Source organism: Bos grunniens, chromosome 23 (assembly GCF_055505025.1).
Source record: "Bos grunniens cultivar Pamir isolate PY7600 chromosome 23, Bosgru_T2T1.0, whole genome shotgun sequence".
Lineage (NCBI taxonomy): Eukaryota > Metazoa > Chordata > Mammalia > Artiodactyla > Bovidae > Bos > Bos grunniens.
Window position 1 is genome coordinate 33,194,299 of NC_141187.1, and position 54,268 is coordinate 33,248,566.

A 54,268-nucleotide genomic window follows, 5' to 3' on the forward strand; every position below is an offset into this window, starting at 1 on the left:
CCAGGATTCCACATCACATTGACAGGGGGAGGAGAGAAGTTAGGGCACACATGCCCTTTAGTAGTTAAGACTTTGGCCTTTAGTCCTTTTGCACTTCTGTGTATTCATTCTCTGGACCAAGTCACCCTGCTGAGCCAACCCAATGAAGTGCTGGACCCAAAGCTGTGACAATCAACCCTGAAGGAACCAAGTTGCGTGTGGCTTCCATAGGCACCTGCAGTGATCCTTAACCTGGGGTGCCCTGGGAAGAAGTGCTCAGGGCTGCACATGGTCCCTCCCTCTCAGAGGCAATGGGGCTGGGAAAATAGCTAGGGGTAGAGGGTGGGTGGGTGGGGGACAGGAGCCCCAACAGCACTAACTCTTTGATGAATTATATAACTTGCTTAACTTGGCCCTGCCTCAGTTTCCACACTCTTGAAATGAGGCTGTGACATAGGGTTGCTATGAGGAGTGAAACATTTAAAGCTTTTAGCACAACACCCAGTACATTGTAAATCATCTGTAAATGTTTTATTATTCAATGCCCAGCCATCATTTACTATCTGAGTGACTTCTAGGAAGTGAGATAATAAAGCAGTATCAAGCTCAACTGTCCATATGGAATAAATAAGTGTATTAATATTAGTAGAGTGCTTCACACTGTGTGTGCCTTTAGCATTTTATGGTTGTGATTTGTTGCTGCTGTTAGGGAAGAGACCCTCAGCTGCAGGCTGGGCAGGGAGAAGCAAGGACGTGACTTCAGCCTGAGGCTCTCCATTCTCTTCAGCTGAGCCCAGGACCACTGGGGTTTCCAGGGAAAGGTCAGGTACTAGGCCAGGAACACCAGGACTCCCTGCTCCTGTTGACACTGGGCAAATGGTCAAGGCAGTGGGTTCCAAGGTCAAAATCCTGAAAACAGGCCACAGAGGCCCGGAGAAGGAGGTATGCGGGAAGGTGTAGATATGAGATGCATCCACAGTGTTGTAGAAGGAGACTTCACCAGTCTCATAGTCCAGGAAAACCCCCAGTTTTTCAGGAGGGCTGGCAACAGTCAGTTTGGTCCGGGCCTCAGTGAGAGTCCGGTAGTCATTCTCATCAGACAGCCCTATAGTCCAGAAGTCATTCTCTCATCTCATTTTAATCCAGCATTTTCTCTTCACGTCCTCCCTGTACACCCCCACATGCCACTCTTTCCTGTCCACCTCCACCTCCCAGTAATGTCTCCTTGACGTGAAGCTCTTGCAGCCAAGCACACAGTAGTACCAATCAAATCACTCGGGGTTGTCTGGCAGATTTCAGCGTTCCTCTGCCCCCTGCAGGCTCCTCTGGTCATCAGACACGAGCAGGATGGGGTTAACTGTGTTGGGATCCAAAATCACATCCTCTGCAGAAATTCTGGGGGGGCAGGATCATGGGTGAACCATTGTTCCTAGATCTCAGAGCCTCAGCCCTCAAGCCCTGGATCTGGTTGAGGAAGCCCAAGTCCAGGGCTGGGTGCCCATAGACTGCCCTGAATGTGACCCTCTCAGCAACACCAGAGGAAAGCCCTAAGGGGCTAGTGTTCAGTAGGAAAGGGGAAAGTGATGAGCATCAGGGTCTGCTTAACCAACATCTAGAGCTGGCTCCTTCCAGCTACATTTTTCCTGTTTCTCTCCCTGAAGTGACTCTGCCCACCTGTATTTCATAGGCATAGATGCTTGCTAAGTCGTTTCAGTTCAGTTCAATTCAGTTCAGTTGTTCAGTCATGTCCGACTCTTTGCGACCCCATGAATCGCAGCACGCCAGGCCTCCCTGTCCATCACCAACTCCCGGAGTTCACTCAGACTCACATCCATTGAGTCAGTGATGCCATCCAGCCATATCATCCTCTGTCGTCCCCTTTCCTCCTGCCCCCAATCCCTCCCAGCATCAGAGTCTTTTCCAATGAGTCAACTCTTTGCATGAGGTGGCCCAAGTACTGGAGTTTCCGCTTTAGCATCATTCCTTCCAAAGAAATCCCAGGGCTGATCTCCTTCAGAATGGACTGGTTGGATCTCCTTGCAGTCCAAGGGACTCTCAAGAGTCTTCTCCAATACCACAGTTCAAAAGCATCAATTCTTCTGCACTCAGCCTTCTTCACAGTCCAACTCTCACATCCATACATGACCACAGGAAAAACCATAGTCTTGACTAGACGGACCTTCAGTAGTGTCCAACTCCTTGTGACCCAGTGGACTGTACCTGCCAGGCTCCCCTGTCCATGGGATTCTCCAGGTAAGAATACTGGAGTGGTTTGCCATACCCTCTTGCTGGGGATCTTCCTGACTCAGAGATCAAACCCTCATCTCTTACATCTCCTGTATTAGCAGGTGGATTCTTTACTACTAGTGCCACCTAGGAAGCTCGTGCTCCATAGGCATATGGGTTTAAATTTCAATCCTTGTGCTACCACTCATGAAGTGAATGTCTTTTCTCTTTTTTCCATTGACCCAAGCTGTATAATATTTTAAGCCTCAATTTTCTTATCTGAAAAATGGGGCTAAAAAATACTAATCTTTAGGGTAGAAGATAACACACATTGTGTATTTGGTTTAGGGCCAGGCATAGAGGAAGTCCCTGATGTTTTAATAGCTGCCAGTCCTTTTCTGTGCTAAGGGGCATTATGTTGAGGGTTTCATGTGCTCCCAGGCCCACTCTCCATGTTCTTCTACCTTTTCTGGACCCCAGAATCTGTCCTCTTTGGACAGTGACACTGGGCTCCCTTGCCTCTGGTCACCTGTTGGGTTTGGTCAGTGGGAGGCACTGGCTGAAGATTGGAAGGAGCAAGAAGAGAGGCATGGCATTTATTTCCTCCTCCACTTCTTCTCTGCCAGCTTCAGGGAGTGATGCTTGACCGAGGGGATGACTCATCTCAGGCTGCCCGCTCTGTGAGCTACAGCTTCCTGTGGGCCAAACACTCTCCTCCCCATCTCTTCAGGCCCAGCATGGTGACAGCACCCAACTGTTGTGAACCCTTGGGGACTGAATAGTCCTTTGTTGGTTTCCCTTTGCTCTCTTTCTTCCCTTTGTAAATAGTTTATTCTTTAAGCCCTCTTCAACCACCCATTTTGAATATACCGTCTCCTTTTTGCTGGCTTTTTGACCAAGTACACGTTCATTAGCTAATTTAGTCTTTACCTCAACTCTCAAATAAATAGGAACTACAATCATTGTTTACAAGTGAGGAGACTGAAGCTCAAAACATCAAATAACTTGAGGACACACAGTGGCAAGAGGTGGCATATGGACCTTGGTAAAGGACATGACCTTTGAACATTGCTTTCTCTCCTTGGTCACGTTGCATCTGCACTCTCATTGCAATATTAGTTTACCCTGCCTGTCTTTCCCCTCACCTCCACCGTTGATGCCTCTTCCTTCCCATAAAGATCTGCGGAAGCCCAGGAGACCAATTCTTACCAGTTCTCTTGGCACTCAGTGGAAGGCTGCTGGAGACTGAGATCTCCAGTCAGAACTCTCCCAGTCACAGGAACTTGCTGTCCCAGAATCTCAAGACGTGGAAAAGAAAAAGGGAATATGGTCCCTCGGGTTTTCGTCCTGGGGGATGTACAGTGATTCACTCACCAGCTTGGAAGAGGGCCTTCTTCCACTCTGAAAGAAAGGAGACACAAAAAGGAATGCTCATTAATTCTGATCTTTCCCTCACCCATTCTCCTCACTGAGCCTTTTCTGTGTCCCTTTCTTCAGTCTCTTTCTTCATCTACAGCTTGGGTAAATCAGGCATAAAACCTCTCAAAACTGGTGGATTTTCTTCACTCTATTGTGCTGGGGCTGCAGGTGACATGGCCAGGCTATACTAGGCTGTGTGTGTGTGTGTGTGGGTGGGTGTGTGGGGGTGTGTATGTGTGTGGGTGTGTATGTCGGCAGGGCAGGGAGTGGTTAAACTGCCCAGACACTATATCTGAAGGTCCTCTCTGAGGCTGTAGAAAAGCAGGGATGGTACTCCCTACAGAAAATGAGCCTCTGGGTTAGATCTGAGTATTCCTACTGCAAATGCCAGTGGGTCACGCAGCAGGGAAAAGGTTTAAATGTTTATCTACCTGTGCCAGGAAACTCAGAGAACATCCAGGTCACTCACCTGGATAGGTTTGAGACTTCTCCCCACCTACAATGGAAGAAAGGTAGAGACATTACCTGAACTCTGTCATTTCTGAGTCCTTTCTTTTTACTTTTGCCTCATCTCACCTTCTTTTTGACCACTCCACCCTTCCTACCTTCTGCCTGTGCCTGTTCAACTCTCACCTCCCCTCTCTTCTTTAGGGAAGGAGATTGAAGGTGCCTTTCTCTATTAAAAAAGAAAACACTCTCTATTCTCCCTACCAAATACTTCCCCCTCTCCAGTCACCCATATTTCTTCTCCTGGGAAAAAGGATCCAGAACATTTCTTTATCCCAGTGAGGAACCCGGCTGGAAAATATATGGGCAGAGACAGTCTTATATGTGAATTCAGAGAAAATGTCAGAGCCACTTACAAGTTATGTACTGGACCTTTCTCCACTCTGAAATGGAAGAAAAATGGTGAGTCATTAAGTTGTAAGTCATAGGAAGATGAGCATAGGTCCCTGGGGGAATCAGAACTTACCGAGCTCATACTGGAGCATCTCTGGAAAAGAAGCAGAAAAAAAAAAAAAGTACTGTTATCGGGGTGGAAGGAGGAGGACCTCTAGAAAATAAATCTTAAAGATGACCAAGTGCTGGGTTGGGTGCAAGAGGTAGGGATGGGGTGAGGTGATCCAGCTCCCTCCTGCAAAACAGGACTCCCTCTCCAGGTCAGATACCTTTTATTCTTTGTTCTTGCTCCTTTTCTGCCCAAGCTGTTTCTTTTTCCTTTTTCGCTCTTTCTTTCTCCGTGAATAGAGTCTCTTTTTCTTTCCTCTGTAGACACAGGAAGTAACCAGCTCCAGCAAGAAGCAGCAGAGAGACCGTCAGGGTCTCTGCAAAGGCAATGATCCAGCGCTGGGCCCTGCTGAAGAAGGGGTCTGCAATGGGATCCAGGCTTAGCTTCTCTCCCTCAGGACAGGGTTCATGGCATTCATCTCCTGATGTTAAAATCTTTCTCTTCCTAAGTTCTCAGAGACCTTTAGGTAAGACTTTGGGAAGCCCTGCAAAGGTTTTATAGATACAATAATAACATAATACCAGAACTTGTCTTGAAATGTCTGTCTCTCACATGTAAATCTGTTATGTAAGCATCATAATCAAGTTTTTTTCTTCTTAAAATTTATAATAAGTTACATCCACATGGTTCCACTATCAAATAAAAGCACATAAAACATTATCCGAGTCTCCTGTCCATTCATACAAGTTTTAATATACATTTCTCTAGTGAGTGAGGTTGGACACTCTTTCATGTGTTATTCCTTTTCTGTGAACTAATAATTCATCCTTTGCTCTTTTTTCTACTGGTTTGTACTATATTTTAATGGGATTAGCATTTACTCTAAATTATGAGTTGTACATGGACCCACCTGCCCCCAACTTTGTCATTCGTCTTTGCTTAAGGATCCAATCTTCGCCACTTCTCTCCAGTTCCCATTGCCTGTCACCATTCCTGGCACATAGGAAATGCTCAGTAAATCCTTGTGAAGTAAACAGGAGAAAACAAAAAAAAACCTAGTTCCATTAAAGGCTCTGGAACTCAGCTCAGTGACTCACTTTCACTGTATACCACAGAGACGCACACATCCCCCTTTCATTTCTTTTTTCAAAATTTATTACATTTTTTTGTTTTTATACTTTTCTCTTTTTTAATATGGCTATACTAGATTTCAATTGGTTAATGTTTAAATTGTCATTTTGTCTAATTTTCTATAGATTAAATTTTACATATGTCTCTTTTAAGGAATTTTTTTAAACTGAAGTATAATTGACTTCCTTATATTATATTAGTTCCAGGTGTTCACATCCTTCTTTTTCCAACAGCCATGGCTCCTCACAGTACACCTGCAACTAAGCAGGGTACTCACTTGCAATGGAAATCCGGGCTGTCTTTTCCTGGTTGAGGAGGGGATTTCTGATGATACAGGACACCCCTTCCCCAGAGCCACCTTTCACAATTAGAGATGATGTGACTGCATACAGGCCCGCTCCATCTGCAGCCGGAGGTGCTGTCACAGCTGGCATGTTCTGGCCCTCGGCATCTCACCACTGAATCTGGGGCTGGGGATACCAGCTGGTGGACTTGCACCCCTGGTGGATCTCTCCATTCTCATGGCCCATCACTTGAATGTGAAGGTCAGAGCCCAGTGCTGTGGAAAGGATGAATGAGCCTCAGTTCTTGGGAGTGTCCTGTGGTGAGGGTCTCAACAGGAGTTGTATGGCACACTCAGATAATTAAACTCGAGTTTTCTAAGAAACTGTTTGCAAAAGGGTGGTCATAATGAGGAGAAAACTACGTGGAATAGAGTAGTACTCCAGGGCCAGGAACAATGGAGTGTTACCACCCACCCCTAAACCCAAAGGGGAGTGAAGAGGGAGCTGTTTTGAAGACCTAAAGTGGGAGAGACATGTAGAGAGAGCTTTCATAAGAGGAGTTGTGATCTTCTGGAAGGGCATGTAGCCAGCTAGAGGTGGCCCTGCAGTGAATAAGCCAGGGGCATAAGTACCCTGACCCCTCTCTCTTCCTGCTTCTACCTTCTGCTATGGCTCCCCATGGACCAAACCCAGCCAGAAGCTACATGGCAAGAGAAGGAGATATGTCCTGAGAAAGAGATATGCAACACTTGACATGGAATATGAGTCTAGTCTTGGTGTTCTCCTGTGGAACACAAGCAATTTCATGGAATATCAGCATCAAAGGGCCCTTTGTCACTATGACAGGTGAAGACACAAGACCAACAAAAATCATGTTTGACGATAGAGAAAAATAGAGCACTGTCCCAAACATAACCTTGACCAAACATTCCCCTATCCTGGCTGAATGACACCACTCCTTTACTAGTCCCAGATTAGCCTCACTCTAGTCTTCCTCCTGCATAAGATTTATGAAGTTATCCACCCACAGAAATATACCTCCTCCTCTCTGACAGCATCCCATCCAGAGCAAAGCCCATTTCCGTAAAGCTTGCCCTAAATCTCCTAACAGAAGCCCAGAGTCTATGCCAAGTCTCCTCTATCACCCTCTTCCTGAGACCCCCATGCTCCCACAGGGCATGCACTGCTCCTCCTGCAACAAGGATTGAAGTCAAATGGTCCAATTGCAAGTGTGCTCTGAGGCGGTGTGGTTTGGAGAACAGTGACAGCACAGATGCTGCCCTTACAGGTCAGCCTCCCAGGGCTCATGGTGGCGAGTACCTGGAGGGGCCCCCAGAAGCCACCTGGAAGGCAATTGAACCCAGACAACCATGCACCATCTCCAAGGAGATGTTTTCCTATCCTTCCCATCCTGACCTTCCATTACCAGTTTAGACCCTGGCAGTTGGCAGGAGGGAGCTCTTTACTTGACAAGATAGTGTACAGGAGGGGGGTCTTCCTGGAGGAAGACCTGCTTCTTTCCTGAGGGTATCAGAGAAACAAAGTCAGAAGACAGAGGAGGCAGTTCCCGATGATCAGCCAAGAGCTTTGAGAGGTGGATTTGGAGCAGAAACTCTGCATCTGTTCCTAGGTCCCAAGAGGAATACACTCAGAACAGAACTTGAAGGCTCACCTGCAACCTTCAGCTCCAATAAGGCTTTCTCATAGAAGTTGCTGTCTTGGAAAATAGCACAGGTAGTTTCCACTGTCCGAGGCTCTAACGTTGTGTATTCGGAGAACAGCTTTCCCTGCAGTGATGTCATCTCTTAAAATCTCAGTTCTCCCTTGGTACTCTGCCGTCTGTCTGTCTTCCACTTCCTTGCCATGTGCATACATGAAAACCACCTGCCTGAGGCTGGATCGCACCCACTTCAGTTCCATGGTCTCCACGCTCATCTTTGGGGACAGGTGACAGGGCAGCTCGGCGTCTTCACCCACCATGACCAGAATGTGGCCAGGGGGTCCAATCACAGCAAACAGAGCTGGTCAGAAAAGTGGGGGTGGGTAATTCCATGAGGACATCATGGGAAGGGGTTGTCTCAGGCTTAGAAAAGCCTAGAGAGGAATAGGATCCTGACAGAAGGACATTTGTCTTAATGGCATGTGAGCCTTCAGTTTGCAACAGGACTTCCAGGAATGAGTGGATCAAAGGTTCTGACTGGGTGCAAACAGGTAATTATCTGCTTCCAATACAAAACAGCAGCATTGTTCCCTACCTGAGCAAGGAGTCAGCAGTTGGTCAGAGATGAGGCAGATAAGGAGGTGAAATGGAAGGAAGTCTAGGCACCAAGCCATTTTCATCAGTGCTGCAGAGAGATAGCAGAAAGAGTCAGGCAGAAATACCACCTGGAAGAAGATGGAGAATTCTGTGTAGGAACCTCTGCCTCCCCAGGGTTGACTCAGGGAGAAACACAGGATAAGTAGTGTAAGGACCCATGATCCTCCTCTGCCAAAATGTCTGCTTGGGAGTCTCTTCACCTTTGAGTTCCCACATGGAAAACCTCCCGTAAAAATATGTATGTTAAGTGTACAGACAGTAACCCTAACCCATCAAGACATCCTTGGCTCTACTGAGTATGTTCAGAATCTCTACACTCGCCCACACTTCCCCAGCTATGTCAGGTCCAAGCCTCCACCATCACACCCTGATTAATATAGGACTCTCCTTTTTGGGTCCTCCAATTCTGCTTGTGTTCCCTACAGTCTCAGTACAACATCCAGAACATTCCTTGAGTCACATCCTGTCACTCCTCTGTTCAGCACCTTCTGTGGGCTCCCATTTCATTCTGAGTAGATGCTGAAGTCCTTCCAATGGCTGGCATGGCCCTCCTGGAGCTGCATGCTTCACTTCATCTCCAGGCACACTGTCCTTCCTACTGTTCCTTGGACAGAACACGATAGAAGACCTTGACCTTGACTCTTCCCTCTGCCTGGAACCCTCTTCCCCATACATCCACAAGCTCACTCTCTCGCCTCCTTCAAGTCCATCCTTTAAAGTCAGTTCCTCTATGAGACCTTCTCTGATCACAGAATTGTGGTAAACTGTTCCCATCCCCCTCAACTTCTCTCTTTTTCCCATTGCATTTTCACCAGTGAACATATCATACATTTATCATCTGTCTCCAGCTGCTAGAATGTAAGTTCCACAAAGCAATGATATTGGTTTATTTTGTTTCCTGATGTGTAAGACACCTGTAAGAACGGTGGTGGTTCACATGAAACCCTCAGTGAATATTTGTTGAGTTAGTGAATGGATGAGGGCTTACATATTAAACCATCAATACTCACTAGCATTTTAGTTCAGTTTAGATGATCAGAATAGTTGGGTGTCATTCAACTAATGAGAGGAGGGGAGGTGGAGAGTTTATGGAGATAAGCATTTTTCTGCATAATGATAATACTCTTTTGGCCTGGCTTAGAGAGCAGAGCCTGGCCTCCTGTGCTTCCACTGGGGACTTAGTTGTATTAAAGCATTTATTCTTATTTTTCAATAAAGTGGTTTCAAAGAGCAAGCCTATCCTGGACATGCAAGTGTTGCAACTTGGTAAGCCTTTAGTGAACTCTTTTCACAACTGTTCTGGGAATTCCCTGGTGGTCCAGTGGTTAGGTCTCTGCATTTTCACTGCCAGCTTCAATCCCTGGTTGAGGAACTAATCTCATGCATGATCAAAAAAAAAAAAAAAAAAAAGTTCTTTAGGGGGAAACATTTGTTCTTTAGTGGGAGAAACATCTCTGGAAAGAAAATGGTTCACTTTCTTTTTTCCCTTTCCTCCTGTGTTTATCAATGCTCCTTGGCAGATGGCCTGCCTCTGGGCTCACCAGCAATGAATAATTTCCCTATCTTGGTCTTTGCACTGCTAGGGAAGTGCCTTTTAGGGGTGGAGATGTAATTGTTGGCACTTGCACAGAAGGGCAAATATGTCAACTTCCAAACACACAGCAGACCAGTGCAGCTCATGCCTCTATGAAGTGCTGGGGTTCTCCCAGCACAGAGGCAGGGCCCCTGCAACTCCCCAGTTCCAGCCCAGTGTTTCCAAATGTATCTTGGTCCATAAAAGCACCTCCACCTTGTGCGATAAGAGAAGCGTGGGGCCCTTGCCAGCTAGCCAGGCTTGATTATAGCTGGAGTTCTAACTTGGCTTCCACTCCAACCACACCAGAGTTGTCTTCCTCCCTATATAGTGGAGAGCCTGAGAGTCGATTATTCCAAGACTAAGAACTCCAGATGGAACCCTCTCCTTTCTCCCATCATGTATTCTTTCCTTCCCTGAAAATGTCACATGAAATGGTGTGCTGACGAATGACTCAGGGTGTGCCCATCTGTTTCCTCTAGGCCCAACCCATGGCCATCACAAAGTTTACATCACTCTCCCATCAGACTGTGGTCCAAGATCCTGGCAGATTCCCTGGGTCAATCAGAGGCTGAACCTACCACTTCTTTTTTTTTTTTTTAAGTTTGGGCTAAGCTTTGCGGCTTGCAGGATCTGGACCACTGCCAGTGAAAGTGCCTAATCCTAACCACTGGACCTCCAGGGAAGTCCCATGAACCTACCACTTCTTAACCCCAAGGCGAGTGAATTGGAGGGTTAAGCATAAGGCCGGTCTCAACCAGGCATTTTCATTCCTTCAACAAATGTTTATCCAGCACTCACTGTGTGCCAGGCCCACTATGTGTTAGATGTTGGAAATGAAAAGGGTGTGGGAGGTAAGTCATGGCACTACGATTCAGCAGCTCTGTGATTTCAAAAATCTGCTTGAACTTCAGTTACTCATGACACATTATGAAACAGGAAGTTTAGAATGTACACAGTTGATTTAGTAATTTCACTTCCAGATATCTGGTCTAGCAAAACACTTGCATGGGTGCAGAGAGAATTGTGTGTAAGGCTGACACTGAAACATTATTTTTAAAAGTGGAAAAAAAAAGGGGGGGCTGGTAAACAAGCTAACCAGCCACTCTAACCACTAACAGAAGACTGGTTGGTTAAATAAAGGCTGATCTGTATGAGGGAACTCAGTGTGGCAGTTAAGAGTAATTTATAGTCACTAACCCAGAAAATAAAGATATATTAAATAAATAAAAAGCACACTGCAGAGAAAATTAATGATTATATTAAAAAACAAAACCTAAGTTATTGATTTGTATGTACATGTTTATACCTTGGACTTCTCTGGTGGCTCAGATGGTAAAAAATCTATCTGCAATGTAGGAGACTGGGTTCCATCCCTGGGTTGGTGAGGTCCCCTGGAGAAGGGCATGACAACCCACTCCAATATTCTTACCTGGAGAATCTGCATGGATGGAGGAGCCTGGCAGGCTACTGTCCAAATCACCTTAAAAGAGATCATGCTAAACTGAAAATCGAAGACTGAATGAGAGACACTTTTGTGCTTTGCCTCCTACCTTTGAAAATTATTCGGATGTTTTCAGTTTTAAAAGTTTTCATGTTTTACTCAGCAATTAAAATTTTTTACAAATAATTACTCTGACTGCAACATATTGGTTGTTCAGAAAATACCAACTCCTGTAAATCAACTGTATGTCAATAAATAAATAAAGTCTCCTCACACTAATTCACCCTAAACAAACCAGTATCAGGCCCGCATTCACAGTACCTGCTACTCTTAAACCGGCCTTTGAGAAGAGGCCGGCAGAGGGAGGTGAGTGGGTTGAGGAGGAGCTGGGAGCAGAAATTTGTCCAGCTGGGTTTTTTTGGGAGCCTGCATGAAACTCAGACATATCCTCAGACAAAAGATTGCCTTTCACCATATCTTCTGCTCTTCAAAACTGCTCCCTAAGATGCTAGAGAGAGGATATTATTATTATTATTATCATCATTATATAGGTAACAATTTCAATGCTGTCCTCAGAGTGAGGAATATATTTTCACTAATTTTGGGGGGATGTTATTGTTTTTTTTTTTTTTTTATTCCTGATTATAGACTGAAGAAGGAATTCATAGGGCCTGGACTCCATCTTAGGCCTGTTCATGCTGATCATGCTCAGTCACTTTTCCAGCGGATTCTGAACTCTGTGTTTATTGCCTATGAAAACAACAACAGAAGGATAAGTCCCCCTCCAGACAGGGGAACCTTGAAGATCGTATCTAGGTTACTCATCGCCTAAGAGAAAACATACACTAATCACCCCTTCCTCCAGACAGGCCATAAATTTTTCTATATCTATCAGAGTGTAACCTCGGGTTTATTGCTTGTTGGCTAATTGTTTGACTGTTTGAGCACATGAGCACATAGCATGTGAATGATAGGGTTATTGGGATTGTATTTTCCTTGGTTTATGTAAGTTTCAAGGAATTTGGGGTGGTGGGTTCAGACACATACACATGGGGTATAAAAGATTTTCACAAATGCTGGTTAGGGTCCTTGGCTAAGAGGAGACTCTGCCTTGGGCCCGCCGGTGTAATAAACTGCACTCCACTATCTGCATTGTTCTTCTGAGTGAGTTTGTTTCCCGGAACTCGTGGCTACAACAAGACAACATCAAAACAGAGAAAAATAAGAAGGAATAAAATTTAAATAACCTGTGATAGTAATCATATACTTTGCTTCATGGGACTATAAGGATTTCTGGAAGTATTTTGACCATAGATATATACTAAATGCCTGAAAATTGTCAAAATTATCATTTGACCCAGAAATTCCACTTGTAGAAACTACTCTCAAAGAAAAAAAAGTCAAGTATTAACACAAACATTCGAGTTTAAAGCTGTTCATCATAAATAAGATTCAATAGCAAAATGTAGATACAATTTAAATCTCTAAATTAAATCCAGCTTTGTTACAACTAGAAATAAAAACTTTTTTTTTAATTTAAATTTATTTATTTTAATTGGAGGCTAATTACTTTACAATATTGTATTGGTTCTGCCACACATCAACATGAATCCGCCATGGGCATATACGTGTTCCCCATCCTGAACCCCCCTCCCACCCTAGAAATAAAAACTCTTTATTAAAAACATGATTCCAAAATCCCTTTCATGATTGGACAATGTGTTTGTATCCATTCTCCAACTGTTGCATATGTTGATTCAGATTTTTTAAATTACAAATAATTCTATAATGAACATCTTCACATGCAAATCTTTAAGGCATATCTTTTTTCAGAATCTCTTAGAACACATTCCCAGAGATGACTAGGAGAGATAAGAGTCTTTTGCTCCTTTTTGATCACAGTAATTGATCACAGAACATGCAATCAGCAAGCTTTTTTCATTCACACTGTGACTCTCCCACAAATGCTCAAATTCAGGTCTTTAGCCTTTGCATTGCCCTGCTGTCTCCACCCCCTCATCCCCTTACTACAGCACACCGGAGCCCCCATCACTTTCTCTGGGCAAGGCCCACTCTCAGCTCTTCAGCCTCCCTCCTTCCAAGGCTTATCACCCTGGATTTTACCTATTTTCCCACACTTACCTCTTGGCAATCCCATCTGAAAATTACATTCCACAGAGTAAAGATAATCAATAGTTCCTCATTATAAATAAGAGTCTCTTTTCTCTGGAAGAAAGGAAAAAGTGATGCATGCTCTCTCTGACAAAGAGTAAGAATTGGTCTGTGAAAGAATTAGTTTCAGATTGGCTCAGAGGGGTGGTTCTCATCAGCTGCTGGGTAGAAACCAGTGAGGAGGTTTGAAAACTGAAACTATATTGTGTTGTGAAAAAAAATCCCAGCCTAATTCTCACTTTGTATCACTCTGTGTTTCCCTAATTGAATCATTTATGCATATTTATGTATGTATAAATCAGTATTTATTATATACACCTGCTTTATGTCTTAAATATGATAATAGATTTATTTTTTCTCATAAAAGATTTACTTAGTAGAGAAATAAAAGGTTTGAATGTGTGAAGAGGGGAAGACATGCATTAATTAAAACATTTCTGTGGTTTTTGGCTAACGTCTGTTTGCATGTACAGCAGACATGGAGGGGAATATATTTTACAACAGAGGCAAATGAACAGAAAACCAAACCCTCTCCACCTTTTTTAGAACCTCTGAAATTCAGGTCTCAGATTCATTATCGAATAATATAATTTTCACATTTTCCAGAGCAGTGTTCTGGTGACTGATTGGCATATTTTACATTTTTCAGAAAAATTCTTATTTGGGATGTTGCTGAGAAGGCTCATGAACCCTCTGAGCCTTATTTGTGCTAATTTCATATGTATTTCTTTCTCCTCTGCCAGTAGGATTCTTAATCACCGAGGTTAGAGTCTGGCTGGTCTGTGGGTACTGTTCCTGTTAGCGGTCTTTGGGACAAAGTGGTCCTATCTGTGGCCTAGAGTCCCCCAAGACAATTTGTTCGCCTCTTGGGACAATGAATAAAGCTCAAGGGACTTCAATATGGCTTTGCTGATGGAATTTAATTATATATACGTATATATATGCTGCTGCTGCTGCTAAGTTGCTTTAGTCGTGTCCGACTCTGTGCGACCCCAGAGACGGCAGCCCACCAGGCTCCCCCGTCCCTGGGATTCTCCAGGCAAGAACACTGGAGTGGGTTGCCATTTCCTTCTCCAATGCATGAAAGTGAAAAGTGAAAGTGAAGGCGCTCAGTCTTGTCCAACTCTTAGCGACCCCATGGACTTCGGCCTACCAGGCTCCTCCGTCCATGGGATTTTCCAGGCAAGAGTGCTGGAGTGGGGTGCCATTGCCTTCTATATACATATATATATATATACACACACACACACACACACATATGCGTACATACACATATATGGGATTCCCTGGTGGCTCAGCAGTAAAGGATCTGCCTGTCAATGCAGGAGACACGGTTCAGTCCCTGGGTTGGGAAGATCAATCCCTGGAGAAGGAAATGGCAACCCATTCCAGTATTCTTGCCTGGGAAATCCTTTGGACTGAGGAGACTAGTGGGCTACAGTCCATGGGGTCAAAAAGAGTCAGATAGAACTTGGTGACTAAACAACCAACAACAACAAGATATACATGTGTGTGTGCCCAGACTTGTCGGACTCTTTGTGACATTATGGACTATAGCCCACAAGTCTCCTCTGTCCAAAGGATTTCCCAGGCTAGAATACTGGAGTGGGTTGCTATTTCCTACTCCAGGGGATCTTCCCAACCCAGGTATTGAATCCTCATCTCTTGCATCTCCTGCATTGGCTTTTTATCACTAAGCAACCAGGGAAGCCTATATATATATATAATATATTTTATACAGGAAAGCCTATCTATCTATCTTTTTTTTTTCTTTCCCCAAGCAGGGATCTAACCTGGGCCCACATTAGTGAAAGCATGAGTCCCAATCACTGGATCACCAGGAAATTCTTGGAATTTAATAATATTACAAAAGTTTGAATTTAGGCTCTGTGGTAGAGATAGCTGGATGCTTGTGCAAGTTTCATTTTCTGTCTTTTTTCTTTTTTTAAAACTTACAAAGAGTTAGCATTCCTTCTGCGGTAAGGTTGAAGGAGGAAACAGACAGAACAGGCTCCATCTTGAAAGCAGGACTCCATCTTGGGCCCGACTGTGGACTTTGAGCTATATGCCCAGTATCTATGGAAATGACATACCAACTGGAAGACCAGGCCCCCTGGATGGAAGAGCCCTAGGGCTCGTACCCAGACTCTCTGCTGCCTAAAAGAATACCCTAATTATCTGTGTAACTGAATAGAATCATAAATTCTATTATGCTTATTGGGGTATGACCACAGGCCTATTGATAATTGTCCCCTTTGTTGTATCAAAGATACAACTTTGATTGTATTTTTCTTTTCTTTTGTTCAGACTAGTTTCAGGGAATTTGGGGAGGTGGGTTTGGCACGTACACTTAAGGTATATAAGGTTTTCAGAAAAACTGGTCAGGGTCCTTGGCTAAGAGGAGACTCTGCCTTGGGCCTGCCGGTGTAATAGTGTAATAAACTGCACTCCACTATCTGCATTGTCCTTCAGAGTGAGTTTGTTTCCCAGAACACGTGGCTACAACATTTGGTGCATGGGCCGGGAAACTCCTCACTTGGAGGAGACAAGTCCCATTTGGGACTACTCTGAGGCCTTGCGGCTCGAATCTTCTAGGGGATAAGGCTCCTCGCCCTTCTGGAAGGATTCTGCTTCTCAATGTCCGGACCTCTCATGTTAGCAGGTAGTGGATGGCAGCAGGGGAACTGAGCACTCAGGTGAGGAGGAACCCACCTGGTAGGGTGGAAGACGGGGCCTGATCACCCCACTGGGAGGGATTAGAAGGGGCACAGACCCACAGGAGCCTGGACTAGGCAGGTGGCAACGATTGCTTGGTACACAGGTTGACGCGCGTGTTAGGGCTTAGAAAGGAAATTTGTGAAGGTCATTTAGGAGGTGGTGTCCACGCCGTCTTGGGGGAAATTATTACCAAGCAACTGCCAGGGGATTTTTAGGAGAAGAAACTTGGTTTTTGTGTGCTCGTGTTCTGCCCTCCCCAAGGAGGTGTCCCATCTGCTATGAAATTCTTGACCCCCTCGCAATTATCAGGCTAGAAAGAGGGGGATACATAAGTGAGTACGAATTGGCTTTTCCGGAGATGGCCTGGGACATGGGATATTTAACCCATCTGTATTTTCATCTGCACCTGATCAAGCCCACCAAGACACAATGGACTTTAAAAGTTAAGGGAGAAACAGTCTTGGATCATGTGGTGTTCTGGTTCGGCTGTGCTGACCGGCAGGTGAAGACACGCCGATCCTCCTTCTCCCTTTGGGATCTGGCAGGTAAGGCTCTTCTCACCCCAATTAGGAAGGAGGCAGAATGGCAATTTCAGTGTTATTGAATGGAAATATCAGAAGTACACAGGGTACCGAGAACTTTGTAGACAGAACGAAAAGGAAAAGTAGAAGAAGGTCCGAGAAGGTAAACAAGATGGGGGAGTGAATCTAAGGCAACTGTATTGGAGTGCATGATTAAAAATTTAAAGAAGGGATTTGGAGGAGACTGTAGGGTAAAGATGAAGCCTAACCGCCTCCACATACTCTGTGAGGTCGAATGTCCCCCTTTGGGAGTAGGATGGTCACCAGAGAACACCATGAACTCAAAAATAGTGGAAGCAGTCTATATAGTAGTCACAGGAGAGCCAGGACACATGGATCAAAATCCATATATTGACTCATGGCTAGGGTTAGCTCAAGACCCTCCTATTTGGACAAGGTTCTGTATTCCAGAAGGGAAAGGGAAAAATATTAGTGGCACAAAAATTGACTGATGATAAAAAAGGAAATTCTACAGGATTTGGACGGGGATGACCTGACCCCTCCCCCATACTGGATGATGACGCGCCTGCCTCCCAGTGCTCCACCAGGACCTGAGGCCACCTTAATGCCGGATCCAGGGCCAGGTGAAGCTCCTGTAGCAGCCACTGCTCTTCCACCAGCTCTCCCCGAGTTCGTAGAGCCGCCGTTTCGGTGGGCTCCAATCCCAGCAATGGTGACCTCTGGTCAATGCCCCCAGAATTCCACCTCAGCTGAACCTCGTAGATTGTATCCACCTCTCCCGGTGAGTACTGATGGGAAGGGGGAAGAAAACACAGCAATTAGACAGAGGCTGCTCCCCTCCAAGGAACAGGGGGAAAGAACCCCACTACAGATGCCTCTCAGAGAGCTACAACAGCCTCCAGTTCAGGACGCAGTTCAGGCACTACCATCAGCCCCCTGTAGCCTAGTATTACCAGCCATTTCCCTCTACGGATATGTTAAACTGGCAGAGACACGCTCCACCGTACTCGGGGGAGCCACAAGCCACGATTAGGCTAATGGAGACTATTTTTCGAACCCACCACCCTGCATAGGATGACATAATCCAACTACTAGTCTCCTTTTTCAGCACTGAGGAAAGACACAGGATCCTAACAGACCAAAAAATGGTTAAGAGAAATGGCACCTGGGGGTTCTGCAAACCCGCAGCGGTGGGCAGAACTAGCCACTCCCAATAAGAGGCCCAATTGGGACTGTAACACAGAAAAAGGGAGGGGTCACCTGGAGAGAGATCGGGTGACTATTTTACAAGGTCTCAAGAAGGGGGCCTGAAAAGCTATGAGTATTGCAAAACCCTCTGAAGTGATTCAAAGGGAAAGCAACTCACCCTCTGAGTTCTGCGAAAGACTGTGCAAGGCCTATAGACTTTATACGCCAGTAGACCCAGCCAGAGGCTGCTGGGTCTCAGATGGTGATAAATGCAGCCTTTGTGTCTCTAGCCTACCCGGAAAATGTCAGATGGGGGGACACCAAGTGACTCACGAATTTTTATACATCCTTGAATGCCCAGTACCTTTGTTAGGAAGAGACTTGCTGTCTAAATTGGGGACACAAGTGACCTTTCCCCCCACGAAAGACCCATTGTTTGAGTGGGCTCAACCACCTATTTACTCTTCTTCTCAATAACCCCTCAAGATGAATGGAGGTTGCACGATCTCCCAGAAGGGAAACTGGACAGGCTAAACAGTCGAGAGACAAAGTTAACTCAACAATTCCTTGAGGTCTGGGTGGAAGACAACCCACCCCAGGGTTGCAAAACAAGTCCCACTGGTAATAGAACTCAAACCTGGTACAATTATGTCAGCACCCGCCTTGGGCCTGCCAGATCTTGCTAAGCCGTTTACTCCTTACATGACTGAAAAGGACAAGGTGGCTACGGGAGTGTTGTTTCAGACTATGGGGACATGGGACAGACCCGTGACTTATCTCTAATCAGCTGGACAGTGTTGCTGGACTGGGTGGCTGGGATGCTTACGGGCAGTTGCTGCAGTTGCCTTACTGGTCCAGGAGGCAACCAAGCTGACTTTGGGCCAAGATTTGATCATAAAAGTGCCACATGAGGTCAACACTCTCCTGCGAGGGGACCCCATAAATGGCTGTCAACATCCCGGATTACTCAATACCAGGGACTGTTATGTGAGAACCCCCATGTTACTACTGAGCCTTGTCAGGCCCTGAATCTGGCCACTCTCCTTCCTGTGGGAGAAGGTGGGCCCTCACATGATTGCAAGGAAATACGCCAACAGACCTGACTTGAGAGACCACCCAATCCCCGACCCAGATTTGGTCCTGTACATCAATGGCACCAGCCTGGTGAAACAAGGACAGTGATTGTCGGGATATGCAGTCATCATGGAAGAAACCATCATTGAGGCTAGCTCTCTGCCATCACACTGGTCCGCTCAATGGGCCAAACTATATGCTCTAATCCAGGCCCTCCAGCTGTCAAAAAGTAAGAAGACAAACATTTACATAGACTCCAGGTATGCTTTTGCCACACTACAGGGCTCTGTATAAGGAGAGAGGGCTTTGACAGCTAGTAAAAAAGATATTAAAAATAAGAAAGAAATTAAGACCCTATTAGATGTTGCCTGGGAACCAGAAAGGGTTGCAGTCATACACTGCTGAGGACGTCAAAAAGAGGATACCCCCAGGGCTCAGGGAACAAACTGACAGATAAGACCGCTAAACAAGCAGCCGAGGGCTTGGGGGTGACAAGTGAAGCCCCTATTAAAGCTCTCCAAAATACACTGAAGCCCAAAACCAACTAGCCAAAGCAGAAGGGGCCGTCAAGACTGAAAAGAGATGGTGGGAGTTGCCAAGTGGCAAATTATTGGTACCGGAGGAGCTGGCACCCACTCTGGTAAGCCAAACACACCAAGCGACCCATCTAGGCCGTGATAAACTGGAAGAGCTAATTTGAAAATATTTCTTGGTCCCCTGCCTCTCTTCCCTATGCAGGACAAAATCTCAGAACTACACTGCCTGCTCACAGGTCAATATTGCCTCTTGGCACAGACAGAAACCTCCAGGGATTCAGGTAAAAGGCACACTGCCCTTTGAACACCTGGAAGTGGACTTCCCTGAAATGAAACCTCACCGACACTACCATTACCTGCTGGTCATAATATGTATGCTCTCAGGATGGGTAGAAGCTTTCCCTACCTGGACTGAAAGAGCATCAAAAGTAGCCTGTTGCCTGCTTAGGGAGATAGTTCCCAGATTTGGATTTCTTACCAGCATTGGACATCCCTGGTAGCTCAGACGGTAAAGTGTCTGCCTACAATGCGGGAGACCCGGGTTCGATCCCTGGGTCAGGAAGATCCCCTGGAGAAGGAAACAGCAACCCACTCTAATATTCATGCCTGGAAAATCCCATGGACCTAGGAGCCTGGTAGGCTACAATCCATGGGGTCTCAAAGAGTTGGACACGACTGAGCCACTTCACTTTACCAGCATTGGACATCTTTTTGGGTGTTAGTTCTAAAAGGTCTTTTAGATCTTCATAGAACATTCAACTTCAGCTTCTTCAGCGTTACTGGTTGGGTCATAGGCTTGGATTACCATGATATTGAATGGTTTGTCTTGGAAATGAACAGAGATCATTCTGTAGTTTTTGAGATTGCATCCAAGTACTGCATTTCGGACTCTTTTGTTGACCATGATGGCTACTCCATTTCTTCTAAGGGATTCCTGCCCACAGTAGTAGATATAGTGGTCCTCTGAGTTAAATTCACCCTTCCAGTTCATTTTAGTTCACTGATTCCTAGAATGTCGACATTCACTCTTGCCATCTCCTGTTTGACCACTTCCAATTTGCCTTGATTCATGGACCTGACATTCCAGGTTCCTATGCAATATTGCTCTTTACAGCATTGGACCTTGCTTCTATCACCAGTTGCATCCACAACTGGGTATTGTTTTTGCTTTGGCTCCATCCCTTCATTCTTTCTGGAGTTATTTCTCCACTGATCTCCAGTAGCATATTGGGCACCTACCAACCTGGGGAGTTCCCCTTTCAGTATCCTATCATTTTGCCTTTTCATACTGTTCATGGGGTTCTCAAGGCAAGAATATTGAAGTGGTTTGCCATTCCTTTCTCCAGTGGACCACATTCTGTCAGACCTCTCCATCATGACCTGCCCGTCTTGGGTGGCCCCACAGGGCATGGCTTAGTTTCCTTGAGTTAGACAAGGCTGTGGTCCGTGTGATCAGATTGACTAGTTTTCTGTGATTATGGTTTCAGTGTGTCTGCTCTCTGATGCCCTCTCACAACACCTACCATCTTACTTGGGTTTCTCTTACCTTGAACGTGGGGTATCTCTTCACGGCTGACCCAGCAAAGTGCAGCCGCTGCTCCTGACTTTGGACGTGGGGTAGCTCCTCTCGGCTGCTTCTGTGCTGACTTCACCTGGCACTCCCGGCCGCCGCCTTGACCTTGGGCGTACGGTAGCTCGTCTTGGCCGCCGCCCCTGACCTCGGGCAGATGGTGATTACAGCCATGAAATTAAAAGACGCTTACTCCTTGGAAGGAAAGTTATGACCAACCTAGATAGCATATTGAAAAGCAGAGATATTACTTTGCCAACAAAGATCCGTCTAGTCAAGGCTATGGTTTTTCCAGTGATCATGTATGGATGTGAAAGTTGGACTGTGAAGAAAGCTGAGCACTGAAGACTTAATGCTTTTGAACTGTGGTGTTGGAGAAGACTCTTGAGAGTCCCTTGGACTGCAGGGAGATCCAACCAGTCCATCCTAAAGGACATCAGTACCGGGTGCTCATTGGAAGGACTGATGCTGAAGCTGAAACTCCAATACTTTGGCCACCTCATGCAAAGTGTTGACTCATTGGAAAATACCCTGATGCTGGGAGGGATTGGGGGCAGGAGGAAGAGGGGACGACAGAGGATGAGATGGCTGGATGGCATCACGGACTCGATGGACATGAGTCTGAGTGAACTTGGGGAGGACAGGGAGGCCTGGTGTGCTGTGATTCATGGGGTCGCAAAGAGCCGGACATGACTGAGTGACTGAACTGAACTGAACTGACCAGCATTGGATCGGACAATGGCCCGGCTTTCGTAGCTGATTTAGTATAGCAAGTGAGTAAAATTTTAAACATCAAGTGGAAATTACATACAACATATAGGCCCCAGAGTTCTGAGATGGTGCAAGGAACCAACTGGACACTTAAAGAGACACTCTCCAAGTGGATCTTAGAGACTGACTATTTCTGGGTGGACTTGTTTCTCACCATAGCTCTGCTCAGACTCAGGATGACCCCACAGTCCCATGGCTCTTCTCCATACAAAATTGTATATGGGAGGCCCCCTCCCATAATAAAACAGGTGTCAACAAATTTGCCTCAGGTAAGGGAAGATGAGATTCCCCAGCAGATGGAACAACTGGGTAAGGTAATAAATCAGGTAACTAAGTTTGTACAAGAAAGGGTGCCATTCCCCCTTGGGGAACAGATTCACGAATTTGTACCCGGGGATCAGGTGTGGTCAAAGACTCCTTGGCCCCACATTAGAAGGGTCCATAGAACTGTTGTTCTAAGCAGCCCTACTGCAGTTAAAGTTGCAGGTGTCACTCCCTGGATCCTCCACATGAGGGTGAAGAGAGCATACCACGAGACCGAGAGGACGCCGAGCAGACTACACAAAAGGACCCCACTGATCCCTGTGAAACCAAGATCATCATAAAGAAGAAAAAGAGATGAAGCTCTATAATCAACTGCTGCTACAAGGACTTGCTTGTATCATCTTGAGTCTAACCATAGTTTCAGTACAAAGAGGGACCTGTGCTATAATTAAAGTTGAATGTTGTGTATATATTCCTGATTTATCTGGCTATATATCAGCCACCCTAGATGACATGAAAAGTCAGGTAAAGTTATGTCTGATGATAATCTTCCTTTTTGGACTTCGGTCCTATCTTGGGTGAAGGGTGATTGGTGGAAAACTATATTTACCATTGTTATAGTTGTCTTGATAGTTCTGCTTTGTGGACCCTTTATTTTACAATGTATTATGAACTTTGTAACCCAAAGGTTGATATCGTTCTCCCAAATTAGAGGTCGGAGAGTCAGGGTGCAATATATCCCTATGAATGATGCTCATACTATGAGTTAACAGCATCAAGAGTGGGGAATGAAGGAGGAAACAGACAGAACAGGCTCCATCTTGAAAGCAAGACTCCATCTTGGGCCCGACTGTGGACTTTGAGCTATATGCCCAATATCTATGGAAATGACATACCAACTGGAAGACCAGGCCCCCTGGACGGAAGAGCCCCAGGGCTCGTACCTAGACTCTCTGCTGTCTAAAAGAATATCCTAATTATCTGTGTAACCGAATAGAATCATAAATTCTATTATGCTTATTGGGGTATGACCACAGGCCTATTGATAATTGTCCCCTGTTAATTACCTAGGCTTAAGGCACATGAATCACGGGGTAACTTTGATTGTATCTTTCTTTTCCTTTGTTCAGACTAGTTTCAGGGAATTTGGGGAGGTGGGTTTGGCACGTATACTTAGGGTATATAAGGTTTTCAGAAAAACTGGTCAGGGTCCTTGGCTAAGAGGAGACTCTGTCTTGGGCCCACTGGTGTAATAGTGTAATAAACTGCACTCCACTTTCTGCATTGTCCTTTCTGAGTGAGTTTGTTTCCCAGAACACGTGGCTACAACAAGGTATGATGTCTTAGATGACCCATTCAAGGAAGTTCAGCTTAATGAAGAGTCCAGCTTAATGAAGCCTACATACCTTGCATCCTGATAGAACACTAAAGGCACATATTGAGGCAATATTTCTGGATCAGACTGTGTGGGTTTGAGCAGATACAACAAGACAGCTTTTGCCAAATTTTCTCAGATGGTTCCAGTAGATCTGGTGGTGATCCTTCTTGGTTTCTTATTTGCAATGAGGCAAAAGGTCCCTGCTTCTTAGTATTCAAACCCAGTTCGGGGGAGTAGTACAATGAGTCCATTCTTATAGATAAGAGAGTCCAAGGGACTTAAAAATCTGCCCTCCAAGTCATCAGGCTGGGAAAACAGACAGTTAACAGGAAGTAGTGTTTCTCCCAAGGTCATAAAACAACTGCAAAGGGGCATATCAACCACTTTCTCAGAGTGCTTCCTGCTTCCTAACTCACTAGGGAATTTCATTTTCAAAATTCATCATCTATCAAAAAGCTTTGCTGCTGGAAATCGTATCAGTAAGAATGAAATAGTCCCCTCTTATCTGGAGGGTCCAAACTACTCTGACACAGAGAAGCAGCCTTGAGTTTCAGCATAGACCCTGGAGAAAGGGTTTCTAGGCATAACATTTTGTCCTCTTAACTTTACAGTTTCCAGAGAAATAGGCACCAGATCTACTTATTATCCAGACCTTTACATAAAGTCTTGAGAGAGAAATACATATGAAATGGAGCAAGAAAGAATTCATTGATTTAACACACTTTTATTGAGAATACTTTTATTGATTTACATACAAAGATATTTATAGTAGCATTATTTGTAATAGGGAAGAAACAAAACTATCTTGATTGCAAATAATGAAAGATTAGTATTTAAGATTTGTGTTAGTCACTCAGTCCTGTCTGACTCTTTGTGACCCCATGGACTGTAGCCTGCCAGGCTCCTCTGTCCATGGGGATTCTCCAGGCAAGAATACTGGAGTGGGTTGCTATTCTGTTCTCCAAGGGATCTTCCCAACCCAGAAATTGAACCCCAGGTCTCCTGCACTGCAGGCAGATGCTTTACCATCTGAGCCACTAAGACTTGGTATTAAGTAAGAGAAGCATGTCATGGGACAATTATATAACAAAGCCCAATTTTCATTAGAAAAACTCTGTGTGTGTGTGTGTGTGTGTGTTTGCATAAGCATAGAAGAAAAATTAATATGTACTTAACTGTTGATGACGTAAAATAGTCTAAAGGTAGGAAGATAATTAGGGAGTAGTAAACAAATTCACAAACTGGAAAAGTAAATCTTGGATCTGGGGTGAAAAGTGTCATTGAATGGGTCATTGCAATTGCTTTATAAGGAATGATTGGACTCTTAGAGGCACTATGATTGGCATTAGATATAAGAATGTTGAATGTGCCATCAAGTCCCAGACCAACAGAGTGATCTGGAGAAGTGAGTTTTCTCTGTGAACTTTATTTAGTCTCTCCCCAGGTTGTACATAGGTCAAAATGAAATAAAGTCTTTGTATGAAAAGAGGGTGAAAACAGCCAAGTGCCATCCAGATTCAGCTTCCAGCTGTTCTATTATGCAGACATTAAAGACAGGAGCTCAAGACCAGAGATCACATTCCATCCAGGTAGTCTTTCCATGGGTATCTTGTCTCTGGTTTCTCTAAAGGTTCCTTTTTCAGTTTCCAGCTAGGATGGCAATACCAGACGTTCTTGACAACATTCTATGGGGTTACATTGTCCTTTTTGGCCTCTGTACCACTCAGCTCTGGAGAATGATAAACTGTCTCCAGTCTTTATCTGCAGAAAAGGTCAGAGGGGCTCAGCCTTCACTGCTGGCTCAGCTGGAGCCTTGGGGGCATTGTCCCCAGAAATGTGACTTCTCAGTCCAAATGATGGGTTCATCCTTGTACATTCAACTGAGAGAAAGGGTGGGGACAGATGGGCTCAGTGGCAAATGGTCAGAGGGGTTGGGTGGTAGAACCAGAGGCAGAAGAAAGGCCGAAGAGGCCCAGAGAAGGAGGCCTGGGGAAAAGTGTAGATGTGGGACCCATCAGCCACACTATAGAAGGAGACATGCCCAGCTTCATAGTCCAAGAAGACCCCCACCCGGCTGGGGGGCTCACTCAGGGGAAGAGCAGTCCGAGGGGAGGTGAGGGCCTGGTACTTATTAGCGTAGAGTTCCACAGCCCAGAATCCATTCTGAGGTGACTCTGCGATCCCCCAAGCCCTATCCACGTTTTCCTCACAAACCCCCAGCTCCCAGTAAGTCCTGTCGCCCACTTCCACCTCCCAGTAATGTCTCCCTGAAGAGAAGGACCTGTGGCCCAGCACACAAGGGTCAAAACAAAACCTCTCAGGTTTTTCAGGAAGATTCTGCCACAAGTTTCTCCGCTTCACACTTCGGTGATCTTCAGACAGAAAGAGTTCAAAGAAGGCAGTATTTGGATCCAGAGTCACATGAGCTGTGGAAAGAGTGAGAGAGAACAGAAGTCCTGTCAACTCCAGTATCCCAGGGATCTCAGTCACTGGGAAGTGGGGAGAAAAGAAGCCATTCCTAACCCATGAAGTTGCCTTCCTTTCTCCACAAAAGAGCTGGAGTGATAAACATCTCCCCAGATGTCTTCAGGATCATACGTCAAAGAGCTATTAGGAGAGTTCAGAGACTTACAAGGAGGAGGTAATCCAGAGGTTCCAGGTCCCTGGGAGGAGGGGTGGCTAATCACAATCCCCCCCAATCCTCTCATCCCCCACAGCATTTTGTACAACCCCCTCTCATGTCATTGCACTATTATTGTTTATTTCATATTTCTGTCCTCTACTAGACCAGGACCCCAAAAAGTGAAGACTATATTTGTTCATCTTTGTATTCTTACTGTCTAGCATCGTCAGACTCTGTCTCACAATTGGTGCTCAGTAATGTTTGCAGAATAAAGGGCTGGGGAAGGTCCTTGGACAGCCTCTAGCCACACCTTTCTACCAACCTGAAACCCCAGGACATTTCACAGAGAAGTATCTGGCCAGAGATTTTTGGCCAACTGTGTAAAACATCTGGAGCAAACGCATACCCATCTTTAATAGACTGTCCCTGAATCTCACAGGTTAGAAGTGTCATACGGGAGAAACTTTTATGGGTTCATCAAACATTGGTTCCTTTTCCTCCGGGGTACATAGTGAGATGACATTTTCCAGTCCCTCTTGGATATCCAGCAGAAGAGTTGGCTGCTTCCAGGCCTCACCAATAAGAAAACCTTTACACAATATTTGCATTCCTTTTTCTGCCATTTGCTGGCTCAATGTAGAGTAGAGTGAGGCCCTAGGTCAAAATCTAGCAAAGCTCCTACATCCCCATTTGATCTGTCCTGAACACTGAAGAGATGGAGTAATATGCTGTTGTGGTGTTTCCCTAATGAGATGCTCTGAGGGGAGAGAAGCTAGGTGGACAGAGTCACCACATCTCCTCTAAGATGCACAGAACACACTAGAGACTGAATGTTATTTGAATGAAACCTTTCTAGTTGTACCCTTAGGTCCATGATGCTGAAGATGTTGAGTGATAGTTGCTCAGTCATGCCTGACTCTTTGCAACTCCAGGGACTGTAGCCTGCCAGACTCCTCTGTCCATGGAATTCTCCAGGCAAGATTACTGGAGTGGGGTGCCATGAATAGTAGAGAAACTCAAGAGAGAAAGTAGATGAGGAGCCCTTTAAGAAGGAAAAGAAAAGAAAAAAAAATGGTATAAACTTCTGGAAAGGAAAAAGGTGCAGGTGCTGAACTGAAACTTGGTAGTACTTGATCTTGATGTTACTTGGATCTTCCCTGGGTCTCCATTCATTGCCTGCCCAGCCAGGCCACTATTTGGGGCTGGAAGATGGAGAAAGACCACTAAGATCTTCTTTTATGGAGTCCTGGGTCTGAGACCGTAAGAATTAGTCACTCACCAGCATAGGACCGAGCTTTTTTCCAATCTGCAATAGAAAAAAGAGACGTGAGTGCTCCCTGGTGAGAGCCGTGTATTTCTTGGCCCTTTCTGTGCTCTGGTTGCCTTTCCTTCTCTCCTTGGCACCCTCATCACTCATCTCCAGAATTTGTCTGGGCTCCTTCCTGGGCTCATGTTCCTAAAAGAGAAAATGTCTAGGAGGAAAGAGGCCAGACAAAATGTACTCTTCTGTTTCCCCTTCTTGGTTCCTAAGCACAGGCTCCAACTCCACCGGGAGCTCTTTACTCATCTCTCTATATTCCCCATACTGGATGGCTTTGTGCTTCAGTAGCTGAAAGACACCAGCTTATGCAAACATGAGAAGGCTGCCATCACAGGGGACATGGTCCTGGACATAGGACAGAACTCTGAGGGATTCACTCCTTTCTTCACTGTGATCATGCTTTAGTCATTCTCACAGTCAGGCACCTGACCCCATCTCCTGCATCTTTTCCATGACCTCCATACACTGTCCTGCATGGAGTAAGGATGGCTGCTGCTGCCTGGAAATCTGTCTCTTATTTAGCTAGTCTCTGCAGGAAACATGTCTTTTTCATAGTTAATATGCAACCTTTTGCTGTGATTAGGGAGTCCCACACACTTATTTATTTATTTATTTTTGTACCCTCACCTGGGGGAGCTGCCTGTGTGCTCTGGGTGCTGTATCTGCTATTAGCTCACAGCTCTTGCCTTGATCCCAATGTGTTATTAGCCACAACTCATTAGCCATGAAACCCAAAGCCAGCTTAATTAACTATTCAGTCTCCATTTCTACATCTGTAGGATGGAGATCAGACTAACACTTGCTACTTATAGACTAACACCTGCAAAAATACTGAATCACCATGCTGAACACCTGAAACTAACACAATATTGTAAGTATGAGGGAGGTCACAATTAACTTCATTACCTCCACCATAGTTTGAGTGAAGTGAAGTTGCTCAGTCGTGTCTGACTCTTTGTGATCCCATGGACTGTAGCCTACCAGGTTCCACCATCCATGGGATTTTCCAGGCAAGAATACTGGAGTGGGTTGCCATTTCCTTCTCCAGGAGATCTTCCCGACCCAGGGATTGAACCCAGGTCTCCCACATTACAGGCAGATGCTTTACCATCTGAGCCACCAGGGAAGTCTAATTGTAACTATATTATACTCTAATTAATAAAATTTTTTAATCTAAAAAAGGCATTTTGAATTATGAAAGGTCACAAAAAAAAAAAAAAGAAGAAAGAAAAAGATACAGAGGAGAAGAAAAAATAGCTTATATTTCTAGCCCTGACCTCCTGTATGGACTACACACTTGATTATCCAACTGCGTACTCTGCATCTTCACTTGGATCACTAATACCCTCTTTAACATTCTGACTCGGTGCTACCCCCTTCCCTTGCCCTGACTACCTGGTTTTCTTTTGGCTTCCCCGTTGCAGAAAAATGGCAATTCCATTTTTATAGTTTCTTAGGCCTAAAAACTCTGGAGTCATCCTTGATCCACTCCTTCACTTTTGCACTACACTATCAACAAGGGTATTTTTACTCTGTTTTAAAAATAAATCCAGCACTGAAGCCCCTCTCACCACTTCCAGCACTCTCCCTTGGTAAAAACCATCCTCATCTCTCCCCTTGATGTCTGCAGTAGCTCCCAGCTGGTCCAGTCGTGTCCAGCTCTCTGCAATCCTATGGACCGTAGCCTGACAGGCTTCTCTGTCCATGGGATTCCCCAGGCCAGAATTCTGGTGTGGGTTGCCATTTCCTCCTCCAGGGATCTTCCCGACCCAGGGATTGAACCTGAGTCTCTTATGCCTCCTGTATTGGCTGCTAAGTGGCTTCAGTCATGTCCGACTCTGTGCGACCCCATAGACGGCTGCGCACCAGGCTCCCCCGTCCCTGGGATTCTCCAGGCAAGAACACTGGAGTGGGTTGCTATTTCCTTCTCCAATGCGTGAAAGTGAAAAGTCAAAGTGAAGTCGCTCAGTCGTGTCCAACTCTTAGCGACGCCATGGACTGCAGCCTACCGGGCTCCTCCATCCATGGGATTTTCCAGGCAAGAGTACTGGAGTGGGATGCCATTGCCTTCTCCACCTGTATTGGCAGGTGCGTTCTTTACCTCTAGCGCCACCAAGTCAATCTCATTGTAGCATCTAAAGTAACTTCTCAAAACATAAGTCAGGTTCAGCTTCCCTTCTGCTCAAAACCCACCACTGGCTCCTTTCTAGAAGCAAAGCCAAAGCCAGCATGGATGACTTTCAAGGCTGTGTGATCTGGCCCTCCAAACCCCTCTGATTCTACCTGCTCCGATTCTCCTGATCACTTCCTGCCTTCTAGCAATACCGGCCCCCTTGCTACTCTTCAAACAAACTAGTGTGTTTCTGACTCTGGGCTTTGGCACTGTGGTTCTCTCTACTTAGAATGCTTTTCCCTCGGCTATTCCTGTGGCTTGCTCGTCTACTTCACCATCACTCTATTTTATTATAATTTTTTAAATTGAAGTATAGTTGATGTACAATATTTTGCTACAGGTGTACAATTAACCACCTTATTTTAAACTGCACCTTCCAATGCAATATTCTGTTATCTCCTGAGTGCTTATTATCATGTGCCAAACTGTATATTATACTATTTCATTTTTTTTTTCTATCTTCTTCCACTAGAAGGTAGATTCTTTGTGAATGGGATATTTCTGTTGTGTTCATTTCTGTGCCTAGGGCACTTAGAAGAGTAACTTAGTTACTAGTTACTAGTAACATAGTTAACAGTTGTGGATCTTTGTTGAGCTGATGAATAAGTGAATGAAATGAATAGAGAATCCATGAGGGAAGCTGGAGAGTGAGTGATCCAGGACAAGAATGAAGAAATAGCCTCAGAAAGGGAAAAAGATGCCTGCTCTGTTGAAGTCGGAGTCTACAGATCAGAAAGGGCAGGTGCAGGTGGCAGGGCAGGAAGTTTGCCCCTCTCCCTTCTCTTTTTTCTCTGAGGTGGGGGGTTGCATCACCTTTAGAGGTGTGGGGAAAGGATGTGGTGATGAAGGATCAAAGCTAATGCTCACTGAACTTAGCTACGTGCTACAACTCTACTAGGTGTCCCCACCTTTATCTCATTTCCTAACATCTGCTCAAAGTAGTAGTTGCAATTAAATCAATTGCTAGGTGGGAAAAATAGAACTTCAAAGAGGTTAAGGAGCCTATCCCAGTTTGTCTGACTGAGTAGAACAAACAGGGTCAACAGATGTGATGAACAGACAAAGGAAATGGGCACAGAAGTGGGAAAATGAATGATACATGTGGGGCACTGCTGGTGGTGTGGTCAGTCCAGTGTGGGGTGGCGTGTGCCAGGGAGTGTCCAGGGATGGAACAGAAATCAGACTGGACCATTAAGGCTGACTGCATAGTGGGGATAAAAATTGCAGATTGGACTTTACCTTTTAATGTAGTGTTTCTTCAATTGAGTTATGTAAAAACCTTGATTAGACACAAATTAATTTCCTCTGAAAATAAATCTTCAAAGTCCTGAGGGAGCCAATTAAAAAATGTAGCAATGAAAGTTAAAATCTGTCTTTAGACAGTTCCTTTGTCACTAATGCAATTATGAACACAGCAGTTAGCTTGGAAACTAGAACCATTCACATAATAATTGATTAACAACAACAAAAAAAAGGATATTAAGCAGGTGATGTAGAATCTTAGGTTGTGTTAGTTTTGACAAAAATTGACATTAAGACAATTTTTCTTAGAAATTTGAAAATCCTTTTAGAATTTACAAATATCCACCCCAGTAAGACGGCAGAAGGCAATGGGAAACCACAGATGGTTTGGGGCGTAAGAGGAATGTAATCAGATTTCTATCTTAGCAAGCTTACTTTGAAACTCTAAACTATGGAAAACTTTTCACAGGCAAGGTCTTGTTTATGCTGGTTGTTTTTTTAGATTTTTTTTTTTTTGTCTGTTTCCTAACATTTATTTAGGAACTAAGTCTTAAAAGGAAAAGGGCAGCAGTAGCTCTTGAGGGAACAGAAGCAGCTTGCTGTTGAGAGAAGGGTCTTGATAATCTACTCCCAGGGATCTTTGACAAAAGAAGAAAGAAAGATTGGGGGAGGTATTCTATGCCTGAGTCGGGGTCCTGGGCTAAGCAGTAAATGGACTTGCCCTGAGGGAAGGAGAGAAAGGAGCCCCCTTGGGTGGGTGGTGGTAGCATTGGATGGTGAGGGGAGGGGAGGAGGAAGGGCAGGTTGATAGCAAAGGGAATGAAGTTCAGTGTTGGCAATAGGTTTGAAAAATCTTTGGGGCATCCATGACATATCAACAGAGCTACTGGGGTTATTGGCTTAAGTCCAGATGGTGCAAGAATGAGCAAGGCTTCAGAGGAAAGAATCAGGAGAAAGGAACTTATTAAATGAAGCAGATAAAGTGTTAGATGAAAAACAAAAATTTCAATTTACTCACCATCCACTTTCTGGGCTTTTCTCCAGCCTAAAGTAGAACAAAGAAACTTCATGAGATCAATGACACATGAGAGGGTCTCAAATTGTACATGAGGGAGGAGGAAGTACGGAACTTACGGAGCTCTCTTTGGAGTTGCTCTGCAAAAAAGACAAGAAATGAATCAGTACGGTTCATAGGAGAAGGGCCAGGTTTACATGGAAAGGGTCTGTGGGAGACCCTTTCCTGCATCATGTGTGCAGTGAGTCCAGTGAGCTGTCCCCAAACTAGAAAAACCAGGGCACAGTCAGGGTCCCAGGATCGGGGAAGTAAAGAGGTGGGGGTGCTGGTATTGAGGGAGGAAAGACTGAATGTAAAAACCTTAACTTCAAATCCCCTTCGCCCTCTTAGTCCTGGTCCTCCCCTTTCCACTCTGTCCAATCCCTTTTCCGTAGTCTTCTTTGGACCTCACTGCCTCAGTCTTCTGATTCCTTTACCTTTGGTCCAGCATTCTCGATCTTTCTCTCGGCGAAGTTTCCAGATGAAACCAAGAGCAGTCAGCAGGAAAAGTCCCAGAAGAAGCAGGATTGAGGTCTGAGCTGTTGCCCAAGGAAAGTCCTTCAGGAAGGCAGTGCCTGAACTGGAAGTGCTGGACATTATTCCTGCAGCAAAAAGAAGGAAAGGACCAAGGCCTGGGGGTGCTGGGGAACACAGGATGCTGGAGGACTCCCCGAGATGCCTGGGTCAGACCAGTAGCAGAGGGGCCTGGCTGGGAGAATGAGTGACTCCAGCTCTGCCCCATTCTCTCCCACAGGATGACTGGGAAACCAAGATACTTTGAGAGACAGCATGGAATGACAACAAGTAAGTATAAAGGCTCTGGGTGTGTGTGTGTGGGTTAGTTGCTCAGTCTTGTCTGTGTCTTTGCAATTCCACAGACTATAGCTCGCCAGGCTCCTCTAACCATGGAATTCTCCAGGCAAGAATACTGGAGTGGGTAGTGTTTCCCTTCTCCAGGGGATCTTCCCAACCCAGGGATCAAACCCAGGTCTCCTGCACTTCAGGCAGATTCTTTAAGTGTTAAATCAAGGAGGTCCAAATCACTCCTGAAATATGGAACTAAAACTGGGATCTGGAGGTAGGGGTGGAAATTGCCCCCATTTCCTCAAATCGTGAGAATTTGCCTTCCAGTGAAAATCACCCTGAACGTGGGAGGAATGTGGGAGCCCCTGACTTTACTTGCAGTTGTTAAGAGAAGTGTACTTTTGGTAGGGAAGTGGATGATGCTGGGAATTAGAAGCCCTGAGTACTAGTCCCACCTCCACTGCAGACTCGTAATTTCAGCCAAGCCATCCTGTGTCCCTCTGTCTCCACTATAATGGGGAGAGTTCAATAATATTACCTGTGCTATCAGTACCACCAGATCAACAAGCAAGCTGCCAGAAGAGAAGTTGGATATCTATATGAACTTTTATGCATGTGTTTCTTTTAAATATCCCTTAGCACCAGGCCATGCTATTCATTTAGTTGTTGTCTAGTTGCTAAGTCATGTCTGACTCTTTTGAGACCCCATGGGCTGTAGCCCACCAGGCTCCTCTGTCCATGGGATTGCCTAGGCAAAAATACTGGAGTGGGCTGCCATTTCCTTCTCCAGGGGATCTTCCCCATCCATGGATGGAACCTGCATCTCCTGCATTGGCAGGTAGGTTCTTTACCACTGAGCTACCAGGAAGCCCAATAAATACACTGAGTCCAAAAAAAAAAAAAAAAGAGTGTGTAAACCTTTCATTTCTCTATCAGCAAAAGGATTCCATGTAACTAGAGAGCCTTTCCAAAGAGGTTTTGCAAATTCAGCGACACGTTTTATGTGCAGGAAAAGTTAAATTAATAAAATAAAAACTACCTATACAAGTCAGAACAGAGTCATAACTGACATAAATATAACAGCCTAAAGCCAATGCCATAAGCAAATTTCCTCCCAGTATCTGATGAATGTCATTGTTGTGAGGATTAAATAAACAATGAACAATCAGTTGTCGTTAACCTTCCTAATACAGTAGAATTTTTATTGACAAAATAGGTTCTGGCAATTTTTCCTGAGACTAAAGCATCATGGCTTTTTGTTTGATTACTCATTACTTCTCACAGAGACCTACTTCCTTATTTGTATATATTTGTCCTTTCTCCAGAAAATTTAAACCTAGATTGTGGACTGTTTTGTATCATTTCCTAGCTATTTTGTACTGGTAATGGCTTTACAATGAATACTCTGTATGTCTTAATAAAGGATAATTTTTTAAAAGGTAAATATACAAAAAGACTGTGCAAATAATTTATTTAACTTATTATTTAATAAGAAAACCAGTAAAAATGTTAAAAGTGGTGTAAATGAGGATTTGATTTGCAAAATCTTATATTCTCTATCAGAGAGAAGTCATTTGCATCACTAAGGACAGGAACAATTTGTATTACTCTCAGTGTTCTATAAATTAACATCTGTCTCTACAAAGTTGTAAATGATCTAGAAAAATAAGCAATGGCTTAGTCCTATGGAATCAGAGATCCCTAACGTGAGAACTACCAGACAGGATTAGTATTCCTTAGAAGAGACACCCAGTCATCCTTTTTAACCACTGAAAGTCTTTCACAAATTTTCCTGGCCATTCTTTCTTCCCCCTAGTGTTGAGCACAAAGCAGTCAGGGATGATTTACACAGAGGCAGCAAATATTTGTTAAACAAATAATTTCCTAAGAAATACTGCAAAGTGTGCTTTTAAAAAAACCAACAGCAAAAAAAAAAAAAAAAAAAAAAAGACCAAGAGGACTTCCAGAAATGATTCAGACCATTTGCAAAGAGGCTAAAAGAAAGGCAGAGAACTACACACGTGTACCTCCCTCTGTCCCTTTAAAAGCCATCTTCACCTGCATCCTTCTGCCCAGCAGTGGTGGCTTCATGGAAGTCCCAGCCCTGGGCAAATGGTGAGTACTCAGGGACTCTGACTTGGCATCTCCCAGTGGGAGAGCTACAGGCCTGCCCTTTGCGGTGCAGATGGGTCCCATCCTTGTCCAAGCTCATGACCCGAGAGGACTGCTCCTGCTGCTGCTGGATGTCCATGGGCTCCTGTCTCACTTGCAGGGAGAGGGAACCAGGAAGTTCACTGTCCTTCATGCCTCGGCTGCAAAGTCTGTCACCTCAAGGGTTGCTCCCTGCCAAATGAGCTGCTTCCCAACCGGTAAGAGCGAGAAGAGGAGAAGACAGGTAGGAATGAAGGATACTGGGCCAACCTTGAGATGGGTCACACCTCTCCCTCAGGAGTCTGGGAGAACAAATACATCTGAGTCTCTGCTTTATTTTTGTCCATAACTCTTAAAATGTTTTCATCTCTCTATATTGGTAGGATCACTAGGTAAAATACCTTGTATTACAATTTGCTAAATCAGGGAACTTTAAACACAGGAGACTCTCAGCAACCATTTTGCAGAATGAATGAATAGTTTTCTGCCTGGAGGTTTAATGGGAGAAACAGAGAATCCAAGCAAGGCAGCAGGCAGAGGGGAGCTGGCCTGGGAGGCAAGGAAGCTGGCTTGAGTTTCTAAGCAGAGAGCACTGTTTGCTGTGGGCCAGACCTGTGCTGAGCATGGAGGCAGGAACAGAGGAGTAGAGAGAGGAGTTGGAGGGCCTGGGCCTTCCAGAAGCCTGCAGCTCACACCTGCTGGCTGTCTCCCCACTGTCAATTCTCATGCACTCACATTTCTCGGCTCCTCATGGTGACTCAGTCTTTGAATCACTTTTGTGATTCAGAAACTAGGCTGGACCCGGGCTCCAGTCAGGATTGTCCACTGCCTGGTCTCTCAGGCGGGAGCACAGGCAGAGGCTGGGAAATACTCACGGGCTGGATCTGCCCTTGGCAGGGCACCCCAAGAACTCCAGGTAGATGTGTCTGATCACAGTGCCCCTGCCCCGATGGTGACACTGTCTATTATGGGGATGAACTCTGGACTGTGAAACCCTTTCCTCTACATTTATGATGTAAGATATCGATGTTTTCAGGGAGAGAAGCGAAGTCTAGAGATCAGCCTGCACAGACCTGAGTTGGTCAGTTTCTCCACAGCACTGCCTACTGGGAACGCATATCACTTGCCATGAGGCCTTTGAGCTCAGCCGGCTTGTTGGCCATATTTCATGGGTTACTGGAGATAGGGCAGTGACATGGCTGGGGGACCTAGGAATGAAGAACAAGCTGGAGGCAAATAATTTTATGTTAAAACAGAACCAGAAAGAAAGCTCAATGCAGGATGTATCTGATAAACATTTTTCACTTCTTTAGTCCTATAGGGCGGAGAAGCCAATGGCACCCCACTCCAGTACTCTTGCCTGGAAAATCCCATGGACGGAGGAGCCTGGTGGGCTGTAGTCCATGGGGTCGCTAAGAGTCGGACACGACTGAGCGACTTCACTTTCACTTTTCACTTTCATGCATTGGAGAAGGAAATGGCAACCCACTCCAGTGTTCTTGCCTGGAGAACCCAAGGATGGGGTAGCCTGGTGGGCTGCTGTCTATGGGGTCACACGGAGTCGGACGTGACTGAATCGACTTAGCAGCAGCAGTCCTATAGGGATTTGCAGGATGATGAGAGGACAACAGGGACAGGAGCTAGTGCTAGGAAGAAAGGTCAGGTAGAGGGGTGGAGTCAGAGAATGTACGATTTTCTTATTAATATCAGGAGACAACGTTCACGGCGGGCAGGCAAAGTGGGTAAAAGTATAAAAATGATGCTCTAGAGCAGTTAGAACCTGGGAAAGACACAGATCAAATGAGTCACCAAGTATTAATACCCTCAGCAAACTTCAGTGGGATAAATGCTCTGCAAAAGTCCTTTCCAAACCTGAGCCTCTCTCTGGCTGGCAGATTTTAAGGCCCACAAACCAGATGATACCCAGATGTGGGTAGTAAATGTGTTCTTGACCTAGGGGCACAGCATTTTGGCTAAAAGGGCAAGTATTTCTAGGGTTATGCCATCTGGATTCATGTTTGAATCCACTTGTTTTGCTGGCTGTGTGAACCTGGGCGTGTTATTTACTTCTCTAAGCTTCCTCTACAAAACACGTTGAACTGTAGTGATGGCTTCATAGGAAGGCTGTGAAGATGGAACCTGGGTGTGTGTGTGAAGCCTTGGTGCAGTGCCTGGCACAGAACGCTCGGTAAATATTAGCTATGGCTCTATTAGCTCTCACCCCAATCAACTCAACACTGTGGTTGTTGATTAACATTGAGCTATCCCTCTGGATGGCAAATCCTTGAAGAGTTGTCTGGGCGGTTAATCTTTATTTGAACTTCTCTCACTCTCCCCCAACCCCAATCTCCTCCTTACTTTTTCCTAGTCCGCTGACCCCTGAGGGCAGATTCAGCAGTCTTTGCAGTCTGGTTTCTGGAGGGGACCTGCCCAAAGGGGACGACAGCAAAATCCAAAGGGGATAACTGAGACTCCAGGGTCTCAGTCCCAACTGGTCAGCAGGTGACAGTGGCGGCCTCCCTGCTCTAGAGTCAGAGCTCTGTTGGGACACTACTGTGGCTACAGACTTCACCTGCTTGGAAAATACTCTCCCTTTGCTCTTTCAGACCCACCAGTGATATTCCTGCACTGGCCTCAGAGTATGTCACTGTTCCTTGCTGGTGTCCCTTCCCTGACCTTTGCAAATGGCCCCTCCAGTAAGCTCTCTTCAATTGCCTTTCTGGACTGTGCCAGGACTGTGACTGGTCTGGGCCTTTGTTGTTGTTCAGTCGCTAAGACGTGTCTGACTCTTTGTGATCCCATGGACTGCAGCACACCAGGCTCGTTTGTTTGTGTCTTCAGATGTCACCTCACCCATGAAAGTCTTTGATCATTATAGCGTCTCCCTCCTAAATCTCCTTCCTATGAACCTTCAAAACATTTTATAAGTCAGGAGAGAGGTCCTCGCACTCCATTACCCTTATCAATGCAACTGTTTTAGAGCCTAGGCTTTCTCAGAATTCATAATATGACAGATCTCATCTAGTTCCTCTCCCTTTCTCCTTATCCTTTTGCAGCAGACATCCTGGCTAAGATGCTTTAATGGATGTATCCAAAGTCATAACATAATTGGTTTTCAGATTTTTAGCCTAGTGATCTTTCCCTGGCCCCATGCTACTCCTATTTTATTCTGGGAATCCAATCTGGAGGACTTCAGAGGGGAAGAGACCCTGGGTCCCAGGTATTTGGAGACAGGAATTGGCAGTGTTGTTTTTGCATCTGGCTAAAAGATATCCCACTGAAGCGATCAATACATAAATAGAAAATGAAAGCAGCCCCTGGTGGTACAAAGGCAGGTGATCCCCAGGCACAGGAAAGAAATGTACTGGAATCGACTGGAGAGGCAGGGCCTGGAGAGGAAAGGAAGTGGTGGAGAAGGTGGAGGGCAGGGTTGCTGGCTCACTTCTGATGTGACTTCTTGCTGTGGGCAGCACCCTTTACATCCCATCATTAGTCTCCTTTCAAAATGCTTCCATCTCAAGTCTCTCTCTTCTCCATCCTTTCCTCCCATCTCTGCTTTGTTGTTCAGTTGCTAAGTCATGTCCGACTCTTTGTGACCCCATGGACAGCAGCATGTCAGACTCCTTTGTCCTTGCACCAGACCTCAATTTTCTGAAAAAACTGAGGCTGAGAGAAGTTGGATAATGGAGCAAAGTCACTCAGCCAGACAGCAGCAATGCCAGAGTGAACCCTGCTCTGTCAACCTCAAAGACTGACTTATGAACTGGTTCAGCTGTGCAGCAGGCCTGCCCTGTTGCAGAGGCTGCACGTGCTGACCCTGACCCCGACCTCAGCTCAGACCGACTGATTAGGGGGCCAGTTGACTTTTGTGCAGGCTGGTGAGTCAGGCAATGAGAGCAGGAAAGGAAGCTCCACCCAGCTGAGAAGTGTCACACAAATGCATAGTTCCTTGGCTCAAGCCCAGTGGATCTTTTTCTTGCCCAGACAGAGTTTATTAAAGAATAACATGAAAGGAAATTTTTTTGTACTCCAAGAGAAGTGAAAGGCAAAGGAGAAAAGGAAAGATATACTCATTTGAATGCAGAGTTTCAAAGAATAGCAAGGAGAGATAAGAAAGCCTTCCTCAGTGATCAATGCAAAGAAATAGAGGCAAACAACAGAATGAGAAAGACTAGAAATCTCTTCAAGAAAACTAGAGATACCAAGGGAACATTTCATGCAAAGATGGGCTCAATAAAGGACAGAAATGGTATGGACATAACAGAAGCACAAGATATTAAGAAGAGGTGGCAAGGATACACAGAAGAACTGTACAAAAAAGATCTTCATGACCCAGATAATCACGATGGTGTGATCACTCACCTGAGATAGATATCTTGAAGTGTGAAGTCAAGTGGGCCTCAGGAAGCATCACTATGAACAAAGCTACTGGAGGTGATGGAATTCCAGTTGAGCTATTTCAAATCCTGAAAGATGATGCTGTGAAAGTGCTGCACTCAATATGCCAGCAAATTTGGAAAACTCAACAGTGGCCACAGGACTGGAAAAGGTCAGTTTTTATTCCAATTCCAAAGAAAGGCAATGCCAAAGAATATTCAAACTACTGCACAATTGCACTCATCTCACACAAAGTAATGCTTAAAATTCCCCAAGCCAGGCTTCAACAGTATGTGAACCGTGAACTTCCAGATGTTCAAGCTGGATTTAGAAAAGGCAGAGGAACAGAGATCAAATTGCCAACATCCACTGGATCATTGAAAAAGTGAGAGAGTTCCAGAAAAACATCTATTTCTGCTTTATTGATTATGCCAAAGCCTTTGACTGTGTGGATCACAGCAAACTCTGGAAAATTCTGAAAGAGATGGGAATACCAGACCACCTGACCTGCCTCCTGAGAAATCTGTTTGCAGGTCAAGAAGCAATAGTTAGAATTGAACATTGAACAATAGACTGGTTCCAAATCAGGAAAGAAGTACATTAAGGCTGTATACTGTTACCCTGCTTATTTAACTTATATGCAGAGTAAATCATAAGAAATGCTGGACTGGATGAAGCACAAGATGGGATCAAGATTGCTGGGAGAAACATCAATAACCTCAGATATGCAGATGACACCACACTTATGGTAGAAAGCAAAAAAGAACTTAAGAGTCTCTTAATGAAAGTGAAAGAGCAGAGTGAACAAGTTGGCTTAAAACTCAACATTCAGAAAACAAAGATCATGGCATCTGGTCCCATCACTTCATGGCAAATAGATAGGGAAACAATGAAAACAGTGAAAGACTTTTATTTTGGGGGGCTCCAAAATCACTGCAGATGGTGACTGCAGCCATGAAATTAAAAGACGCTTGCTCCTTGGAAGAAAAGATATGACCAACCTAGACAGCATATTAAAAAGCAGAGTAAGTACTTTGCTAACAAAGGTCCATCTAGTCAAAGCTATGGTTTTTCCAGTAGTCATGTATGGATGTGAGAGTTGGACTATAAAGACAGCTGAGCGGTGAAGAACTGATGCTTTTGAACTGTGGTGTTGGAGAAGACTCTTGAGAGTCTGTTGAACAGCAAGGAGATCCAATCAGTCAATCCTAAAGGAAGTCAGTCCTGAATACTCATTGGAAGGGCTGATGCTGAAACCGAAACTCCAATCCTTGGGCCACCTGATGCGAAGAACGGATTCATTTGAAAAGACCCTGATGCTGGGAAAGATTGAAGGTAGGAGGAGAAGGGTACGACAGAGGATGAGATGGTTGGATGGCATCACTGACTCAATGGACATGAGTTTGAGTAAGCTCTGGGAGTTGGTGATGAACAGGGAAGCCTGGCGTGTGGCAGTCCACAGGGTCGCAAAGAGTTGGACATGACTGAGCAACTGAACTGCACCGAACTGAATTGAACATGAAAGGAATAATATAGTTTTCAAGTTCCTTCTCTCCTGGTTTGATCTACACATACCTCCCCCACACAGGGCTTTCCCACTGGCTCAGCCGTAAAGAATCAGCCTTCCAAAGAAGGAGACTCCTATTGAGGGTTGGATTCCTGGGTCAGGAATTTTCCTCTGAGGAGGAAATCCCATGGACAGAGGAACCTGGTGGGCTACATACAGTCCATAGGCTTCTAAAACAACGACAATAACAACCTCCCACACGGGTTCTTACTCCTCTCCCCTTTCTCCTCTGCTGCCCCTGTTTCTAGCACCTTTGAAATATTTCCTCTCTGGAGTTTGTCAGACTTGGGTCACAGGAACAAAAGAGTCTGGCTGAGATGCTAGATCTGGAGAAGTTGGGCAGGGAGATGCCTAGTATCCCCTCTTCCCCACCAGCAGAGCGAGGTTCAGCTGTATATCCAGCAAACACGGCTGGTGAGACAGGAGAATGGAAAAGCTAGGGTGGTGAGGAGGTCTAAAAATCGGGAGGGTGTGGAAGTAGCAGAGACCGGACTGGAGAACTGTCCCACACGGACCCCCAGGGGCCTGGGGAGGATAAAGCCCAGCAACAGGAGCCTTCTTAATCCCTGGAAAACCTTAGATCAGGTTTTTATATCCTTCCTTCTCAAAGTTTAGGTTGAGAAGCAGGTAATTTCACTCAATAAGCATACCTCGTTCACAGCCCAGGTATTGTATTAGGAGCCAAGAGTGCCATAAATTAAACAGAGGTCCTGCTGGCTGGGAATCCACAGCCAAGTCATTCAGACAGCAAATAATTACTATTTCTCATGTGCCTGCAGTCATCCTCAGTGGCTTACACATGTATGAACTTGTGAGTCCTTATAAGAGCCCTGGGAGGCAGGTGCTATTACCCCTCATCACCACCATCCTCATCATATTCACTTTACAGATGCAGGAAGTGAGGCAGAAAGAGATTCAATGACGTGTCACAATTAGAGAAGCGTGACTCTAGACTTTGAAATTAGGCTGTTTGGCCCCAGGTCTGCTGGGGGCCAAACAGCACAGACCAAGGAGAGTAAGGTGTTGGTGCTCCGATGAGGGAAGTGGTGAGAAACCCAGGAGACTTCCAGGAGGGGGTGGTCTCTGAGGTATGAACTGGAGGAAAAGAGAGATTCAGTGGCTAATAAGGTTAATTCCCAGTTCAAATTTGAATTTCAGGTAAATAGCAAACAATTTTTTGGTTAATATGTCCCAAATATGCATGAAATAAATTTAAATAGGCGTCCTGGCTTTTTATTTACAAAATCCGGCAACAGTACCCAGTACCAAGCAAACAGTCAGATGTTTGCTTGGATAAAGACTACTTGTCGGGGGTTGAGGATTGGAGGAGGTGAGATCGAAGAGCTGACTGGGGCAGGTCACCGAGGGCCTCGGACTCCATGCTTAGAATTTTATACTTTATTTTCACAGAAGGATGTAGAAGGAGAGGGGTTAGAAGGACCAGATTAAATATATGCTTTATGAGACTCTCTTAGGATAGAACAGCGAAGGCAACAGGAAGTAGGAAAACTATCATAACAGCTGCAGGAGAGATTCCAGTGACTCGGATGGCAACCAGGGGGCTGAAGAGGAGAGGGCAGGTCCAAGAGAGAGCAAGGAGACTAGGATTGTTATGGGAAAAAAATGAGAATCTGGAGTTGCAAAGTACACCTCGGAGGACACTCAAAACAGTGGAGTACAGTTTATTACGCCAGAGGGTCCAAGGATAATTGGTTCCCAACAAGGACCCCGATGATTCCAAGAGACCCGGTTTTATACCCCCTCACTATGTGACTGGTTACATGTTAGCAACTTCTGTGATGTATATGATTTAGTTTTGCAACATGCAGGTGCAGGGAGAATTAACAACCAAGGTTAAAAGGGGAACAATGATTATAGTCAAGAGGGATCTCTTTGTTGATAATCCAACTGGAAAAGCCTGACCTTAACTCCAATCTCTTTTTCGGAGATGTTTGCCTTCTGTGGGGAGGGAGGTTTCCAAGGAGACCTGGTCTTTCTTTTGCTTTCTTGGGCAAAGTTCAGGCCCAGTTCACATCCTGCCTTAAGATGGCTAAGGCAAGCCTCAAGATGGAGTTCCTCCTGCCCTCCCATAGCGGCCCCAACATTTCCTCCTCTTGATGCTCATCTTATCCTTTATGATGGGTGTCAGTCATAGGTAAGTACTGTATATGGGGATTATGCAATTGTAGCAGGACTGTTAGCTTAGAGGTTACACATTGAGTTATACATTAGAGAATACAAGGTCCAAAAATTAATGATATAATGATTAACAAAATAATTATAATTTTTTTTTACCATTCACCTTTGATCCAAGGAAATACTGATGACCAGAAAGGAAGATTATCAGTAGACATAGCTTTCACCTGGTTTTTTATATAGTTAAGGGTGGCTGATACATTGCCGGACAAATCAGGAATATATATACATTATTTAACTTTAATTATGGCACAGGTCCCACCCTGGGCAGCTGTAAGTATCCGATTTTGAATCACTGCCTTTCTTGTTTGTATTTATTCCTCATTTAGAGCTTGAATTGCCTTTTCATTATCCAGGAGGGCCTGTTTTGTGAAGCTAGTTAGAGCTTCTGCTCTAATCGTAATGTCTGTTGTCCCTATAGATGGTATGATTCTTAAAGAGATGGGAATACCAGACCACCTGACCTGCCTCCTGAGAAATCTGTTTGCAAGTCAAGAAGCAACAGTTAGAAGTGGACATGGAACAACAGACTGGTTCCAAATTGGGAAAGGACTACATCAAGGTTGTATATTGTCACCCTGCTTATTTAATTTATACGCAGAGTACATCATGTGAAATGCCAGGCTAGATGAAGCACAAGCTGGAATTAAGATTGCCGGGAGAAATCTCAATAACCTCAGATATGCAGATGACACCACCCTTATGGCAGTAAGTGAACTAAAGAGCCTCTTGATGAAAGTGCAAGAGGAGACTGAAAAAGTTGGCTTAAAGCTAAACATTAAAAAAACTAAGATCATGGTCCCAACACTTCATGGCAAATAGATGGGGAAATAATGGAAACGGTGAGAGACTTTATTTTTTTGTGCTACAAAATCACTGCAGATGATGATTGCAGCCATGAAATTAAAAGACTCTTGCTCCTTGGAAGAAAAGCTATGACCAACCTAGACAGCATATTAAAAAGCAGAGTCATTACTTTGCCAACAAAAGTCTGTTTAGTCAAAGCTATGGTTTTTCCAGTAGTCATGTATGGATGTGAGAATTGGACTATAAAAGCTGAGCACCAAAGAATTGATGCTTTTGAACTGTGGTGTTGGAGATGACTCTTGAGAGTCCCTTGGACAGCAAGGAGATCCAACCAATCCATCCTAAAGGAAATCAGTCCTGAATATTCATTGGAAGGACTGATGCTGAAGCTGAAACTCCAATACTTTGGCCACCTGATGCAAAGAATGGACTCATTTGAAAAGATCCTGTTGCTGGGAAAGATTGAAGGTGGGAGCAGGGGATGACAGAGGATGAGATCGTTGGATGGCATCACCTACTTGATGGACACAAGTTTGAGTAAGCTCCAAGAGTTGGTGACGGACAGGGAGGCCTGGCGTGCTGCAGTCCATGGGGTCGCAAAGAGATGGACATGACTGAGCGGCTGAACTGAACTGATGGATGGTATGAACAAGGCAGTTGTATAATCATAGCATTGAAACACAGACCTTACCCAACGCGCATGTAAGTAAGGCAAATTTACTGGGGCTTGTTGCAAGGGTGGCTTAACACTTCCATGAGCAAAGGCAAACTGTAATGTAAGGTGGCCTACCCAACTGACTGGAAGCCATGGCCATAGGTTTGATCCACATAGCCACTGGGTGCCTTTAGGGGTGCCATCTAATCCCAGGGTTGTACTTCCAGTCTGAGCCAGGCCAGTGGGCTGATAAATCCGGGTGATAAGTGACCTCTAATGTTTGTTCACATTGCTCAGAGGACAAATATCCCACATATTTCAATTTTTTTTGATCCATGGAATGGTCAGCAAATCCAGCTTTTTGTTCCCTTTGTTCCCAACAGATAGGGGCAGGGATAATCGGTTGACTTTTTTCTGGGGTCATCCAAAAATATTCATCCCATATCTGGTAAAATTGTTCAAATTACCTGATGGATTGGCCCTTCTTACTTGCCATTGAGTTCTCATTCTTTTTATTTTTTAAGTAAAAGGTATAGGCTTTGGCCACTTTTGTAAGGCTTGCATTTACCTCAAATGTTACCCCATGGCCTTGATCAATTTGGTTAAAGCCCAGGTTATGCCAGGTAAGAAGTGGCAGGTTGTGAGTTACCAAGGAAGCAAATGCCTCTCATTGCTGTCTCAAAAACGAGCAGAGGGAGCTAAAGTCCCCTCTGCATAGGGGAGACACCCACCAAGGAAGTCCACCCATCACTGACAAAGGCATGGCCCCACAAACCTAACAGTTAGAAGTATTATGGAAGTTTGCATTGGAGAAGGCAATGGCACCCCACTCCAGTACTCTTGCCTGGAAAATCCCATGGACGAAGGAGCCTGGTAGGCTGCAGTCCATGGGGTCGCTAGGAGTTGGACACGACTGAGTGACTTCACTTTCACTGTCATGCATTGGAGAAGGAAATGGCAACCCACTCCAGTGTTCTTGCCTGGAGAATCCCAGGGACAGGGAAGCCTGGTGGGCTGCTGTCTCTGGGGTCGCACAGAGTCGGACACAACTGAAGCGACTTAGCAGCAGCAGCATATGAGTGGGCCCAGGACAGGAACACAGTATTCTGTTTGCAGTCCTGGTACGGTCATCATGCCAATCAGGAACAGCAGAATTATTCTCAGCGGCTCCATCCTGAATCTGTGGTTGCCAATGGAAGACAAGTCGGGTCTTCAATGGCTCCTCTGGGTTAGAATGGGTGGTCCAGTGTCCTTTTTCCTCTGCTGCTGTCTTGAGCCGGGTGTGGTGAATCTAGGGAGTAATACCTGCAACTTTAACTGCAGAGGAAGTGGTTACTGCAATTGTGTATGGCCCTTTCCAGGTAGGGGACAGTGTCTGTTGCTTCCAATCCTTTACTCATACTAAATCTCCAGGTGAGTATGGGTGTACAGCAGTGTCTAGAGAAAATGGAATTCTTTTTTGAACATAAGGGGTGAGGTCATGGATCACCTTTCCCAATTGTTCCATTGCCGAGACACCTCCATCCCTCCTTTCTATAATAGATTGCCTTTTACTTCCTGAATAAGAGGGCGAGGCCTCTTGAACATTATCTCATAGGGGGAATACCCCAGGTTGGGGGTGGGGGTGATTGTCATTCTGATCTTCATTAACCCTAGTGGCAGCATATCCATCCAGGGGGCCCCAGTCTCTTGCACCCATTTTGCCAAAGTTACTTTGATGGTCCGGTTTATTTTCTCAACCACCCCTGAACTTTGTGGTCTGTATGCTGCATGTAGTTTCCATTTGATAGTCATTGCTTTGCAAACCAATTGGAGTAACAGTCACAAATGGGGGCCCATTATCTGATCCTATACTCTGAGGAACCCAAACCTAGCAATAATGTCTCTCAGCATGCCTCGGGCCACTTCCTTTGCTTTCTCAGTCCTTGTCGGATATAAAGGTACATACCATCACCAGTAAATATTTGTATCCTCGGCATGGCTTTACCTCAGTGAAGTCCAGGTGTTCAAATGGTGTGGTCCCCTTTAATTGTATTCCTGGAGGGGCTATCTCCTCGGAGCCAGGTTATTCCTGGCACAGGTTACCCATCGTCAGCTTGCATCGGCACACAAGTCTGTTAGACATGGTATGACAACATAGCGGGCTAAAATTTCATAAGTCTTTGTCTTTTCTAAATGGGTGGACTGATGGAATTCCGTAACTAGTTGAAATGCCAGCCTAGAGGGAATGAAGAATCTCCCATCCGGGAGCTCCCACCATCCGTCCTTCTGCAGTGTTCCTTGTTCAGTTTGCAGCCGGGTCATAGACTGGGGCCGCTTGGGCGGTTAGTAGGGTAGACACCACAGGCGGCACCCTAAGTTTGGTTGCTATATTGTCCTAGACAGCTGCTTGTTTTACTGCTCCATCAGCCAAATAGTTCCCTTTCGCCTGTGGTGTGTCTGCCCTCTGGTGGCCGTTACAGGGCATTACTGCCACCGCAGCAGGTTTTCACACTGCTTCCACCAGTAACAAAATTTCCTCTTTATTTTTTATCTCTTTGCTAGTTGCAGTCAATAGCCCCCTTTCTTTATATATGGCCCCGTGTACATGTAAGGCAGCAAAGGCATACCGTGAGTCAGTGTATATATTTACCTTCTTACCTTTAGCCAATTTCAGGACCCCGTATGAGGGTAGTCGTCCTGCTTCGACTACTGCGTCTGTTGTTATCGCGTATCCAGTTTTCTCGTGTTCTTGTTCCAAGTAGGCGGTCCTGTCTGTGTAGTAAGTCTCGTCTGGTTGACTTAAGGGGATGTCTCTGAGGTCTGGTCGGCTAGAAAAGACTTCCTCTAGCATCTCCTCACAACTATGGCTGGGAGTGCCTTGGCTCACCAGTAAATAAGTTGCTGGGTTTAAAGCCTGACAGGGTTCCACCCTTAAGTTGGGGATTTTCGTATAAAAGTCCTTGGTAATGCAGCATCTGAGAGGTGGAAAGCCACCTTGCCCCAGGCCCCATTAGGAGAGTTACGATGGCATGTGGCACTTTTATTATAATAGTCTGTCCCATAGTTTGTCAGCTTCTCTCATTAAAATGGTGGTGACTGCCACTGCTCTCAGACATGGGGGCCACCCAGAGGCTACAGGATCCAACCTTTCAGATAAATAAGCCACAGGTCGCTACCGTGAGCCTATTGCTTGTGTCAGCACTCCCGTGCTACTTGTTCTTTCTCATGGACATACAAAGTGAAAGGTTTGGTTAAATCAGGGAGGCCTAGTGTGGGGGCCTTTATGGCTCTCTTTAATAGTTCAAAAGTGTGATTCTGTTCTGGACCCCAAATTAGAGAGTCATTCCCGGGGTCTTTAGTGGCAGCATACCAGGGTTTAGCTATCTGTGAAAAGCCTGGTATCCAAATCCAGCAGAACCCCATGGCTCCTCAAAATTCTCTCACTTGCCTTTTGATAGTAGGCTGGCATATCTGATTGAAAACTTGTTTCCGTTCTAAGCCCAAGGCATGCCTCCCCTCCTTTATAACGAATCCCAGGTACTTTACCTCAGTCTGGCGGATTTAGGCCTTTTTCCATGACACCGTATATCCGGCCTGTTCTAGCAGGCCCAGGAGAGTCTTAGTTCCTTCCCAGCATTGAGTACAAGTCTCTGCCATCAGAAGTAGGTCGTCCACATATTGTAGGATCTGGCACTTAGCATCTGATGGGAAGGAGAGGAGCTCTGTTGTCAGGGCTTCCCCAAATATTGTAGGAGAATGTTTGAATCCTTGTGGCAGCTAAGTCCAAGTCATCTGGATCTTTCAACCCATCCCAGGGTCCTCCCACTTGAAAGCAGAAATCTTTTGGCTAATTGGAGCCACTCTTATACAAAAGAAACCATCTTTCAAGTCCAAGCAGGTAAATACTGAAGGGGGTGAGGAGAAGCTGGGCTATGTCATCCCACACCGGATGGCGGGTCCTAAAGTAGTCTCTATTAGGTGAATTGTGCCTTGCACCTTCTCAGAATAGGGAGGGGTGTGCCTTTGCCAGTTCAAGAGCTCTGTGGTGGAGAACGTCTGTAGTAAACAGGAGTGGGGCCAGGTTGGATGTGCTTGGCCGGCCCCATGTATGGTGCCGCTTGGACCTCCCTGAAAGGCACCTGTGAAACCTCTCTCTCTTGTGGCTCCTTTGTAGACCTCAGCCGTCTCTAAACACTTGGCTTTTCCTTTTTCTCCTCTCCTACACCGGGGAGGAGTGGGTATAATGCTGGCACAATTGCTCCCACCATACTCAGTGGCGCAGTAGGAGGGAAGGGAGCCTCCTCCACTGGTGGAGATGGGGGAGGAAGATCTCAAGGGGGGTATCTTCATTGTTAATCTAACTGGGGCAGCCTGACCTTAACTCCAACCTTGTTGTTTGACACGTTTGCCATCTGTGGGGAAGGAGGTCTCCACGGAGACCTGGCTTTTCTTTAACAATGGTTTCCTCATTCTTGGGCAAAGTTCAGGCCCAGTTCACATCCTGCCTTAAGATGGTTGACAGCCTCAAGATGGAGATCCTCTTGCCCTCCCCATAGTGGGCCCAACAGGATGACTTCAGAGGTGTGTCACCTGTGCAGGGTCACGGGATCCATACTCGGTAGGGTGCCACTCTTGGTTTAAGACTCTGCTGTTGCCATCTTGAAATTCTTAATAATTTTATCTTTATATATTTTAAGTGAAGTCCAATGGGCCACCTGAGCAAGGTCATGAGGAGGGGGTATGTGAACAGTAAGTGTGTCCACTGTTTTGGCAGCTCCATTCGAGTTATTTATGATGCCCTATGAACACAAAATTCCAGGGGAGCCACAATGTGGGGGAGTTCAGCGAGACTGAGACTGAGTATGAGGTCACAAGTTGCACATACGACTGAGAAAATGAGATGCTGACAGGCCCTAGGGGCCATGCCTCCCTTTTGAACCAAACTTTGCTTCCCATGCGGAAAGAAGCCAATGAAGTCCTAAGAAACAGTCCTATCGTACGCTTTCATGTGCTACTTCCTTGTATTTGCCAACCACTTATGCTGAAAATGGAGAAAGAAATGGCAACCCACTCCATTATTCTTGCCTGGAGAATTCCATGGACAGAGGAGCCTGGTGGCTGAAGACCATGGGGTCACAAAGAGTCGGACATGACTGAGTGACACTTATGCTGAAAATGATGACATAGAAAGTCAGGAAAAGATAGGGCAACACATCCTTCCTTTTCCTCTCATTCTTCCTTATTTATCAATAAGTCAAAGAATGTGTCATAGAAGGTATATAAGTGAAGAAGAGAAATAATGGCAGTGGAGTTAGTTTTGTGCATAGTTTCCACTGTTCTGGTAAGAGTGAAATGTATGTACATGCTATGAGATAAAAATGGCGTAACTTTTACTGGGTCTAAGTGGTGTAATTGTTACTGACTCCAAGCTTTCTCTGCTCACCACTCAACACCAGTAAACCAATAAACACTCAAAACCAATCAAACAATCAATACCAATAAAGATGAGATGTTGGGACAAGGAATGGCAACTGTATTGGGAAAGCTGGCTATTTTCTCAGATAGCAGGCTAGTGTCTCAAAATAACTACCTTATTGGGATCTGGATGCCTGTTTCTATAATAGAACAGAGAGGGTGAGGAGGTGAGGAAGTAAAGTAAAAAGGCCATTAATCTCACAAATATATCCTGGAATGAATGAGGGGATGTTTTCATTTTTTCTTTCTGGCAACCATCTACAGGTGGACAGGATCAGGATATTTTCCTGAACAAAGGCGCTTTGGTTTAACTTCCAGGCATAGAGGCAGGGTTCCCTGAGACAGGCAGATGATGTATAGACATCATCCTTTTAGTGAACAAAAGCAATGGGAAGCAAAGTTTAAAGTAAAAGAAACCAATCCAACATGTAGTCAGATTTTGTTCTTCCTTGTAACATAATTTTAGTGATTTTACTCAGGAGTTAAGTGCTCTGATATTTGTATTTAAAACTGAAATTGCACATTGTAGAGTCCAGTAAAATCCATGTTAAGAGTTAAAAGTCTGATCTTTCTTTACTTACAGTAGTATTAACCAGCAAATAAAAGTCACTATGATGAGTTGAGGGAAAGACAGGCTATGGAGGATTCAAGAGAAAACCTTTCTATTTTAGTATTTTTAAAAGCACTTTCCCCACTTTAATAAATAATAAATAAAGGGACCACACATTTTTATCGTATCCTGCAAAGTCTGTAGGCTCAGCTCTGTAGAGAAATGGCATCTGCTGGAGGTAGGGTAGAGAGAGTGAGTTTTCTGGCTTATCCCAAGGTCATGGTTTGGTGACTGGGGTGGGCAATAGTACTGCTGGGACAGAACAGCCAGAAGGAAGAGCTGAGCAGGTGACGATGGCAGCCCAGTATCTGTTGTGTCGGAGGTCCCTGTGCATCACTTAGACAGAAACATCCTCAGATGGAGAGGCAGGCCTGGGGCTTATGAGAAAGATGGGTTATATACATGGAAGGGGGGCCTGGTGTAAATGTCAAGGTCATTCAAGACAGAGAGAGTGAGGGCAGGAAAGCTGTTTACATTTGCTCAGCACTTGCTAAGGCCTATAATAACACATTTGTTCCTTGAACATTGGGAGGTGGGGGCTCCTGGCCCCATTTTACAGATGAAGAGGCTGCTCGAAACCTTCCCCGACCACTCCCTCCTCCCTGTCTCTCTTTCTGTCTCTTCTGTGCTTAATTTTTCTCCATAATATTTAGGTCACTATCTGACAAATTGCATGTTACTTACCTGTTTTCTCTCTCCCTCTCTCTAGCATGCCAAGTCCCTGAGGGCAGACTTTTGTTGAGTTTTGAGTACTGCTATCTTACCCTTTTGTTTGAGGTCTGACAGGAGGACTCTTCTGAGACAGGTTTTGTAGAATTACCTGTACAGAAATAGAAGAATAAAACTGTAATATATAGTAAAAATTCAATACTCTTTGATTCCCCACTCCTGCATGTTTCTCTTCATTTTGTCATGTATCAGTTCAGTTCACTTCAGTCGCTCAGTCGTGTCCGACTCTTTGCGACCCCATGAATCACAGCACGCCAGGCCCCCTGTCCATCACCAACTCCCGGAGTTCACTCAGACTCACGTCCATCGAGTCAGTGATGCCATCCAGCCATCTCATCCTCTGTTATTCCCTACCCCTAATCCCTCCCAGCATCAGGGTCATTTCCAATGAGTCAACTCTTCACATGAGGTGGCCAAAATTGTCATGTATAAAGCATTCTATTTTCTTGATTCTCAATATTTCAGGTTGAAATAAAACAAAACATGGGTATTAACATATACACACTACTCCATACAAAACAGATAAATAACAAAAACTTACTGTGTAGCTCAGGGAACTATATTCAGTATCTTGTAATAACATATAATAGAAACGAATCTGAAAAAGTATATATATTTATGAATTCTTTTTCTGTACACTTGATACCAATACAACATCATAAATTAACAGTACTTGAAAAGAATCTTTAAAAACGTAATTAGGAATCACTATCTATCTGCGTTGTTGTGTGAGGAGAAAATGAAACAGTATCTATAACACTTTATAAAATATAAAGGTCCCTGACAAATGTCAAAAGCTGCTGTTGAGAAAATTATTTCTTCCCTTCAATAACTTGTCTCTCCTGCTTTTTCTACCTCTTTTTCCTCCTTTCAGCCCTCCTCTGCCACCTCTTTATCCTCCCTTCCCTTCCTCCCCGCTCGACAGACCCTTTCTTTCTCCCTCTCCTCCCTCCTTCCTGTCCTGGGCTCTAGTCCCTTTTTAGTCCTTTTCTGTTGATAATCTTTAGGCTTTTCCTTCCCCCGGTGGCCAATATGCATCACTGCATGTGCTCTCTACTTGACGTTTCTTCATATGGCACCCCACTCCAGTACTCTTGCCTGGAAAATCCCATGGACGGAGGAGCCTGGTGGGCTCCAGCCCACAGGGTCGCTAAGAGTCGGACACGACTGTACGACTTCACTTTCACTTTTCACTTTCATGCATTGGAGAAGGAAATGGCAACCCACTCCAGTGTTCTTGCCTGGAGAATCCCAGGGACGGCGGAGCCTGATGGGCTGCCGTCATGGGGTCGCAAAGAGTTGGACACGACTGAAGTGACTTAGCAGCAGCAGCAGCCCAGCTTGGATACAGGATACAGGGTGAGGAAGTGAAGTGCAGCAAGATTCATAAATTAGTTTACAAAATAATTATACATTGTTAGTGAGGTAACAATTTTTAGAATTTTGGAAACATTTGTGAATTTTATGTCATATGTGTAGCATTTGTGTGCTAATGACTCCCCTGTTACATTATCACTTTGTGTATTATATAATGTAGATATAATTATGCTATCTAGAGTTAAGCACTAAAATGTGGGACATTGATAAGCAAGTGACAGTGAAACTCTATTGTATTAGTGATACTAATTGATTTATAACACCTATAAAAAAACCATAAACAAAACCCATAAATCTCAGGTTTTCATCTCAACAAATGTTTGCTTTTCTCTCAGGCAACGTCTAATGCAGATTTTCTGGTTGGTCTTCACATGGACGCGGAGAGACTATTGAGTGACTCTGGAGTCGAGGACTATGGAGTCCTCTGCATTTGACAGATATAAAGGCAAAGGGAGAAAAGAGGAACCCCCATGAAAGGTTTTCCTGGGTTAAGTTTCAAAGTTGCAAACTGGCTGGTTACAATTTTCTTTACATTGATTGTCCAGATCTCAGCCACAGGGCCAAAAGTAATCACAAAGGAGGCTAGGAAGTGTAGTTTAGATTGAATATTTCTGTCCCCTTAAAATTCATATGTTGAAACCTAATCCCTGATGTGATGGTATTTGGAGGCGGGGTCTTAGGAGGTGATTAGTTGGAGCCCTTATGAATGGAATTTGTGTCTTTATGAAAAAGAACTCCAAAGACTCCCTGGCCCCTTCCACCATGTGAGGACACAGTCATACTGAACAGCTGATGCCTTGATCTTGGACTTTCCAGCCCTCCAGAACGTTAAAAATACTTTTTTTGTTTGCTTAAGCCACCTACTCTATAATATTTTTGTGATAGCATCCCAAAGGGAAAAAGAAAATTGTATGTCCAATAAGAAAAAGAAACAGACTGGTAACTACTCTAGCAGCCTATGCTACAATAATTTATCGTATGTTCAGCGTCACAGAGGATCTACAACCAAAAGGAGAGACATATATCAACTCTGAGAGCCTGAGTTTTTAGGCCACTACCACCCCCCAGGTAAACTTCCTGGTGTTTGTTCTTAGCGGGTAGCAGTAGCCAGGGGGTGGTGGTGAGGTGGATGTGGTAGCCAAAGGGGGTATATTAAGTGGAGTGCAAGCTGACCACTCAGATGGATCCCGGAAGAGGCTGTGCCTTAGCTTTTAGTCTGCTGCTGCTGCTAAGTCGCTTCAGTCATGTCCGACTCTGTGCGACCCCATAGACAGCAGCCCACCAGGCTCCCCAGTCCCTGGGATTCTCCAGGCAAGAACACTGGAGTGGGTTGCCATTTCCTTCTCCAATGCATGAAAGTGAAAAGTGAAAGTGAAGTCGCTCAGTGGTCTCCGACTCTTTGCGACCCCATGGACTGCAGCCCACCAGGCTCCTCCATCTATGGGATTTTCCAGGCAAGAGTACTGGAGTGGGGTGCCAACTTTAATAGGTAATAAATAAATATATAAGTAAAATATATGGTATACTAGATACTGATGTATAGTATGCAGCATCTAGCCTAGGAAAAATAAGGAAAAGAGATAAAGACAA

The 54,268-nt window shown here is 45.0% G+C and overlaps 3 protein-coding genes across 7 annotated transcripts; 1 reads left to right on the forward strand and 2 right to left on the reverse strand.

Annotated features, from left to right (window-relative positions):
• Positions 1-495: 495 nt before the first annotated feature.
• On the reverse strand, positions 496-13,601 carry BTN3A3 (butyrophilin subfamily 3 member A3). Its single transcript, XM_086369878.1, is given in 14 exon segments — positions 496-1,363; positions 3,580-3,606; positions 4,094-4,120; positions 4,488-4,514; positions 4,598-4,618; positions 4,794-4,994; positions 5,484-5,594; positions 5,982-6,263; positions 7,661-7,712; positions 7,714-8,009; positions 8,244-8,333; positions 11,311-11,361; positions 11,644-11,830; positions 13,465-13,601. Coding segments are annotated over 13 exon segments (2,043 nt in total). The 5' UTR covers positions 11,798-11,830; positions 13,465-13,601; the 3' UTR covers positions 496-659.
• Positions 13,602-16,679: 3,078 nt separating this feature from the next.
• On the forward strand, positions 16,680-19,124 carry LOC147347519 (uncharacterized). The gene is made up of 4 exons (XM_086370593.1): positions 16,680-16,714; positions 16,906-17,184; positions 17,268-17,535; positions 19,002-19,124. The coding sequence occupies exons 1-4, from the start codon at positions 16,680-16,682 to the stop codon at positions 19,122-19,124; spliced, it is 705 nt and encodes a 234-aa protein (XP_086226719.1).
• Positions 19,125-24,243: 5,119 nt separating this feature from the next.
• LOC147347520 (butyrophilin subfamily 1 member A1-like) lies at positions 24,244-48,754 on the reverse strand. 5 transcript variants are annotated; one of them, XM_086369881.1, is made up of 6 exons: positions 48,034-48,754; positions 32,386-32,550; positions 32,029-32,049; positions 31,913-31,939; positions 27,438-27,464; positions 24,244-25,961 (listed from the first exon to the last, which is right to left on the reverse strand). In XM_086369881.1, exons 2-6 carry the CDS (start codon positions 32,543-32,545, stop codon positions 25,444-25,446), a joined length of 753 nt encoding a protein of 250 aa, XP_086226007.1. In that variant the 5' UTR covers positions 32,546-32,550; positions 48,034-48,754; the 3' UTR covers positions 24,244-25,443. The 5 variants fall into 5 exon arrangements, with proteins under 5 accessions (XP_086226007.1, XP_086226005.1, XP_086226006.1 ...); XM_086369879.1 differs by having other exon boundaries at positions 47,146-48,752; XM_086369880.1 differs by lacking the exon at positions 48,034-48,754 and adding an exon at positions 35,779-38,741.
• Positions 48,755-54,268: the final 5,514 nt, after the last annotated feature.

Excerpts from the sequence above, each read along its gene's own strand:
- LOC147347519 (XM_086370593.1), top strand. The coding sequence starts at position 16,680 with ATGTGGTGTTCTGGTTCGGCTGTGCTGACCGGCAG. Across the intron at positions 17,185-17,267 it reads GCTCAAGACCCTCCTATTTG|GGATTTGGACGGGGATGACC; the intron begins GACAAGGTTCTG and ends GGAAATTCTACA. Across the intron at positions 17,536-19,001 it reads GATTGTATCCACCTCTCCCG|GTGGGCCCTCACATGATTGC; the intron begins GTGAGTACTGAT and ends CTGTGGGAGAAG.
- LOC147347520 (XM_086369884.1), bottom strand. The coding sequence starts at position 35,057 with ATGAAGGACAGTGAACTTCCTGGTTCCCTCTCCCTGCAAGTGAGACAG. Across the intron at positions 31,940-32,028 it reads GCAACTCCAAAGAGAGCTCC|GCTGGAGAAAAGCCCAGAAA; the intron begins GTAAGTTCCGTA and ends GTTCTACTTTAG. Across the intron at positions 27,465-31,912 it reads AAAAGCCCAGAAAGTGGATG|ATTGGAAAAAAGCTCGGTCC; the intron begins GTGAGTAAATTG and ends TTTCTATTGCAG.